The sequence below is a fragment of the Cervus elaphus genome, chromosome 19 (assembly GCF_910594005.1).
Source record: "Cervus elaphus chromosome 19, mCerEla1.1, whole genome shotgun sequence".
Classification (NCBI taxonomy): Eukaryota; Metazoa; Chordata; class Mammalia; order Artiodactyla; family Cervidae; genus Cervus; species Cervus elaphus.
This window is the reverse complement of record NC_057833.1, coordinates 98,595,278-98,666,027: the sequence shown is the minus strand read 5'-3', so window position 1 is coordinate 98,666,027 and position 70,750 is coordinate 98,595,278.

Here is a 70,750-nt window from a genome sequence, read left to right as displayed (position 1 = left end):
CCAGGGACTAACCTCTCATCTCGAGTTGATTTTTGGTCCACGGAGCTCTTTCGTGTTGCTACAGTGACCTCAGGATCCCGCAAGCCTTGAAACAGTGTTCTTGGGGTTTCTCTGGAGTGCCATCAAGGAAATCAAGGCTCCTTTCCTGTGTGATGTGCAACACGGAATTGCTCTGCACGCAGTGCAGGGGAATCGGGCCTCATCTCGCGGTGAGGGGGAAGTCTCATGGTTTTTCTCGAGTTGCGGCGGGAACCTGGGGTATATTCTCGAGTTACGACGGGAATGGCCCTTCCACACACGTGTTTGTTCAGCGACGTCAGGACTCCTGCCTAGTTGCGAGGGACAACTCGGGATTCTCCTCGAGGCTTGGCAGGGCAATTGGGACGCCTCTCCAGCTGAGGCGGGAGACCAAGGGTCCCTTTCCACGTGCCACAGGAATCCTGGGACTCCTATCAAGTTTCACGAGGAGTCAGGCATCGTCTCCTTTGGAGGCACTGATCTCCGCGTACATCTGAAGTTTTCAAAGGATGTGAGGCATCCGATCGCGATGAGGTGGGGAACTAGGTCTTTCTCTGTGGTCTCCAAAGGGGATTCAGACATCCTTTCGTCTTGGGAGATGCAAGACGAGCCTGCATTCAAGTCACTGCAGGGATATCCGGCCTTATTTCGAGTCAGGGAATCGCAGTGTCCATTCCACTTGAGGCCGCAAACTCAGGGTCCCTCTCACATACCTAGAGCTGAGAGAAGCCTCCTCTTGAGGTGCTTGTGGTAAGGTGGTATTCCTCTGGAGTCGAAGCCAGGGACTAACCTCTCATCTCGAGTTGATTTTTGGTCCATGGAGGTCTTTCGTGTTGCTACAGTGACCTCAGGATCCCTCTAGCCTTGAAACAGTGTTCTTGGGGTTTCTCTGGAGTGCCATCAAGGAAATCAAGGCTCCTTTCATGTGTGATGTGCAACACGGAATTGCTCTGCACGCAGTGCAGGGGAATCGGGCCTCATCTCGCGGCGACGGGGAAGTCTCATGGTTTTTCTCGAGTTGCGGCGGGAACCTGGGGTATATTCTCGAGTTACGACGGGAATGGCCCTTCCACACACGTGTTTGTTCAGCGACGGCAGGACTCCTGCCTAGTTGCGAGGGACAACTCGGGATTCTCCTCGAGGCTTGGCAGGGCAATTGGGACGCCTCTCCAGCTGACGCGGGAGACCAAGGGTCCCTTTCCACGTGCCACAGGAATCCTGGGACTCCTATCAAGTTTCACGAGGAGTCAGGCATCGTCTCCTTTGGAGGCACTGATCTACGCGTACCTCTGGAGTTTTCAAAGGATGTGAGGCCTCCGGTCGCCATGAGGTGGGGAACTAGGTCTTTCTCTGTGGTCTCCACAGGGGATTCAGACATCCTTTCATCTTGGGAGATGCAAGACGAGCCTGCATTCAAGTCACTGCAGGGTTATCCAGCCTTATTTTGAGCCAGGTCATCGCAGTATCCATTCCATTTGAGGCCGCAAACTCAGGGTCCCTCTCACATAGCTAGAGCTGAGAGAAGCCTCCTCTTTAGGTGCTTGTGGTAAGGTGGTATTCCTCTGGAGTCGAAGAAAGGGACAAAACTCTCATCTCGAGTTGATTTTTGGTCCACAGAGCGCTTTCGTGTTGCTACAGTGACCTCAGGATCCCGCTAGCCTTGAAACAGTGTTCTTGGGGTTTCTCTGGAGTGCCATCAAGGAAATCAAGGCTCCTTTCATGTGTGATGTGCAACACGGAATTGCTCTGCATGCAGTGCAGGGGAATCAGGCCTCATCTCGCGGCGACGGGGAAGTCTCATGGTTTTTCTCGAGTTGCGGCGGGAACCTGGGGTATATTCTCGAGTTACGACGGGAATGGACCTTCCACACACGTGTTTCTTCAGCGACGTCAGGCCTCCTGCCTAGTTGCGAGGGACAACTCGGGATTCTCCTCGAGGCTTGGCAGAGCAATTGGGACGCCTCTCCAGCTGAGGCGGCAGACCAAGGATCCCTTTCCACGTGCCACAGGAATCTTGGGACTCCTATCAAGTTTCACGAGGAGTCAGGCATCGTCTCCTTTGGAGGCACTGATCTCCGCGTACCTCTGGAGTTTTCAAAGGATGTGAGGCCTCTGGTCGCAATGAGTTGGGGAACTAGGTCTTTGTCTGTGGTCTCCACAGGGGATTCAGACATCCTTTCATCTTGGGAGATGCAAGACGAGCCTGCATTCAAGTCACTGCAGGGATATCCGGGCTTATTTTGAGCCAGGTCATCGCAGTGTCCATTCCACTTGAGGCCGCAAACTCAGGGTCCCTCTCACATAGCTGAGAGAAGCCTCCTCTTGAGGTGCTTGTGGTAAGGTGGTATTCCTCTGGAGTCGAAGCCAGGGACTAACCTCTCATCTCGAGTTGATTTTTGGTCCACGGAGCTCTTTCGTGTTGCTACAGTGACCTCAGGATCCCGCTAGCCTTGAAACAGTGTTCTTGGGGTTTCTCTGGAGTGCCATCAAGGAAATCAAGGCTCCTTTCATGTGTGATGTGCAACACGGAATTGCTCTGCACGCAGTGCAGGGGAATCGGGCCTCATCTCGCGGCGACGGGGAAGTCTCATGGTTTTTCTCGAGTTGCGGTGGGAACCTGGGGTATATTCTCGAGTTCCGACGGGAATGGCCTTTCCAACCACGTGTTTGTTCAGCGACGTCAGGACTCCTGCCTAGTTGCGAGGGACAACTCGGGATTCTCCTCGAGGCTTGGCAGGGCATTTGGGACGCCTCTCCAGCTGAGGCGGGAGACCAAGGGTCCCTTTCCACGTGCACAGGAATCCTGGGACTCCTATGAAGTTTCACGAGGAGTCAGGCATCGTCTCCTTTGGAGGCACTGATCTCCGCGTACCTCTGAAATTTTCAAAGGATGTGAGGCATCCGGTCGCGATGAGCTGGGGAACTAGGTCTTTCTCTGTGGTCTCCACAGGGGATTCAGACATCCTTTCATCTTGGGAGATGCAAGACGAGCCTGCATTCAAGTCACTGCAGGGATATCCGGCCTTATTTCGAGTCAGGGCATCGCGGTGTCCATTCCACTTGAGACCGCAAACTCAGGGTCCCTCTCACATACCTAGAGCTGAGAGAAGCCTCCTCTTGAGGTGCTTGTGGTAAGGTGGTATTCCTCTGGAGTCGAAGCCAGGGACTAACCTCTCATCTCGAGTTGATTTTTGGTCCATGGAGGTCTTTCGTGTTGCTACAGTGAATTCAGGATCCTTCTAGCCTTGAAACAGTGTTCTTGGGGTTTCTCTGGAGTGCCATCAAGGAAATCAAGGCTCCTTTCATGTGTGATGTGCAACAAGGAATTGCTCTGCACGCAGTGCAGGGGAATCTCGCCTCATCTCGCGGCGAGGGGGAAGTCTCATGGTTTTTCTCGAGTTGCGGCGGGAACCTGGGGTATATTCTCGAGTTACGACGGGAATGGCCCTTCCACACACGTGTTTGTTCAGCGACGGCAGGACACCTGCCTAGTTGCGAGGGACAACTCGGGATTCTCCTCGAGGCTTGGCAGGGCAATTGGGACGCCTTTCCAGCAGAGGCGGGAGACCAAGGGTCCCTTTCCACGTGCCACAGGAATCCTGGGACTCCTATCAAGTTTCACGAGGAGTCAGGCATCGTCTCCTCTGGAGGCACTGATCTCCGCGTACCTCTGGAGTTTTCAAAGGATGTGAGGCCTCCGGTCGCCATGAGGTGGGGAACTAGGTCTTTCTCTGTGGTCTCCACAGGGGATTCAGACATCCTTTCGTCTTGGGAGATGCAAGACGAGCCTGCATTCAAGTCACTGCAGGGATATCCGGCCTTATTTCGAGTCAGGGCATCGCGGTGTCCATTCCACTTGAGGCCGCAAACTCAGGGTCCCTCTCACATACCTAGAGCTGAGAGAAGCCTCCTCTTGAGGTGCTTGTGGTAAGGTGGTATTCCTCTGGAGTCGAAGCCAGGGACTAACCTCTCATCTCGAGTTGATTTTGGTCCATGGAGGTCTTTCGTGTTGCTACAGTGACCTCAGGATCCTTCTAGCCTTGAAACAGTGTTCTTGGGGTTTCTCTGGAGTGCCATCAAGGAAATCAAGGCTCCTTTCATGTGTGATGTGCAACAAGGAATTGCTCTGCACGCAGTGCAGGGGAATCTCGCCTCATCTCGCGGCGAGGGGGAAGTCTCATGGTTTTTCTCGAGTTGCGGCGGGAACCTGGGGTATATTCTCGAGTTACGACGGGAATGGCCCTTCCACACACGTGTTTGTTCAGCGACGGCAGGACACCTGCCTAGTTGCGAGGGACAACTCGGGATTCTCCTCGAGGCTTGGCAGGGCAATTGGGACGCCTTTCCAGCAGAGGCGGGAGACCAAGGGTCCCTTTCCACGTGCCACAGGAATCCTGGGACTCCTATCAAGTTTCACGAGGAGTCAGGCATCGTCTCCTCTGGAGGCACTGATCTCCGCGTACCTCTGGAGTTTTCAAAGGATGTGAGGCCTCCGGTCGCCATGAGGTGGGGAACTAGGTCTTTCTCTGTGGTCTCCACAGGGGATTCAGACATCCTTTCGTCTTGGGAGATGCAAGACGAGCCTGCATTCAAGTCACTGCAGGGATATCCGGCCTTATTTCGAGTCAGGGCATCGCGGTGTCCATTCCACTTGAGGCCGCAAACTCAGGGTCCCTCTCACATACCTAGAGCTGAGAGAAGCCTCCTCTTGAGGTGCTTGTGGTAAGGTGGTATTCCTCTGGAGTCGAAGCCAGGGACTAACCTCTCATCTCGAGTTGATTTTTGGTCCACGGAGCTCTTTCGTGTGGCTACAGTGACCTCAGGATCCCTCTAGCCTTGAAACAGTGTTCTTGGGGATTCTCTGGAGTGCCATCAAGGAAATCAAGGCTCCTTTCATGTGTGATGTGCAACACGGAATTGCTCTGAACGCAGTGCAGGGGAATCGGGCCTCATCTCCCGGCGAGGGGGAAGTCTCATGGTTTTTCTCGAGTTGCGGCGGGAACCTGGGGCATATTCTCGAGTTACGACGGGGATGGAACTTCCACACACGTGTTTCTTCAGCGACGTCAGGCCTCCTGCCTAGTTGCGAGGGACAACTCGCGATTCTCCTCGAGGCTTGGCAGAGCAATTGGGACGCCTCTCCAGCTGAGGCGGCAGACCAAGTGTCCCTTTCCACGTGCCACAGGAATCCTGGGACTCCTATCAAGTTTCACGAGGAGTCAGGCATCGTCTCCTTTGGTGGCACTGATCTCCGCGTACCTCTGGAGTTTTCAAAGCATGTGAGGCCTCTGGTCGCAATGAGGTGGGGAACTAGGTCTTTCTCTGTGGTCTCCACAGGGGATTCAGACATCCTTTCATCTTGGGAGATGCAAGACGAGCCTGCATTCAAGTCACTGCAGGGATATCCGCCTTATTTTGAGCCAGGTCATCGCAGTGTCCATTCCACTTGAGGCCGTAAAATCAGGGTCCCTCTCACATACCTAGAGCTGAGAGAAGCCTCCTCTTGAGGTGCTTGTGGTAAGGTGGTATTCCTCTGGAGTCGAAGCCAGGGACTAACCTCTCATCTCGAGTTGATTTTTGGTCCACGGAGCTCTTTCGTGTTGCTACAGTGACCTCAGGATCCCGCTAGCCTTGAAACAGTGTTCTTGGAGTTTCTCTGGAGTGCCATCAAGGAAATCAAGGCTCCTTTCATGTGTGATGTGCAACACGGAATTGCTCTGAACGCAGTGCAGGAGAATCGACCCTCATCTCGCGGCGACGGGGAAGTCTCATGGTTTTTCTCGAGTTGCGGCGGGAACCTGGGGTATATTCTCGAGTTCCGACGGGAATGGCCTTTCCAACCACGTGTTTGTTCAGCGACGTCAGGACTCCTGCCTAGTTGCGAGGGACAACTCGGGATTCTCCTCGAGGCTTGGCAGGGCAATTGGGATGCCTCTCCAGCTGAGGCGGGAGACCAAGGGTCCCTTTGCACGTGCACAGGAATCCTGGGACTCCTATCAAGTTTCACGAGGAGTCAGGCATCGTCTCCTTTGGAGGCACTGATCTCCGCGTACCTCTAAAGTTTTCAAAGGATGTGAGGCATCCGGTCGCGATGAGGTGGGGAACTAGGTCTTTCTCTGTGGTCTCCAAAGGGGATTCAGACATCCTTTCGTCTTGGGAGATGCAAGACGAGCCTGCATTCAAGTCACTGCAGGGATATCCGGCCTTATTTCGAGTCAGGGAATCGCGGTGTCCATTCCACTTGAGGCCGCAAACTCAGGGTCCCTCTCACATAGCTAGAGCTGAGAGAAGCCTCTTCTTGAGGTGCTTGTGGTAAGGTGGTATTCCTCTGGAGTCGAAGCCAGGGACTAACCTCTCATCTCGAGTTGATTTTTGGTCCATGGAGGTCTTTCGTGTTGCTACAGTGACCTCAGGATACTTCTAGCCTTGAAACAGTGTTCTTGGGGTTTCTCTGGAGTGCCATCAAGGAAATCAAGGCTCCTTTCATGTGTGATGTGCAACACGGAATTGCTCTGCACGCAGTGCAGGGGAATCGGGCCTCATCTCGCGGCGAGGGGGAAGTCTCATGGTTTTTCTCGAGTTGCGGCGGGAACCTGGGGTATATTCTCGAGTTACGACGGGAATGGCCCTTCCACACACGTGTTTATTTAGCGACGGCAGGACACCTGCTTAGTTGCGAGGGACAACTCGGGATTCTCCTCGAGGCTTGGCAGGGCAATTGGGACGCCTCTCCAGCTGAGGCGGCAGACCAAGGGTCCCTTTCCACGTGCCTCAGGAATCCTGGGACTCCTATCAAGTTTCACGAGGAGTCAGGCATCGTCTCCTTTGGAGGCACTGATCTCCACGTACCTCTGGATTTTTCAAAGGATGTGAGGCCACCGGTCGCGATGAGGTGGGGAACTAGGTCTTTCTCTGTGGTCTCCACAGGGGATTCAGACATCCTTTCGTCTTGGGAGATGAAAGACGAGCCTGCATTCAAGTCACTGCAGGGATATCCGGCCTTATTTCGAGTCAGGGCTTCGCGGTGTCCATTCCACTTGAGGCCGCAAAGTCAGGGTCCCTCTCACATACCTAGAGCTGAGAGAAGCCTCCTCTTGAGGTGCTTGTGGTAAGGTGGTATCCCTCTGGAGTCGAAGCCAGGGACTAACCTCTCATCTCGAGTTGATTTTTGGTCCACGGAGCTCTTTCGTGTTGCTACAGTGACCTCAAGATCCCTCTAGCCTTGAAACAGTGTTCTTGGGGTTTCTCTGGAGTGCCATCAAGGAAATCAAGGCTCCTTTCATGTGTGATTTGCAACACGGAATTGCTCTGCACGCAGTGCAGGGGAATCGGGCCTCATCTCGCGGCGAGGGGGAAGTCTCATGGTTTTTCTCGAGTTGCGGCGGGAACCTGGAGTATATTCTCGAGTTACGACGGGGATGGCCCTTCCACACACGTCTTTGTTCAGTGACGTCAGGACTCCTGCCTAGTTGCGAGGGACAACTCGGGATTCTCCTCGAGGCTTGGCAGGGCAATTGGGACGCTTCTCCAGCTGAGGCGGGAGACCAAGGGTCCCTTTCCACGTGCCACAGGAATCCTGGGACTCCTAAGAAGTTTCACGAGGAGTCAGGCATCGTCTCCTTTGGAGGCACTGATCTCCGCGTACCTCTGGAGTTTTCAAAGTATGTGAGGCCTCCGGTCGCGATGAGTTGGGGAACTAGGTGTTTCTCTGTGGTCTCCCCGGGGGATTCAGACATCCTTTCATCTTGGGAGATGCAAGACGAGCCTGCATTCAAGTCACTGCAGGGATATCCAGCGTTATTTCGCGTCAGGGCATCGCAGTGTCCATTCCACTTGGGGCCGCAAAATTAGGGTCCCTTTCACATACCTAGAGCTGAGAGAAGCCTCCTCTTGAGGTGCTTGTGGTAAGGTTGTATTCCTCTGGAGTCGAAGCCAGGGACAAACCTCTCATCTCGAGTTGATTTTTGGTCCACGGAGCTCTTTCATGTTGCTACAGTGACCTCAGGATCCCTCTAGCCTTGAAACAGTGTTCTTGGGGTTTCTCTGGAGTGCCATCAAGGAAATCAAGGCTCCTTTCATGTGTGATGTGCAACACGGAATTGCTCCGCACGCAGTGCAGGGGAATCGGGCCTCATCTCGCGGTGAGGCGGAAGTCTCATGGTTTTTCTCGAGTTGCGGCGGGAACCTGGGGTATATTTTCGAGTTACGACGAGAATGGCCCTTTCACCCACGTGTTTGTTCAGTGACGTCAGGACTGCTTCCTAGTTGCGAAGGACAACTCGGGATTCTCCTCGAGGCTTGGCAGGGCAATTGGGACGCCTCTCCAGCTGAGGCGGGAGACCAAGCGTCCCTTTCCTCGTGCCACAGGAATCCTGGGACTCCTATCAAGTTTCACGAGGAGTCAGGCATCGTCTCCTTTGCAGGCACTGATCTCCGCGTACCTCTGGAGTTTTCAAAGGATGTGAGGCCTCCGGTCGCAATGAGGTGGGGAACTAGGTGTTTCTCTGTGGTCTCCACAGGGGATTCAGACATCCTTTCGTCTTGGGAGATGCAAGACCAGCCTGCATTCAAGTCACTGCAGGGATATCCTGCCTTATTTCGAGTCAGGGAGTCACGGTGTCCATTTCACTTGAGGCCACAAACTCAGGGTCCCTCTCACATAGCTAGAGCTGAGAGAAGCCTCCTCTTGAGGTGCTTGTGGTAAGGTGGTATTCCTCTGGAGTCGAAGCCGGGGACTAACCTGTCATCTCGAGTTGATTTTTGGTCCATGGAGCTCTTTCGTGTTGCTACAGTGACCTCAGGATCCCTCTAGCCTTGAAACAGTCTTCTTGGGGTTTCTCTGGAGTGCCATTAAGGAAATCAAGGCTCCTTTCATGTGTGATGTGCAACACGGAATTGCTCTGCACGCAGTGCAGGGGAATCGGGCCTCATCTCGCGGCGAGGGGGAAGTCTCATGGTTTTTCTCGAGTTGCGGCGGGAACCTGGGGTATATTCTCGAGTTACGACGGGGATGGCCCTTCCACCCACGTGTTTGTTCAGCGACGTCAGGACTCCTGCCTAGTTGCGAGGGACAACTCGGGATTCTCCTCGAGGCTTGGCAGGGAAATTGGGACGCCTCTCCAGCTGAAGCGGGAGACCAAGGGTCCCTTTCCACGTGCCACAGGAATCCTGGGACTCCTATCAAGTTTCACGAGGGGTCAGGCATCGTCTCCTTTAGAGGCACTGATCTCAGTGTACCTCTGGAATTTTCAAAGTATGTGAGGCCTCCGGTCGCGATGAAGTGGGGAACTAGGTCTTTCTCTGTGGTCTCCACAGGGGATTCAGACATCCTTTCGTCTTGGGAGATGCAAGACGAGCCTGCATTCAAGTAACTGCAGGGATATCCGGCCTTATTTCGAGTCAGGGCATCGCGGTGTCCATTCCACTTGAGGCCGCAAACTCAGGGTCCCTCTCACATACCTAGAGCTGAGAGAAGCCTCTTCTTGAGGTGCTTGTGGTAAGGTGGTTTCCTCTGGAGTCGAAGCCAGGGAATAACCTGTCATCTCGAGTTGATTTTTGGTCCACGGAGCTCTTTCGTGTAGCTACAGTGACCTCAGGATCCCTCTAGCCTTGAAAGAGTGTTCTTGGGATTTCTCTGGAGTGCCATCAAGGAAATCAAGGCTCCTTTCATGTGTGATGTGCAGCACGGAATTGCTCTGCACGCACTGCAGGGGAATCTGGCCTCATCACGCGGCGAGTGGGACGTCTCATGGTTTTTCTCGAGTTGTGGCGGGAACCTGGGGTATATTCTCGAGGTACGACGGGGATGGCCCTTCCACACACGTGTTTGTTCAGCGACGTCAGGACTCCTGCCTAGTTGTGAGGGACAACTCAGGATTCTCCTCGAGGCTTGGGAGGGCAATTGGGATGCCTCTCCAGCTGAGGCGGGAGACCAAGTGTCCCTTTCCACGTGCCACAGGAATCCTGGGACTCCTATCAAGTTTCACGAGGAGTCAGGCATCGTCTCCTTTGGAGGCACTGATCTCCGTGTACCTCTGGAGTTTTCAAAGGATGTGAGGCCTCCGGTCGCGATGAGGTGGGGAACTAGGTCTTTCTCTGTGGTCTCCACAGGGGATTCAGACATCCTTTCGTCTTGGGAGATGCAAGACGGGCCTGCATTCAAGTAACTGCAGGGATATCCGGCGTTATTTCGCGTCAGGGCAACGCAGTGTCCATTCCACTTGAGGCCGCAAACTCAGGGTCCCTCTCACATAGCTAGAACTGTGAGAAGCCTCCTCTTGAGGTGCTTGTGGTAAGGTGGTATTCCTCTGGAGTCGAAGCCAGGGACTAACCTCTCATCTCGAGTTGATTTTTGGTCCACGGAGCTCTTTCGTATTGCTACAGTGACCTCAGGATCCCTCTAGCCTTGAAACAGTGTTCTTGGGGTTTCTCTGGAGTGCCATCAAGGAAATCAAGGCTCCTTTCATGTGTGATGTGCAACACGGAATTGCTCTGCACGCAGTGCAGGGGAATCGGGCCTCATCTCGCGGTGAGGGGGAAGTCTCATGGTTTTTCTCGAGTTGCGGCGGGAACCTGGGGTATATTCTCGAGTTACGACGGGAATGGCCTTTCCACACACGTGTTTGTTCAGCGACGGCAGGACTCCTGCCTAGTTGCGAGGGACAACTCGGGATTCTCCTCGAGGCTTGGCAGGGCAATTGGGACGCCTCTCCAGCTGAGGCGGGAGACCAAGGATTCCTTTCCACGTGCCACAGGAATCCTGGGACTCCTATCAAGTTTCACGAGGAGTCAGGCATCGTCTCCTTTGGAGGCACTGATCTCCGCGTACCTCTGGAGTTTTCAAAGGATGTGAGGCCTCCGGTCGCGATGAGGTGGGGAACCAGGTCTTTCTCTGTTGTCTCCACAGGGGATTCAGACATCCGTTCTTCTTGGAAGATGCAAGACGAGCCTGCATTCAAGTCACTGCAGGGATATCCGGCCTTATTTCGAGTCAGGGCATCGAGGTGCCATTTCCACTTGAGGCCGCAATCTCAGGGTCCCTCTCACATAGCTAGAGCTGAGAGAAGCCTCCTCTTGAGGTGCTTGTGGTAAGGTGGTATTCCTCTGGAGTCGAAGCCAGGGACTAACCTCTCATCTCGAGTTGATTCTTGGTCCACAGAGCTCTTTCCTGTTGCTACAGTGACCTCAGGATCCCTCTAGACTTGAAACAGTGTTCTTGGGGTTTCTCTGGAGTGCCGTCAAGGAAATCATGGCTCCTTTCATGTGTGATTTGCAACACGGAATTGCTCTGCACGCAGTGCAGGGGAATCGGGCCTCATCTCGCGGCGAGGGGGAAGTCTCATGGTTTTTCTCGAGTTGCGGCGGGAACCTGGGGTATATTCTCGAGTTACGACGGGGATGGCCCTTCCACCCACGTGTTTGTTCAGCGACGTCAGGACTCCTGCCTAGTTGCGAGGGACAACTCGGGATTCTCCTCGAGGCTTGGCAGGGCAATTGGGACGCCTCTCCAGCTGAGGCGGAAGACCAAGGGTCCCTTTCCACGTGCCACAGGAATCCTGGGACTCCTATCAAGTTTCACGAGGAGTCAGGCATCGTCTCCTTTGGAGGCACTGATCTCAGTGTACCTCTGGAGTTTTCAAAGGATGTGAGGCCTCCGGTCGCGATGAGGTGGGGAACTAGGTCTTTCTCTGTGGTCTCCACAGGGGATTCAGACATCCTTTCCTCTTGGGAAATGCAAGACGAGCCTGCATTTAAGTCACTGCAGGGATATCCGGCCTTATTTCGAGTCAGAGCATGGCGGTGTCCATTCCACCTGAGGCCGCAAACTCAGGGTCCCTCTCACATACCTAGAGCTGAGAGAAGCCTCCTCTTGAGGTGCTTGTGGTAAGGTGGTTTCCTCTGGAGTCGAAGCCAGGGACTAACCTCTCATCTCGAGTTGATTTTTGGTCCACGGAGCTCTTTCGTGTTGCTACAGTGACCTCAGGATCCCTCTAGCCTTGAAACAGTGTTCTTGGGGTTTCTCTGGAGTGCCATCAAGGAAATCAAGGCTCCTTTCATGTTTGATGTGCAATACGGAATTGCTTTGAATGCAGTGCAGGGGAATCGGGCCTCATCTTGCGGCGAGGGGGAAGTCTCATGGTTTTTCTCGAGTTGCAGCGGGATCCTGGGGGATATTCTCGAGTTACGACGGGGATGGCCTTCCACACACCTGTTTGTTCAGCGACGTCAAGACTCCTGCCTAGTTGCGAGGGACAACTCGGGATTCTCCTCGAGGCTTGGCAGGGCAATTGGGACGCCTCTCCAGCTGAGGCGGGAGACCAAGGGTCCCTTTCCACGTGCCACAGGAATCCTGGGACTCCTATCAAGTTTCACGAGGAGTCAGGCATCGTCTCCTTTGGAGGCACTGATCTCAGTGTACCTCTGGAGTTTTCAAAGGATGTGAGGCCTCCGGTCGCGATGAGGTGGGGAACTAGGTCTTTCTCTGTGGTCTCCACAGGGGATTCAGACATCCTTTCCTCTTGGGAAATGCAAGACGAGCCTGCATTCAAGTCACTGCAGGGATATCCGGCCTTATTTCGTGTCAGGGCATGGCGGTGTCCATTCCACTTGAGGCCGCAAACTCAGGGTCCCTCTCACATACCTAGAGCTGAGAGAAGCCTCCTCTTGAGGTGCTTGTGGTAAGGTGGTTTCCTCTGGAGTGGAAGCCAGGGACTAACCGCTCATCTCGAGTTGATTTTTGGTCCACGGAGCTCTTTCGTGTGGCTACAGTGACCTCAGGATCCCTCTAGACTTGAAACAGTGTTCTTGGGGTTTCTCTGGAGTGCCATCAAGGAAATCAAGGCTTCTTTCATGTGTGATGTGCAACACGGAATTTCTCTGCACGCAGTGCAGGGGAATCGGGCCTCATCTCGCGGCGAGGGGGAAGTCTCATGGTTTTTCTCGAGTTGCGGCGGGAACCTAGGGTACATTCTCGAGTTACGACGGGGATGGGCCTTCCACACATGTGTTTGTTCAGCGACATCAGGACTCCTGCCTAGTTGCGAGGGACAACTCGGGATTCTCCTCCAGGTTTGGCAGGGCAACTGGGACGCCTCTCCAGCTGAGGCGGGAGACCAAGGGTCCCTTTCCACGTGCCACAGGAATCCTGGGACTCCTATCAAGTTTCACGAGGAGTCAGGCATCGTATCCTTTGGAGGCACTGATCTCAGTGTACCTCTGGAGTTTTCAAAGGATGTGAGGCCTCCGGTCGCGATGAGGTGGGGAACTAGGTCTTTCTCTGTGGTCTCCACAGGGGATTCAGACATCCTTTCCTCTTGGGAAATGCAAGACGAGCCTGCATTTAAGTCACTGCAGGGATATCCGGCCTTATTTCGAGTCAGAGCATGGCGGTGTCCATTCCACCTGAGGCCGCAAACTCAGGGTCCCTCTCACATACCTAGAGCTGAGAGAAGCCTCCTCTTGAGGTGCTTGTGGTAAGGTGGTTTCCTCTGGAGTCGAAGCCAGGGACTAACCTCTCATCTCGAGTTGATTTTTGGTCCACGGAGCTCTTTCGTGTTGCTACAGTGACCTCAGGATCCCTCTAGCCTTGAAACAGTGTTCTTGGGGTTTCTCTGGAGGGCCATCAAGGAAATCAAGGCTCCTTTCATGTGTGATGTGCAACACGGAATTGCTCTGCACGCAGTGCAGGGGAATCGGGCCTCATCTCGCGGTGAGGGGGAAGTCTCATGGTTTTTCTCGAGTTGCGGCGGGAACCTGGGGTATATTCTCGAGTTACGACGGGGATGGCCCTTCCACACACGTGTTTGTTCAGCGACGTCAGGACTCCTGCCTAGTTGCGAGGGACAACTCGGGATTCTCCTCGAGGCTTGGCAGGGCAATTGGGACGCCTCTCCAGCTGAGGCGGGAGACCAAGTTTCCCTTTCCACGTGCCACAGGAATCCTGGGACTCCTATCAAGTTTCACGAGGAGTCAGGCATCGTCTCCTTTGGAGGCACTGATCTCAGTGTACCTCTGGAGTTTTCAAAGGATGTGAGGCCTCCGGTCGCGATGAGGTGGGGAACTAGGTCTTTCTCTGTGGTCTCCACAGGGGATTCAGACATCCTTTCCTCTTGGGAAATGCAAGACGAGCCTGCATTTAAGTCACTGCAGGGATATCCGGCCTTATTTCGAGTCAGAGCATGGCGGTGTCCATTCCACTTGAGGCCGCAAACTCAGGGTCCCTCTCACATACCTAGAGCTGAGAGAAGCCTCCTCTTGAGGTGCTTGTGGTAAGGTGGTTTCCTCTGGAGTCGAAGCCAGGGACTAACCTCTCATCTCGAGTTGATTTTTGGTCCACGGAGCTCTTTCGTGTGGCTACAGTGACCTCAGGATCCCTGTAGACTTGAAACAGTGTTCTTGGGGTTTCTCTGGTGTGCCATCAAGGAAATCAAGGCTTCTTTCATGTGTGATGTGCAACACGGAATTAATCTGCACGCAGTGCAGGGGAATCGGGCCTCATCTCGCGGCGAGGGGGAAGTCTAATGGTTTTTCTCGATTTTCGGCGGGAACCTGGGGTACATTCTCGAGTTACGACGGGGATGGCCCTTCCACACACGTGTTTGTTCAGCGACGTCAGGACTCCTGCCTAGTTGCGAGGGACAACTCGCGATTCTCCTCCAGGTTTGGCAGGGCAACTGGGACGCCTCTCCAGCTGAGGCGGGAGACCAACTGTCCCTTTCCATGTGCCATAGGAATCCTGGGACTCCTATCAAGTTTCACGAGGAGGCAGGCATCGTCTCCTTTGGAGGCACTGATCTCCGCGTACCTCTGGAGTTTTCAAAGGATGTGAGGACTCCGGTCGCGATGAGCTGGGGAACTAGGTCTTTCTCTGTGCTTTCCACAGGGGATTCAGACATCCTTTCATCTTGGGAGATGCAATACGAGCCTGCATTCAAGTCACTGCAGGGATATCCGGCCTTATTTCGCGTCAGGGCATCGCGGTGTCCATTCAACTTGAGGCCGCAAACTCAGCGTCCCTCTCACATACCTAGAGCTGAGAAAAGCCTCCTCCTGAGGTGCTTGTGGTAAGGTGGTTTCCTCTGGAGTCGAAGCCAGGGACTAACCTCTCATCTCGAGTTGATTTTTGGTCCACGGAGCTCTTTCGTGTGGCTACAGTGACCTCAGGATCCCTCTAGACTTGAAACAGTGTTCTTGGGGTTTCTCTGGAGTGCCATCAAGGAAATCAAGGCTTCTTTCATGTGTGATGTGCAACACGGAATTGCTCTGCACGCAGTGCAGGGGAATCGGGCCTCATCTCGCGACGAGCGGGAAGTCTCATGGTTTTTCTCGAGTTGCGGCGGGAACCTGGGGTACATTCTCGAGTTAAGACGGGGATGGCCCTTCCACACACGTGTTTGTTCAGCGACGTCAGGACTCCTGCCTAGTTGCGAGGGACAACTCGGGATTCTCCTCCAGGTTTGGCAGGGCAACTGGGACGCCTCTCCAGCTGAGGCGGGAGACCAAGGGTCCCTTTCCACGTGCCACAGGAATCCTGGGACTCCTATCAAGTTTCACGAGGAGTCAGGCATCGTCTCCTTTGGAGGCACTGTTCTCCGCGTACCTCTGGAGTTTTCAAAGGATGTGAGGCCTCCGGTCGCGATGAGGTGGGGAACTAGGTCTTTCTCTGTGGTCTCCACAGGGGATTCAGACATCCTTTCGTCTTGGGAGATGCAAGACGAGCCTGCATTCAAGTCACTGCAGGGATATCCGGCCTTATTTCGAGTCAGAGCATGGCGGTGTCCATTCCACCTGAGGCCGCAAACTCAGGGTCCCTCTCACATACCTAGAGCTGAGAGAAGCCTCCTCTTGAGGTGCTTGTGGTAAGGTGGTTTCCTCTGGAGTCGAAGCCAGGGACTAACCTCTCATCTCGAGTTGATTTTTGGTCCACGGAGCTCTTTCGTGTTGCTACAGTGACCTCAGGATCCCTCTAGCCTTGAAACAGTGTTCTTGGGGTTTCTCTGGAGTGCCATCAAGGAAATCAAGGCTCCTTTCATGTTTGATGTGCAATACGGAATTGCTTTGAATGCAGTGCAGGGGAATCGGGCCTCATCTTGCGGCGAGGGGGAAGTCTCATGGTTTTTCTCGAGTTGCAGCGGGATCCTGGGGGATATTCTCGAGTTACGACGGGGATGGCCTTCCACACACCTGTTTGTTCAGCGACGTCAAGACTCCTGCCTAGTTGGGAGGGACAACTCGGGATTCTCCTCGAGGCTTGGCAGGGCAATTGGGACGCCTCTCCAGCTGAGGCGGGAGACCAAGGGTCCCTTTCCACGTGCCACAGGAATCCTGGGACTCCTATCAAGTTTCACGAGGAGTCAGGCATCGTCTCCTTTGGAGGCACTGATCTCAGTGTACCTCTGGAGTTTTCAAAGGATGTGAGGCCTCCGGTCGCGATGAGGTGGGGAACTAGGTCTTTCTCTGTGGTCTCCACAGGGGATTCAGACATCCTTTCCTCTTGGGAAATGCAAGACGAGCCTGCATTCAAGTCACTGCAGGGATATCCGGCCTTATTTCGTGTCAGGGCATGGCGGTGTCCATTCCACTTGAGGCCGCAAACTCAGGGTCCCTCTCACATACCTAGAGCTGAGAGAAGCCTCCTCTTGAGGTGCTTGTGGTAAGGTGGTTTCCTCTGGAGTGGAAGCCAGGGACTAACCGCTCATCTCGAGTTGATTTTTGGTCCACGGAGCTCTTTCGTGTGGCTACAGTGACCTCAGGATCCCTCTAGACTTGAAACAGTGTTCTTGGGGTTTCTCTGGAGTGCCATCAAGGAAATCAAGGCTTCTTTCATGTGTGATGTGCAACACGGAATTTCTCTGCACGCAGTGCAGGGGAATCGGGCCTCATCTCGCGGCGAGGGGGAAGTCTCATGGTTTTTCTCGAGTTGCGGCGGGAACCTAGGGTACATTCTCGAGTTACGACGGGGATGGGCCTTCCACACATGTGTTTGTTCAGCGACATCAGGACTCCTGCCTAGTTGCGAGGGACAACTCGGGATTCTCCTCCAGGTTTGGCAGGGCAACTGGGACGCCTCTCCAGCTGAGGCGGGAGACCAAGGGTCCCTTTCCACGTGCCACAGGAATCCTGGGACTCCTATCAAGTTTCACGAGGAGTCATGCATCGTCTCCTTTGGAGGCACTGATCTCCGCGTACCTCTGGAGTTTTCAAAGGATGTGAGGCCTCCGGTCGCGATCAGGTGGGGAACTAGGTCTTTCTCTGTGGTCTCCACAGGGGATTCAGACATCCTTTCGTCTTGGGAGATGCAAGACGAGACTGCATTCAAGTCACTGCAGGGATATCCGGCCTTATTTCGAGTCAGGGCGTCGCGGTGTCCATTCCACTTGAGGCCACAAACTCAGGGTCCCTCTCACATACCTAGAGCTGAGAGAAGCCTCCTCTTGAGGTGCTTGTGGTAAGGTGGTTTCCTCTGGAGTCAAAGCCAGGGACTAACCTCTCATCTCGAGTTGATTTTTGGTCCACGGAGCTCTTTCGTGTAGCTACAGTGACCTCAGGATCCCTCTAGCCTTGAAACAGTGTTCTTGGGATTTCTCTGGAGTGCCATCAAGGAAATCAAGGCTCCTTTCATGTGTGATGTGCAGCACGGAATTGCTCTGCACGCACTGCAGGGGAATCTGGCCTCATCTCGCGGCGAGGGGGAAGTCTCATGGTTTTTCTCGAGTTGCGGCGGGAACCTGGGGTATATTCTCGAGTTAAGACGGGGATGGACCTTCCACACACGTGTTTGTTCAGCGACGGCAGGACTCCTGCCTAGTTGCGAGGAACAACTCGGGATTCTCCTCGAGGCTTGGCAGGGCAATTGGGATGCCACTCCAGCTGAGGCGGGAGACCAAGGGTCCCTTTCCACGTGCCACAGGAATCCTGGGACTCCTATCAAGTTTCACGAGGAGTCAGGCATCGTCTCCTTTGGAGGCACTGATCTCCGTGTACCTCTGGAGTTTTCAAAGAATGTGAGGCCTCCGGTCGCGATGAGGTGGGGAACTAGGTTTTTCTCTGTGGTCTCCACAGGGGATTCAGACATCCTTTCATCTTGGGAGATGCAAGACGAGCCTGCATTCAAGTCACTGCAGGGATATCCGGCCTTATTTCGCGTCAGGGCATCGCAGTGTCCATTCCATTTGAGGCCGAAAAATTAGGGTCCCTCTCACATACCTAGAGCTGAGAGAAGCCTCCTCTTGAGGTGCTTGTGGTAAGGTGGTATTCCTCTGGAGTCGAAGCCAGGGACAAACCTCTCATCTCGAGTTGATTTTTGGTCCACGGAGCTCTTTCGTGTTGCTACAGTGACCTCAGGATCCCTCTAGCCTTGAAACAGTGTTCTTGGGGTTTCTCTGGAGGGCCATCAAGGAAATCAAGGCTCCTTTCATGTGTGATGTGCAACACGGAATTGCTCTGCACGCAGTGCAGGGGAATCGGGCCTCATCTCGCGGTGAGGGGGAAGTCTCATGGTTTTTCTCGAGTTGCGGCGGGAACCTGGGGTATATTCTCGAGTTACGACGGGGATGGCCCTTCCACACACGTGTTTGTTCAGCGACGTCAGGACTCCTGCCTAGTTGCGAGGGACAACTCGGGATTCTCCTCGAGGCTTGGCAGGGCAATTGGGACGCCTCTCCAGCTGAGGCGGGAGACCAAGTTTCCCTTTCCACGTGCCACAGGAATCCTGGGACTCCTATCAAGTTTCACGAGGAGTCAGGCATCGTCTCCTTTGGAGGCACTGATCTCAGTGTACCTCTGGAGTTTTCAAAGGATGTGAGGCCTCCGGTCGCGATGAGGTGGGGAACTAGGTCTTTCTCTGTGGTCTCCACAGGGGATTCAGACATCCTTTCCTCTTGGGAAATGCAAGACGAGCCTGCATTTAAGTCACTGCAGGGATATCCGGCCTTATTTCGAGTCAGAGCATGGCGGTGTCCATTCCACTTGAGGCCGCAAACTCAGGGTCCCTCTCACATACCTAGAGCTGAGAGAAGCCTCCTCTTGAGGTGCTTGTGGTAAGGTGGTTTCCTCTGGAGTCGAAGCCAGGGACTAACCTCTCATCTCGAGTTGATTTTTGGTCCACGGAGCTCTTTCGTGTGGCTACAGTGACCTCAGGATCCCTGTAGACTTGAAACAGTGTTCTTGGGGTTTCTCTGGTGTGCCATCAAGGAAATCAAGGCTTCTTTCATGTGTGATGTGCAACACGGAATTAATCTGCACGCAGTGCAGGGGAATCGGGCCTCATCTCGCGGCGAGGGGGAAGTCTAATGGTTTTTCTCGATTTTCGGCGGGAACCTGGGGTACATTCTCGAGTTACGACGGGGATGGCCCTTCCACACACGTGTTTGTTCAGCGACGTCAGGACTCCTGCCTAGTTGCGAGGGACAACTCGCGATTCTCCTCCAGGTTTGGCAGGGCAACTGGGACGCCTCTCCAGCTGAGGCGGGAGACCAACTGTCCCTTTCCATGTGCCATAGGAATCCTGGGACTCCTATCAAGTTTCACGAGGAGGCAGGCATCGTCTCCTTTGGAGGCACTGATCTCCGCGTACCTCTGGAGTTTTCAAAGGATGTGAGGACTCCGGTCGCGATGAGCTGGGGAACTAGGTCTTTCTCTGTGCTTTCCACAGGGGATTCAGACATCCTTTCATCTTGGGAGATGCAATACGAGCCTGCATTCAAGTCACTGCAGGGATATCCGGCCTTATTTCGCGTCAGGGCATCGCGGTGTCCATTCAACTTGAGGCCGCAAACTCAGCGTCCCTCTCACATACCTAGAGCTGAGAAAAGCCTCCTCCTGAGGTGCTTGTGGTAAGGTGGTTTCCTCTGGAGTCGAAGCCAGGGACTAACCTCTCATCTCGAGTTGATTTTTGGTCCACGGAGCTCTTTCGTGTGGCTACAGTGACCTCAGGATCCCTCTAGACTTGAAACAGTGTTCTTGGGGTTTCTCTGGAGTGCCATCAAGGAAATCAAGGCTTCTTTCATGTGTGATGTGCAACACGGAATTGCTCTGCACGCAGTGCAGGGGAATCGGGCCTCATCTCGCGACGAGCGGGAAGTCTCATGGTTTTTCTCGAGTTGCGGCGGGAACCTGGGGTACATTCTCGAGTTAAGACGGGGATGGCCCTTCCACACACGTGTTTGTTCAGCGACGTCAGGACTCCTGCCTAGTTGCGAGGGACAACTCGGGATTCTCCTCCAGGTTTGGCAGGGCAACTGGGACGCCTCTCCAGCTGAGGCGGGAGACCAAGGGTCCCTTTCCACGTGCCACAGGAATCCTGGGACTCCTATCAAGTTTCACGAGGAGTCAGGCATCGTCTCCTTTGGAGGCACTGTTCTCCGCGTACCTCTGGAGTTTTCAAAGGATGTGAGGCCTCCGGTCGCGATGAGGTGGGGAACTAGGTCTTTCTCTGTGGTCTCCACAGGGGATTCAGACATCCTTTCGTCTTGGGAGATGCAAGACGAGCCTGCATTCAAGTCACTGCAGGGATATCCGGCCTTATTTCGAGTCAGGGCGTCGCGGTGTCCATTCCACTTGAGGCCACAAACTCAGGGTCCCTATCACATACCTAGAGCTGAGAGAAGCCTCCTCTTGAGGTGCTTGTGGAAAGGTGGTTTCCTCTGGAGTCGAAGCCAGGGACTAACCTCTCATCTCGAGTTGATTTTTGGTCCAGGGAGCTCTTTCGTGTAGCTACAGTGACCTCAGGATCCCTCTAGCCATGAAACAGTGTTTTTGGGATTTCTCTGGAGTGCCATCAAGGAAATCAAGGCTCCTTTCATGTGTGATGGGCAGCACGGAATTGCTCTGCACGCACTGCAGGGGAATCTGGCCTCATCTCGAGGCGAGGGGGAAGTCTCATGGTTTTTCTCGAGTTGCGGCGGGAACCTGGGGTATATTCTCGAGTTACGACGGGGATGGACCTTCCACACACGTGTTTGTTCAGCGACGGCAGGACTCCTGCCTAGTTGTGAGGAACAACTCGGGATTCTCCTCGAGGCTTGGCAGGGCAATTGGGATGCCACTCCAGCAGAGGCGGGAGACCAAGGTTCCCTTTCCACGTGCCACAGGAATCCTGGGACTCCTATCAAGTTTCACGAGGAGTCAGGCATCGTCTCCTTTGGAGGCACTGATCTCCGTGTACCTCTGGAGTTTTCAAAGAATGTGAGGCCTCCGGTCGCGATGAGGTGGGGAACTAGGTCTTTCTCTGTGGTCTCCACAGGGGATTCAGACATCCTTTCATCTTGGGAGATGCAAGACGAGCCTGCATTCAAGTCACTGCAGGGATATCCGGCCTTATTTCGCGTCAGGGCATCGCAGTGTCCATTCCATTTGAGGCCGAAAAATTAGGGTCCCTCTCACATACCTAGAGCTGAGAGAAGCCTCCTCTTGAGGTGCTTGTGGTAAGGTGGTATTCCTCTGGAGTCGAAGCCAGGGACTAACCTCTCATCTCGAGTTGATTTTTGGTCCATGGAGGTCTTTCGTGTTGCTACAGTGACCTCAGGATCCCTCTAGCCTTGAAACAGTGTTCTTGGGGTTTCTTTGGAGTGCCATCAAGGAAATCAAGGCTCCTTTCATGTGTGATGTGCAACACGGAATTGCTCTGCACGCAGTGCAGGGGAATCGGGCCTCATCTCGCGGCGAGGGGAAGTCTCATGGTTTTTCTCGAGTTGCGGCGGGAACCTGGGGTATATTCTCGAGTTACGACGGGGATGGCCCTTCCACACACGTGTTTGTTCAGCGACGTCAGGACTCCTGCCTAGTTGTGAGGGACAACTCAGGATTCTCCTCGAGGCTTGGGAGGGCAATTGGGATGCCTCTCCAGCTGAGGCGGGAGACCAAGTGTCCCTTTCCACGTGCCACAGGAATCCTGGGACTCCTATCAAGTTTCACGAGGAGTCAGGCATCGTCTCCTTTGGAGACACTGATCTCCGTGTACCTCTGGAGATTTCAAAGGATGTGAGGCCTCCGGTCGCGATGAGGTGGGGAACTAGGTCTTTCTCTGTGGTCTCCACAGGGGATTCAGACATCCTTTCGTCTTGGGAGATGCAAGACGGGCCTGCATTCAAGTAACTGCAGGGATATCCGGCGTTATTTCGCGTCAGGGCAACGCAGTGTCCATTCCACTTGAGGCCGCAAACTCAGGGTCCCTCTCACATAGCTAGAGCTGAGAGAAGCCTCCTCTTGAGGTGCTTGTGGTAAGGTGGTATTCCTCTGCAGTCGAAGCCAGGGACTAACCTCTCATCTCGAGTTGATTTTTGGTCCACGGAGCTCTTTCGTGTTGCTACAGTGATCTCAGGATCCCTCTAGCCTTGAAACAGTGTTCTTGGGGTTTCTCTGGAGTGCCATCAAGGAAATCAAGGCTCCTTTCATGTTTGATGTGCAATACGGAATTGCTTTGAATGCAGTGCAGGGGGTCCGGGCCTCAACTTGCGGCGAGGGGGAAGTCTCATGGTTTTTCTCGAGTTGCAGCGGGAACCTGGGGTATATTCTCGAGTTACGACGGGGATGGCCCTTCCACCCACGTGTTTGTTCAGCGACGTCAGGACTCCTGCCTAGTTGCGAGGGACAACTCGGGATTCTCCTCGAGGCTTGGCAGGGCAATTGGGACGCGTCTCCAGCTGAGGCGGGAGACCAAGGGTCCCTTTCCACGTGCCACAGGAATCCTGGGACTCCTATCAAGTTTCACGAGGAGTCAGGCATCGTCTCCTTTGGAGGCACTGATCTCCGCGTACCTCTGGAGTTTTCAAAGGATGTGAGGCCTCCGGTCGCGATGAGGTGGGGAACTAGGTCTTTCTCTGTGGTCTCCACAGGGGATTCAGACATCCTTTCCTCTTGGGAAATGCAAGACGAGCCTGCATTCAAGTCACTGCAGGGATATCCGGCCTTATTTCGAGTCAGGGCATCACGGTGTCCATTCCACTTGAGGCCGCTAACTCAGGGTCCCTCTCACATACCTAGAGCTGAGAGAAGCCTCCTCTTGAGGTGCTTGTGGTAAGGTGGTTTCCTCTGGAGTCGAAGCCAGGGACTAACCTCTCATCTCGAGTTGATTTTTGGTCCACGGAGCTCTTTTGTGTGGCTACAGTGACCTCAGGATCCCTCTAGACTTGAAACAGTGTTCTTGGGGTTTCTCTGGAGTGCCATCAAGGAAATCAAGGCTTCTTTCATGTGTGATGTGCAACACGGAATTGCTCTGCATGCAGTGCAGGGGAATCGGGCCTCATCTCGCGGCGAGGGGGAAGTCTCATGGTTTTTCTCGAATTGCGGCGGGAACCTGGGGTACATTCTCGAGTTACGGCGGGGATGGCCTTTCCACACACGTGTTTGTTCAGCGACATCAGGACTCCTGCCTAGTTGCGAGGGACAACTCGGGATTCTCCTCGAGGCTTGGCACGGCAACTGGGACGCCTCTCCAGCTGAGGCGGGAGACCAAGGGTCCCTTTCCACGTGCCACAGGAATCCTGGGACTCCTATCAAGTTTCACGAGGAGTCAGGCATCGTCTCCTTTGGAGGCACTGATCTCCGCGTACCTCTGGAGTTTTCAAAGGATGTGAGGACTCCGGCCGCGATGAGGTGGGGAACTAGGTCTTTCTCTGTGGTCTCCACAGGGGATTCAGACATCCTTTCGTCTTGGGAGATGCAAGACGAGACTGCATTCAAGTCACTGCAGGGATATCCGGCCTTATTTCGAGTCAGGGCGTCGCGGTGTCCATTCCACTTGAGGCCACAAACTCAGGGTCCCTCTCACATACCTAGAGCTGAGAGAAGCCTCCTTTTGAGGTGCTTGTGGTAAGGTGGTATTCCTCTGGAGTCGAATCCAGGGACTACCCTCTTATCTCGAGTTGATTTTTGGTCCACAGAGCTCTTTCGTGTTGCTACAGTGACCTCAGGATCCCTCTAGCCTTGAAAGAGTGTTCTTGGGGTTTTTCTGGAGTGCCATCAAGGAAATCAAGGCTTCTTTCATGTTTGATGTGCAACACGGAATTGCTGTGCATGCAGTGCAGGGGAATCGGGCCTCATCTCGCGGCGAGGGGGAAGTCTCATGGTTTTCTCGAGTTGCGGCGAGAACCTGGGGTATATTCTTGAGTTACGACGGGGATGGCCCTTCCACCCACGTGTTTGTTCAGCGACGTCAGGACTTCTTCCTAGTTGCGAGGGACAACTCGGGATTCTCCTCGAGGCTTGGCAGGGCAATTGGAACGCCTCTCCAGCTGAGGCGGGAGACCAAGGGTCCATTTCCACGTGCCACAGGAATCCTGGGACTCCTATCAAGTTTCACGAGGAGTCAGGCATCGTCTCCTTTGGAGGCACTGATCTCCGCGTACCTCTGGAGTTTTCAAAGGATGTGAGGCCTCCGGTCGCGATGAGGTGGGGAACTAGGTCTTTCTCTGTGGTCTCCACAGGGGATTCAGACATCCTTTCGTATTGGGAGATGCAAGACGAGCCTGCATTCAAGTCACTGTAGGGATATCCGGCCTTATTTCGAGTCAGGGCATCGCGGTGTCCATTCGACTTGAGGCCGCAAACTCAGGGTCCCTCTCACATTTCTAGAGCTGAGAGAAGCCTCCTCTTGAGGTGCTTGTGGTAAGGTGGTTTCCTCTGGAGTCGAAGCCAGGGACTAACCTCTCATCTCGAGTTGATTTTTGGTCCACGGAGCTCTTTCGTGTAGCTACAGTGACCTCAGGATCCCTCTAGCCTTGAAACAGTGTTCTTGGGGTTTCTCTGGAGTGCCATCAAGGAAATCAAGGCTCCTTTCATGTGTGATGTGCAGCACGGAATTGCTCTGCACGCACTGCAGGGGAATCTGGCCTCATCACGCGGCGAGGGGGACGTCTCATGGTTTTTCTCGAGTTGTGGCGGGAACCTGGGGTATATTCTCGAGTTACGACGGGGATGGCCATTCCACACACGTGTATGTTCAGCGACGTCAGGACTCCTGCCTAGTTGTGAGGGACAACTCAGGATTCTCCTCGAGGCTTGGGAGGGTAATTGGGTTGCCTCTCCAGCTGAGGCGGGAGACCAAGGGTCCCTTTCCACGTGCCACAGGAATCCTGGGACTCCTATCAAGTTTCACGAGGAGTCAGGCATCGTCTCCTTTGGAGGCACTGATCTCCGTGTACCTCTGGAGTTTTCAAAGGATGTGAGGCCTCCGGTCGCCATGAGGTGGGGAACTAGGTCTTTATCTGTGGTCTCCACAGGGGATTCAGACATCCTTTCGTCTTGGGAGATGCAAGACGAGGCTGCATTCAAGTCACTGCAGGGATATCCGGCCTTATTTCGCGTCAGGGCATCGCAGTGTCCATTCCACTTGAGGCCGCAAACTCAGGGTCCCTGTCACATACCTAGAGCTGAGAGAAGCCTCCTCTTGAGGTGCTTGTGGTAAGGTGGTATGCCTCTGGAGTCGAAGCCAGGGACTAACCTCTCATCTCGAGTTGATTTTTGGTCCACGGAGCTCTTTCGTGTTGCTACAGTGACCTCAGGATCCCTCTAGCCTTGAAACAGTGTTCTTGGGGTTTCTCTGGAGTGCCATCAAGGAAATCAAGGCTCCTTTCTTGTTTGATGTGCAATACGGAATTGCTTTGAATGCAGTGCAGGGGAATCGGGCCTCATCTTGCGGCGAGGGGGAAGTCTCATGGTTTTTCTCGAGTTGCAGCGGGAACCTTGGGTATATTCTCGAGTTACGACGGGGATGGCCCTTCCACCCACGTGTTTGTTCAGCGACGTCAGGACTCCTGCCTAGTTGCGAGGGACAACTCGGGATTCTCCTCGAGGCTTGGCAGGGCAATTGGGACGCCTCTCCAGCTGAGGCGGGAGACCAAGGGACCCTTTCCACGTGCCACAGGAATCCTGGGACTCCTATCAAGTTTCACGAGGAGTCAGGCATCGTCTCCTTTGGAGGCACTGATCTCAGTGTACCTCTGGAGTTTTCAAAGGATGTGAGGCCTCCGGTCGCGATGAGGTGGGGAAGTAGGTCTTTCTCTGTGGTCTCCACAGGGGATTCAGACATCCTTCCCTCTTGGGAAATGCAAGACGAGCCTGCATTCAAGTCACTGCAGGGATATCCGGCCTTATTTCGAGTCAGGGCATGGCGGTGTCCATTCCACTTGAGGCCGCAAACTCAGGGTCCCTCTCACATACCTAGAGCTGAGAGAAGCCTCCTCTTGAGGTGCTTGTGGTAAGGTGGTTTCCTCTAGAGTCGAAGCCAGGGACTAACCTCTCATCTCGAGTTGATTTTTGGTCCACGGAATTCTTTCTTGTGGCTACAGTGGCCTCAGGATCCCTCTAGACTTGAAACAGTGTTCTTGGGGTTTCTCTGGAGTGCCATCAAGGAAATCAAGGCTTCTTTCATGTGTGATGTGCAACACGGAATTGCTCTGCACGCAGTGCAGGGGAATCGGGCCTCATCTCGCGGCGAGGGTGAAGTCTCATGGTATTTCTCGAGTTGCGGCGGGAAACTGGGGTACATTCTCGAGTTACGACGGGGATGGCCCTTCCACCCACGTGTTTGTTCAGCGACGTCAGGACTCCTTCCTAGTTGCGAGGGACAACTCGGGATTCTCCTCCAGGTTTGGCAGGGCAACTGGGACGCCTCTCTAGCTGACGCGGGAGACCAAGGGTCCCTTTCCACGTGCCACAGGAATCCTGGGACTCCTTTCAAGTTTCACGAGGAGTCAGGCATCGGCTCCTTTGGAGGCACTGATCTCCGAGTACCTCTGGAGTTTTCAAAGGATGTGAGGACTCCGGTCGCGATGAGGTGGGGAACTAGGTCTTTCTCTGTGGTCTCCACAGGGGATTCAGACATCCTTTCGTCTTGGGAGATGCAAGACGAGACTGCATTCAAGTCACTGCAGGGATATCCGGCCTTATTTCGAGTCAGGGCGTCGCGGTGTCCATTCCACTTGAGGCCACAAACTCAGGGTCCCTATCACATACCTAGAGCTGAGAGAAGCCTCCTCTTGAGGTGCTTGTGGTAAGGTGGTATTCCTCTGGATTCGAAGCCAGGGACTACCCTCTTATCTCGAGTTGATTTTTGGTCCACAGAGCTCTTTCGTGTTCCTACAGTGACCTCAGGATCCCTCTAGCCTTGAAAGAGTGTTCTTGGGGTTTCTCTGGAGTGCCATCAAGGAAATCAAGGCTCCTTTCATGTGTGATGTGCAACACGGAATTGCTCTGCACGCAGTGCAGGGGAATCGGACCTCATCTCGCGGCGAGGGGGAAGTCTCATGGTTTTTCTCGAGTTGCGGCGAGAACCTGGGGTATATTCTCGAGTTCCGAGGAGGATGGCCCTTCCACCCACGTGTTTGTTCAGCGACGTCAGGACTCCTGCCTAGTTGCGAGGGACAACTCGGGATTCTCCTCGAGGCTTGGCAGGGCAATTGGAACGCCTCTCCAGCTGAGGCGGGAGACCAAGGGTCCCTTTCCACGTGCCACAGGAATCCTGGGACTCCTATCAAGTTTCACGAGGAGTCAGGCATCGTCTCCTTTGGAGGCACTGATCTCCGCGTACCTCTGGAGTTTTCAAAGGATGTGAGGCATCCGGTCGCGATGAGGTGGGGAACTAGGTCTTTCTCTGTGGTCTCCACAGGGGATTCAGACATCCTTTCCTCTTGGGAAATGCAAGATGAGCCTGCATTCAAGTCACTGCAGGGATATCCGGCCTTATTTCGAGTCAGGGCATGGCGGTGTCCATTCCAATTGAGGCCACAAACTCAGTGTCCCTCTCACATACCTAGAGCTGAGAGAAGCCTCCTCTTGAGGTGCTTGTGGTAAGGTGGTTTCCTCTGGAGTCAAAGCCAGGGACTAACCTCTCATCTCGAGTTGATTTTTGGTCCACGGAGCTCTTTCGTGTGGCTACAGTGACCTCAGGATCCCTCTAGACTTGAAACAGTGTTCTTGGGGTTTCTCTGGAGTGCCATCAAGGAAATCAAGGCTCCTTTCATGTGTGATGTGCAACACGGAATTGCTCTGCACGCAGTGCAGGGGAATCGGGCCTCATCTCGCGGCGAGGGGGAAGTCTCATGGTTTTTCTCGATTTGCGGCGGGAACCTGGGGTACATTCTCGAGTTACGACGGGGATGGCCCTTCCACACACGTGTTTGTTCAGCGACGTCAGGACTCCTGCCTAGTTGCGAGGGACAACTCGGGATTCTCCTCGAGGTTTGGCAGGGCAACTGGGAAGCCTCTCCAGCTGAGGCGGGAGACCAAGGGTCCCTTTCCACGTGCCACAGGAATCCTGGGACTCCTATCAATTTTCACGAGGAGTCAGGCATCGTTTCCTTTGGAGGCACTGATCTCCGCGTACCTCTGGAGTTTTCAAAGGATGTGAGGCCTCCGGTCGCCATGAGGTGGGGAACTAGGTCTTTCTCTGTGGTCTCCACAGGGGATTCAGACATCCTTTCGTATTGGGAGATGCAAGACGAGCTTGCATTCAAGTCACTGCAGGGATGTCCGGCCTTATTTCGAGTCAGAGCATCGCGGTGTCCATTCGACTTGAGGCCGCAAACTCAGGGTCCCTCTCACATACCTAGAGCTGAGAGAAGCCTCCTCTTGAGGTGCTTGTGGTAAGGTGGTATTCATCTGGAGTTGAAACCAGGGACTAATCTCTCATCTCCAGTTGATTTGTGGTCCACGGAGCTCTTTCGTGTTGCTACAGTGACCTCAGGATCTCTCTAGCCTTGAAACAGTGTTCTTGGGGATTCTCTGGAGTGCCATCAAGGAAATCAAGGCTTCTTTCATGTGTGATGTGCAACACGGAATTGCTCTGCATGCAGTGCAGGGGAATCGGGCCTCATCTCACGGCGAGGGGGAAGTCTCATGGTTTTTCTCGAGTTGCGGCGGGAACCTGGGGTATATTCTCGAGTTACGACGGGGATGGCCCTTCCACCCACGTGTTTGTTCAGCGACGGCAGGACTCCTGCCTAGTTGCGAGGGAAAACTCGGGATTCTCCTCGAGGCTTGGCAGGGCAATTGGGACGCCTCTCCAGCTGAGGCGGGAGACCAAGGGTCCCTTTCCACGTGCCACAGGAATGCTGGGACTCGTATCAAGTTTCATGAGGAGTCAGGCATCGTCTCCTTTGGAGGCACTGATCTCCGCGTACCTCTGGAGTTTTCAAAGGATGTGAGGCCTCCGGTCGCGATGAGGTGGGGAACTAGGTCTTTCTCTGTGGTCTCCACAGGGGATTCAGACATTCTTTCGTCTTGGGAGATGCAAGACGAGCCTGCATTCAAGTCACTGCAGGGATATCCGGCCTTATTTCGAGTCAGGGCATCGCGGTGTCCATTCGACTTGAGGCCGCAAACTCAGGGTCCCTCTCACATACCTAGAGCTGAGAGAAGCCTCCTCTTGAGGTGCTTGTGGTAAGGTGGTATTCATCTGGAGTTGAAGCCAGGGACTAATCTCTCATCTCCAGTTGATTTGTGGTCCACGGAGCTCTTTCGTGTTGCTACAGTGACCTCAGGATCTCTCTAGCCTTGAAACAGTGTTCTTGGGGATTCTCTGGAGTGCCATCAAGGAAATCAAGGCTTCTTTCATGTGTGATGTGCAACACGGAATTGCTCTGCATGCAGTGCAGGGGAATCGGGCCTCATCTTGCGGCAAGGGGGAAGTCTCATGGTTTTTCTCGAGTTGCAGCGGGATCCTGGGGTATATTCTCGAGTTACGACGGGGATGGCCCTTCCACACACGTGTTTGTTCAGCGACGTTAGGACTCCTGCCTAGTTGCGAGGGACAAATCGGGATTCTCCTCGAGGCTTGGCAGGGCAATTGGGACGCCTCTCCAGCTGAGGCGTGAGACCAAGGGTCCCTTTCCACGTGCCACAGGAATCCTGGGACTCCTATCAAGTTTCACGAGGAGTCAGGCATCGTCTCCTTTGGAGGCACTGATCTCAGTGTATCTCTGGAGTTTTCAAAGGATGTGAGGCCTCCGGTCGCGATGAGGTGGGGAACTAGGTCTTTCTCTGTGGTCTCCACAGGGGATTCAGACATCCTTCCCTCTTGGGAAATGCAAGACGAGCCTGCATTCAAGTCACTGCAGGGATATCCGGCCTTATTTCGAGTCAGGGCATGGCGGTGTCCATTCCACTTGAGGCCGCAAACTCAGGGTCCCTCTCACATACCTAGAGCTGAGAGAAGCCTCCTCTTGAGGTGCTTGTGGTAAGGTGGTTTCCTCTGGAGTCGAAGCCAGGGACTAACCTCTCATCTCGAGTTGATTTTTGGTCCACGGAGCTCTTTCGTGTGGCTACAGTGGCCTCAGGATCCCTCTAGCCTTGAAACAGTGTTCTTGGGGTTTCTCTGGAGTGCCATCAAGGAAATCAAGGCTCCTTTCATGTGTGATGTGCAACACGGAATTGCTCTGCACGCAGTGCAGGGGAATCGGGCCTCATCTCGCGGCGAGGGGGAAGTCTCATGGTTTTTCTCGAGTTGCGGCGGGAACCTGGGGTACATTCTCGAGTTACGACGGGGATGGCCCTTCCACACACGTGTTTGTTCAGCGACGTCAGGACTCCTGCCTAGTTGCGAGGGACAACTCGGGATTCTCCTCGAGGTTTGGCAGGGCAACTGGGAAGCCTCTCCAGCTGAGGCGGGAGACCAAGGGTCCCTTTCCACGTGCCACAGGAATCCTGGGACTCCTATCAAGTTTCACGAGGAGTCAGGCATCGTCTCCTTTGGAGGCACTGATCTCCGCGTACCTCTGGAGTTTTTAAAGGATGTGAGGCCTCCGGTCGCGATGAGGTGGGGAACTAGGTCTTTCTCTGTGGTCTCCACAGGGGATTCAGACATCCTTTCATCTTGGGAGATGCAAGACGAGCCTGCATTCAAGTCAGTGCAGGGATATCCGGCCTTATTTCGAGTCATGGCATCGCAGTGTCCATTCCACTTGTGGCCGAAAAATTAGGGTCCCTCTCACATACCTAGAGCTGAGAGAAGCCTCCTCTTGAGGTGCTTGTCGTAAGGTGGTATTCCTCTGGAGTCGAAGCCAGGGACAAACCTCTCATCTCGAGTTGATTTTTGGTCCACGGAGCTCTTTCGTGTTGCTACAGTGACCTCAGGATCCCTCTAGCCTTGAAACAGTGTTCTTGGGGTTTCTCTGGAGTGCCATCAAGGAAATCAAGGCTCCTTTCATGTGTGATGTGCAACACGGAATTGCTCTGCACGAAGTGCAGGGGAATCGGGCCTCATCTCGCGGTGAGGGGGAAGTCTCATGGTTTTTCTCGAGTTGCGGCGGGAACCTGGGGTATATTCTCCAGTTACGACGGGAATGGCCCTTTCACCCACGTGTTTGTTCAGTGACGTCAGGACTCCTGCCTAGCTGCGAAGGACAACTCTGGATTCTCTTCGTGGCTTGGCAGGGCAATTGGGATGCCTCTCCAGCTGAGGCGGGAGACCAAGCGTCCCTTTCCACGTGCCACAGGAATCCTGGGACTCCTATCAAGTTTCACGAGGAGTCAGGCATCGTCTCCTTTGGAGGCACTGATCTCCGCGTACCTCTGGAGTTTTCAAAGGATGTGAGGCCTCCGGTCGCAATGAGGTGGGGAACTAGGTGTTTCTCTGTGGTCTCGAAAGGGGATTCAGACATCCTTTCGTCTTGGGAGATGCAAGACCAGCCTGCATTCAAGTCACTGCAGGGATATCCTGCCTTATTTCGAGTCAGGGCGTCACGGTGTCAATTTCACTTGAGGCCACAAACTCAGGGTCCCTCTCACATAGCTAGAGCTGAGAGAAGCCTCCTCTTGAGGTGCTTGTGGTAAGGTGGTATTCCTCTGGAGTCGAAGCCAGGGACTACCCTCTCATCTCGAGTTGATTTTTGGTCCACGAAGCTCTTTCGTGTTGCTACAGTGACCTCAGGATCCCTCTAGCCTTGAAACAGTATTCTTGGGGTTTCTTTGGAGTGCCATCAAGGAAATCAAGGCTCCTTACATGTGTGATGTGCAACACGGAATTGCTCTGCTCGCAGTGCAGGGGAATCGGGCCTCATCTCTCGGCGAGGGGGAAGTCTCATGGTTTTTCTCGAGTTGCGGCGGGAACCTGGGGTATATTCTCGAGTTATGACGGGGATGGCCCTTCCACACACGTGTTTGTTCAGCGACGTCAGGACTCCTTCCTAGTTGCGAGGGACAACTCGGGATTCTCCTCGAGGCTTGGCAGGGCAATTGGAACGCCTCTCCAGCTGAGGCGGGAGACCAAGGGTCCCTTTCCACGTGCCACAGGAATCCTGGGATTCCTATCAAGATTCACGAGGAGTCAGGCATCGTCTCCTTTGGAGGCACTGATCTCCGCATACCTCTGGAGTTTTCAAAGTATGTGAGGCCTCCGGTCGCGATGAAGTGGTGAACTAGGTCTTTCTCTGTGGTCTCCACAGGGGATTCAGACATCCTTTCATCTTGGGAGATGCAAGACGAGCCTGCATTCAAGTCACTGCAGGGATATCCGGCCTTATTTCGAGTCAGGGCATCGCGGTGTCCATTCGACTTGAGGCCGCAAACTCAGGGTCCCTCTCACATAGCTAGAGCTGAGAGAAGCCTCCTCTTGAGGTGCTTGTGGTAAGGTGGTATTCCTCTGCAGTCGAAGCTAGGGACTAACCTCTCATCTCCAGTTGATTTTTGGTCCACGGAGCTCTTTCGTGTTGCTACAGTGACCTTAGGATCCCTCTAGCCTTGAAACAGTGTTCTTGGGGTTTCTCTGGAGTGCCATCAAGGAAATCAAGGCTTCTTTCATGTTTGATGTGCAACACGGAATTGCTCTGCATGCAGTGCAGGGGAATCGGGCCTCATCTCACGGCGAGGGGGAAGTCTCATGGTTTTTCTCGAGTTGCGGCGGGAACCTGGGGTATATTCTCGAGTTACGACGGGGATGGCCCTTCCACCCACGTGTTTGTTCAGCGACGTCAGGACTCCTGCCTAGTTGCGAGGGACAACTCGGGATTCTCCTCGAGGCTGGCAGGGCAATTGGGACGCCTCTCCAGCTGAAGCGGGAGACCAAGGGTCCCTTTCCACGTGCCACAGGAATCCTGGGACTCCTATCAAGTTTCACGAGGAGTCAGGCATCGTCTCCTTTGGAGGCACTGATCTCAGTGTACCTCTGGAATTTTCAAAGTATGTGAGGCCTCCGGTCGCGATGAAGTGGGGAACTAGGTCTTTCTCTGTGGTCTCCACAGGGGATTCAGACATCCTTTCGTCTTGGGAGATGCAAGACGAGCCTGCATTCAAGTCACTGCAGGGATATCCGGCCTTATTTCGAGTCAGGGCATCGCGGTGTACTTTCCACTTGAGGCCGCAAACTCAGGGTCCCTCTCACATACCTAGAGCTGAGAGAAGCCTCTTCTTGAGGTGCTTGTGGTAAGGTGGTTTCCTCTGGAGTCGAAGCCAGGGACTAACCTCTCATCTCGAGTTGATTTTTGGTCCACGGAGCTCTTTCGTGTTGCCTCAGTGACCTCAGGATCCCTCTAGCCTTGAAACAGTGTTCTTGGGTTTTCTCTGGAGTGCCATCAAGGAAATCAAGGCTCCTTTCATGTGTGATGTGCAGCACGGAATTGTTCTGCACGCACTGCAGGGGAATCTGGCCTCATCTCGCGGCGAGGGGGACGTCTCATGGTTTTTCTCGAGTTGCGGCGGGAACCTGGGGTATATTCTCGAGTTACAACGGGGATGGACCTTCCACCCACGTGTTTGTTCAGCGACGGCAGGACTCCTGCCTAGTTGCGAGGGACAACTCGGGATTCTCCTCGGGGCTTGGCAGGGCAATTGGGACGCCTCTCCAGCTGAGGCGGGAGACCAAGGGTCCCTTTCCACGTGCCACAGGAATCCTGGGACTCCTATCAAGTTTCACGAGGAGTCAGGAATCATCTCCTTTGGAGGCACTGATCTCCGTGTACCTCTGGAGTTTTCAAAGGATGTGAAGCCTCCGGTCGCGATGAGGTGGGGAACGAGGTCTTTCTCTGTGGTCTCCACAGGGGATTCAGACATCCTTTCGTCTTGGGAGACGCAAGGCGAGCCTGCATTCAAGTCACTGCAGGGATATCCGGCCTTATTTCGAGTCAGGGCATGGCGGTGTCCATTCCACTTGAGGCCGCAAACTCAGGGTCCCTCTCACATACCTAGAGCTGAGAGAAGCCTCCTCTTGAGGTGCTTGTGGTAAGGTGGTTTCCTCTGGAGTCGAAGCCAGGGACTAACCTCTCATCTCGAGTTGATTTTTGGTCCACGGAGCTCTTTCGTGTGGCTACAGTGGCCTCAGGATCCCTCTAGCCTTGAAACAGTGTTCTTGGGGTTTCTCTGGAGTGCCATCAAGGAAATCAAGGCTCCTTTCATGTGTGATGTGCAACACGGAATTGCTCTGCACGCAGTGCAGGGGAATCGGGCCTCATCTCGCGGCGAGGGGGAAGTCTCATGGTTTTTCTCGAGTTGCGGCAGGAACCTGGGGTACATTCTCGAGTTACGACGGGGATGGCCCTTCCACACACGTGTTTGTTCAGCGACGTCAGGACTCCTGCCTAGTTGCGAGGGACAACTCGGGATTCTCCTCGAGGTTTGGCAGGGCAACTGGGAAGCCTCTCCAGCTGAGGCGGGAGACCAAGGGTCCCTTTCCACGTGCCACAGGAATCCTGGGACTCCTATCAAGTTTCACGAGGAGTCAGGCATCGTCTCCTTTGGAGGCACTGATCTCCGCGTACCTCTGGAGTTTTTAAAGGATGTGAGGCCTCCGGTCGCGATGAGGTGGGGAACTAGGTCTTTCTCTGTGGTCTCCACAGGGGATTCAGACATCCTTTCATCTTGGGAGATGCAAGACGAGCCTGCATTCAAGTCAGTGCAGGGATATCCGGCCTTATTTCGAGTCATGGCATCGCAGTGTCCATTCCACTTGTGGCCGAAAAATTAGGGTCCCTCTCACATACCTAGAGCTGAGAGAAGCCTCCTCTTGAGGTGCTTGTCGTAAGGTGGTATTCCTCTGGAGTCGAAGCCAGGGACAAACCTCTCATCTCGAGTTGATTTTTGGTCCACGGAGCTCTTTCGTGTTGCTACAGTGACCTCAGGATCCCTCTAGCCTTGAAACAGTGTTCTTGGGGTTTCTCTGGAGTGCCATCAAGGAAATCAAGGCTCCTTTCATGTGTGATGTGCAACACGGAATTGCTCTGCACGAAGTGCAGGGGAATCGGGCCTCATCTCGCGGTGAGGGGGAAGTCTCATGGTTTTTCTCGAGTTGCGGCGGGAACCTGGGGTATATTCTCCAGTTACGACGGGAATGGCCCTTTCACCCACGTGTTTGTTCAGTGACGTCAGGACTCCTGCCTAGCTGCGAAGGACAACTCTGGATTCTCTTCGTGGCTTGGCAGGGCAATTGGGATGCCTCTCCAGCTGAGGCGGGAGACCAAGCGTCCCTTTCCACGTGCCACAGGAATCCTGGGACTCCTATCAAGTTTCACGAGGAGTCAGGCATCGTCTCCTTTGGAAGCACTGATCTCCGCGTACCTCTGGAGTTTTCAAAGGATGTGAGGCCTTCGGTCGCAATGAGGTGGGGAACTAGGTGTTTCTCTGTGGTCTCGACAGGGGATTCAGACATCCTTTCGTCTTGGGAGATGCAAGACCAGCCTGCATTCAAGTCACTGCAGGGATATCCTGCCTTATTTCGAGTCAGGGCGTCACGGTGTCAATTTCACTTGAGGCCACAAAATCAGGGTCCCTCTCACATAGCTAGAGCTGAGAGAAGCCTCCTCTTGAGGTGCTTGTGGTAAGGTGGTATTCCTCTGGAGTCGAAGCCAGGGACTACCCTCTCATCTCGAGTTGATTTTTGGTCCACGAAGCTCTTTCGTGTTGCTACAGTGACCTCAGGATCCCTCTAGCCTTGAAACAGTATTCTTGGGGTTTCTTTGGAGTGCCATCAAGGAAATCAAGGCTCCTTACATGTGTGATGTGCAACACGGAATTGCTCTGCTCGCAGTGCAGGGGAATCGGGCCTCATCTCTCGGCGAGGGGGAAGTCTCATGGTTTTTCTCGAGTTGCGGCGGGAACCTGGGGTATATTCTCGAGTTATGACGGGGATGGCCCTTCCACACACGTGTTTGTTCAGCGACGTCAGGACTCCTTCCTAGTTGCGAGGGACAACTCGGGATTCTCCTCGAGGCTTGGCAGGGCAATTGGAACGCCTCTCCAGCTGAGGCGGGAGACCAAGGGTCCCTTTCCACGTGCCACAGGAATCCTGGGATTCCTATCAAGATTCACGAGGAGTCAGGCATCGTCTCCTTTGGAGGCACTGATCTCCGCATACCTCTGGAGTTTTCAAAGTATGTGAGGCCTCCGGTCGCGATGAAGTGGTGAACTAGGTCTTTCTCTGTGGTCTCTACAGGGGATTCAGACATCCTTTCATCTTGGGAGATGCAAGACGAGCCTGCATTCAAGTCACTGCAGGGATATCCGGCCTTATTTCGAGTCAGGGCATCGCGGTGTCCATTCGACTTGAGGCCGCAAACTCAGGGTCCCTCTCACATAGCTAGAGCTGAGAGAAGCCTCCTCTTGAGGTGCTTGTGGTAAGGTGGTATTCCTCTGCAGTCGAAGCTAGGGACTAACCTCTCATCTCCAGTTGATTTTTGGTCCACGGAGCTCTTTCGTGTTGCTACAGTGACCTTAGGATCCCTCTAGCCTTGAAACAGTGTTCTTGGGGTTTCTCTGGAGTGCCATCAAGGAAATCAAGGCTTCTTTCATGTTTGATGTGCAACACGGAATTGCTCTGCATGCAGTGCAGGGGAATCGGGCCTCATCTCACGGCGAGGGGGAAGTCTCATGGTTTTTCTCGAGTTGCGGCGGGAACCTGGGGTATATTCTCGAGTTACGACGGGGATGGCCCTTCCACCCACGTGTTTGTTCAGCGACGTCAGGACTCCTGCCTAGTTGCGAGGGACAACTCGGGATTCTCCTCGAGGCTGGCAGGGCAATTGGGACGCCTCTCCAGCTGAAGCGGGAGACCAAGGGTCCCTTTCCACGTGCCACAGGAATCCTGGGACTCCTATCAAGTTTCACGAGGAGTCAGGCATCGTCTCCTTTGGAGGCACTGATCTCAGTGTACCTCTGGAATTTTCAAAGTATGTGAGGCCTCCGGTCGCGATGAAGTGGGGAACTAGGTCTTTCTCTGTGGTCTCCACAGGGGATTCAGACATCCTTTCGTCTTGGGAGATGCAAGACGAGCCTGCATTCAAGTCACTGCAGGGATATCCGGCCTTATTTCGAGTCAGGGCATCGCGGTGTCCATTCCACTTGAGGCCGCAAACTCAGGGTCCCTCTCACATACCTAGAGCTGAGAGAAGCCTCTTCTTGAGGTGCTTGTGGTAAGGTGGTTTCCTCTGGAGTCGAAGCCAGGGACTAACCTCTCATCTCGAGTTGATTTTTGGTCCACGGAGCTCTTTCGTGTTGCCTCAGTGACCTCAGGATCCCTCTAGCCTTGAAACAGTGTTCTTGGGTTTTCTCTGGAGTGCCATCAAGGAAATCAAGGCTCCTTTCATGTGTGATGTGCAGCACGGAATTGTTCTGCACGCACTGCAGGGGAATCTGGCCTCATCTCGCGGCGAGGGGGACGTCTCATGGTTTTTCTCGAGTTGCGGCGGGAACCTGGGGTATATTCTCGAGTTACAACGGGGATGGACCTTCCACCCACGTGTTTGTTCAGCGACGGCAGGACTCCTGCCTAGTTGCGAGGGACAACTCGGGATTCTCCTCGGGGCTTGGCAGGGCAATTGGGACGCCTCTCCAGCTGAGGCGGGAGACCAAGGGTCCCTTTCCACGTGCCACAGGAATCCTGGGACTCCTATCAAGTTTCACGAGGAGTCAGGAATCATCTCCTTTGGAGGCACTGATCTCCGTGTACCTCTGGAGTTTTCAAAGGATGTGAAGCCTCCGGTCGCGATGAGGTGGGGAACGAGGTCTTTCTCTGTGGTCTCCACAGGGGATTCAGACATCCTTTCGTCTTGGGAGATGCAAGGCGAGCCTGCATTCAAGTCACTGCAGGGATATCCGGCCTTATTTCGAGTCAGGGCATGGCGGTGTCCATTCCACTTGAGGCCGCAAACTCAGGGTCCCTCTCACATACCTAGAGCTGAGAGAAGCCTCCTCTTGAGGTGCTTGTGGTAAGGTGGTTTCCTCTGGAGTCGAAGCCAGGGACTAACCTCTCATCTCGAGTTGATTTTTGGTCCACGGAGCTCTTTCGTGTGGCTACAGTGGCCTCAGGATCCCTCTAGCCTTGAAACAGTGTTCTTGGGGTTTCTCTGGAGTGCCATCAAGGAAATCAAGGCTCCTTTCATGTGTGATGTGCAACACGGAATTGCTCTGCACGCAGTGCAGGGGAATCGGGCCTCATCTCGCGGCGAGGGGGAAGTCTCATGGTTTTTCTCGAGTTGCGGCGGGAACCTGGGGTACATTCTCGAGTTACGACGGGGATGGCCCTTCCACACACGTGTTTGTTCAGCGACGTCAGGACTCCTGCCTAGTTGCGAGGGACAACTCGGGATTCTCCTCGAGGTTTGGCAGGGCAACTGGGAAGCCTCTCCAGCTGAGGCGGGAGACCAAGGGTCCCTTTCCACGTGCCACAGGAATCCTGGGACTCCTATCAAGTTTCACGAGGAGTCAGGCATCGTCTCCTTTGGAGGCACTGATCTCCGCGTACCTCTGGAGTTTTTAAAGGATGTGAGGCCTCCGGTCGCGATGAGGTGGGGAACTAGGTCTTTCTCTGTGGTCTCCACAGGGGATTCAGACATCCTTTCATCTTGGGAGATGCAAGACGAGCCTGCATTCAAGTCAGTGCAGGGATATCCGGCCTTATTTCGAGTCATGGCATCGCAGTGTCCATTCCACTTGTGGCCGAAAAATTAGGGTCCCTCTCACATACCTAGAGCTGAGAGAAGCCTCCTCTTGAGGTGCTTGTCGTAAGGTGGTATTCCTCTGGAGTCGAAGCCAGGGACAAACCTCTCATCTCGAGTTGATTTTTGGTCCACGGAGCTCTTTCGTGTTGCTACAGTGACCTCAGGATCCCTCTAGCCTTGAAACAGTGTTCTTGGGGTTTCTCTGGAGTGCCATCAAGGAAATCAAGGCTCCTTTCATGTGTGATGTGCAACACGGAATTGCTCTGCACGAAGTGCAGGGGAATCGGGCCTCATCTCGCGGTGAGGGGGAAGTCTCATGGTTTTTCTCGAGTTGCGGCGGGAACCTGGGGTATATTCTCCAGTTACGACGGGAATGGCCCTTTCACCCACGTGTTTGTTCAGTGACGTCAGGACTCCTGCCTAGCTGTGAAGGACAACTCTGGATTCTCTTCGTGGCTTGGCAGGGCAATTGGGATGCCTCTCCAGCTGAGGCGGGAGACCAAGCGTCCCTTTCCACGTGCCACAGGAATCCTGGGACTCCTATCAAGTTTCACGAGGAGTCAGGCATCGTCTCCTTTGGAAGCACTGATCTCCGCGTACCTCTGGAGTTTTCAAAGGATGTGAGGCCTCCGGTCGCAATGAGGTGGGGAACTAGGTGTTTCTCTGTGGTCTCGACAGGGGATTCAGACATCCTTTCGTCTTGGGAGATGCAAGACCAGCCTGCATTCAAGTCACTGCAGGGATATCCTGCCTTATTTCGAGTCAGGGCGTCACGGTGTCAATTTCACTTGAGGCCACAAACTCAGGGTCCCTCTCACATAGCTAGAGCTGAGAGAAGCCTCCTCTTGAGGTGCTTGTGGTAAGGTGGTATTCCTCTGGAGTCGAAGCCAGGGACTACCCTCTCATCTCGAGTTGATTTTTGGTCCACGAAGCTCTTTCGTGTTGCTACAGTGACCTCAGGATCCCTCTAGCCTTGAAACAGTATTCTTGGGGTTTCTTTGGAGTGCCATCAAGGAAATCAAGGCTCCTTACATGTGTGATGTGCAACACGGAATTGCTCTGCTCGCAGTGCAGGGGAATCGGGCCTCATCTCTCGGCGAGGGGGAAGTCTCATGGTTTTTCTCGAGTTGCGGCGGGAACCTGGGGTATATTCTCGAGTTATGACGGGGATGGCCCTTCCACACACGTGTTTGTTCAGCGACGTCAGGACTCCTTCCTAGTTGCGAGGGACAACTCGGGATTCTCCTCGAGGCTTGGCAGGGCAATTGGAACGCCTCTCCAGCTGAGGCGGGAGACCAAGGGTCCCTTTCCACGTGCCACAGGAATCCTGGGATTCCTATCAAGATTCACGAGGAGTCAGGCATCGTCTCCTTTGGAGGCACTGATCTCCGCATACCTCTGGAGTTTTCAAAGTATTTGAGGCCTCCGGTCGCGATGAAGTGGTGAACTAGGTCTTTCTCTGTGGTCTCCACAGGGGATTCAGACATCCTTTCATCTTGGGAGATGCAAGACGAGCCTGCATTCAAGTCACTGCAGGGATATCCGGCCTTATTTCGAGTCAGGGCATCGCGGTGTCCATTCGACTTGAGGCCGCAAACTCAGGGTCCCTCTCACATAGCTAGAGCTGAGAGAAGCCTCCTCTTGAGGTGCTTGTGGTAAGGTGGTATTCCTCTGCAGTCGAAGCTAGGGACTAACCTCTCATCTCCAGTTGATTTTTGGTCCACGGAGCTCTTTCGTGTTGCTACAGTGACCTTAGGATCCCTCTAGCCTTGAAACAGTGTTCTTGGGGTTTCTCTGGAGTGCCATCAAGGAAATCAAGGCTTCTTTCATGTTTGATGTGCAACACGGAATTGCTCTGCATGCAGTGCAGGGGAATCGGGCCTCATCTCACGGCGAGGGGGAAGTCTCATGGTTTTTCTCGAGTTGCGGCGGGAACCTGGGGTATATTCTCGAGTTACGACGGGGATGGCCCTTCCACCCACGTGTTTGTTCAGCGACGTCAGGACTCCTGCCTAGTTGCGAGGGACAACTCGGGATTCTCCTCGAGGCTGGCAGGGCAATTGGGACGCCTCTCCAGCTGAAGCGGGAGACCAAGGGTCCCTTTCCACGTGCCACAGGAATCCTGGGACTCCTATCAAGTTTCACGAGGAGTCAGGCATCGTCTCCTTTGGAGGCACTGATCTCAGTGTACCTCTGGAATTTTCAAAGTATGTGAGGCCTCCGGTCGCGATGAAGTGGGGAACTAGGTCTTTCTCTGTGGTCTCCACAGGGGATTCAGACATCCTTTCGTCTTGGGAGATGCAAGACGAGCCTGCATTCAAGTCACTGCAGGGATATCCGGCCTTATTTCGAGTCAGGGCATCGCGGTGTCCATTCCACTTGAGGCCGCAAACTCAGGGTCCCTCTCACATACCTAGAGCTGAGAGAAGCCTCTTCTTGAGGTGCTTGTGGTAAGGTGGTTTCCTCTGGAGTCGAAGCCAGGGACTAACCTCTCATCTCGAGTTGATTTTTGGTCCACGGAGCTCTTTCGTGTTGCCTCAGTGACCTCAGGATCCCTCTAGCCTTGAAACAGTGTTCTTGGGTTTTCTCTGGAGTGCCATCAAGGAAATCAAGGCTCCTTTCATGTGTGATGTGCAGCACGGAATTGTTCTGCACGCACTGCAGGGGAATCTGGCCTCATCTCGCGGCGAGGGGGACGTCTCATGGTTTTTCTCGAGTTGCGGCGGGAACCTGGGGTATATTCTCGAGTTACAACGGGGATGGACCTTCCACCCACGTGTTTGTTCAGCGACGGCAGGACTCCTGCCTAGTTGCGAGGGACAACTCGGGATTCTCCTCGGGGCTTGGCAGGGCAATTGGGACGCCTCTCCAGCTGAGGCGGGAGACCAAGGGTCCCTTTCCACGTGCCACAGGAATCCTGGGACTCCTATCAAGTTTCACGAGGAGTCAGGAATCATCTCCTTTGGAGGCACTGATCTCCGTGTACCTCTGGAGTTTTCAAAGGATGTGAAGCCTCCGGTCGCGATGAGGTGGGGAACGAGGTCTTTCTCTGTGGTCTCCACAGGGGATTCAGACATCCTTTCGTCTTGGGAGATGCAAGGCGAGCCTGCATTCAAGTCACTGCAGGGATATCCGGCCTTATTTCGAGTCAGGGCATCGCGGTGTCCATTGAACTTGAGGCCGCAAACTCAGGGTCCCTCTCACATATCTAGAGCTGAGAGAAGCCTCCTCTTGAGGTGCTTGTGGTAAGGTGGTATTCCTCTGGAGTGGAAGCCAGGGACTAACCTCTCATCTCGAGTTGATTTTTGGTCCACGGAGCTCTTTCTTGTTGCTACAGTGACCTCAGGATCCCTCTAGCCTTGAAACAGTCTTCTTGGGGTTTCTCTGGAGTGCCATTAAGGAAATCAAGGCTCCTTTCCTTTGTGATGTGCAACACGGAATTGCTCTGCACGCAGTGCAGGGGAATCGGGCCTCATCTCGCGGCGAGGGGGAAGTCTCATGGTTTTTCTCGAGTTGCGGCGGGAACCTGGGGTATATTCTCGAGTTACGACGGGGATGACCCTTCCACCCACGTGTTTGTTCAGCGACGTCAGGACTCCTGCCTAGTTGCGAGGGACAACTCGGGATTCTCCTCGAGGCTTGGCAGGGCAATTGGGACGCCTTTCCAGCTGAGGCGGGAGACCAAGGGTCTCTTTCCACGTGCCACAGGAATCCTGGGACTCCTATCAAGTTTCACGAGGAGTCAGGCATCGTCTCCTTTGGAGGCACTGATCTCCGCGTACCTCTGGAGTTTTCAAAGGATGTGAGGCCTCCGGTCGCGATGAGGTGGGGAACTAGGTCTTTCTCTGTGGTCTCCACAGGGGATTCAGACATCCTTTCGTCTTGGGAGATGCAAGACGAGCCTGCATTCAAGTCACTGCAGGGATATCCGGCCTTATTTCGAGTCAGGGCATCGCGGTGTCCATTCGACTTGAGGCCGCAAACTCAGGGTCCCTCTCACATAGCTAGAGCTGAGAGAAGCCTCCTCTTGAGGTGCTTGTGGTAAGGTGGTATTCCTCTGCAGTCGAAGCCAGGGACTAACCTCTCATCTCCAGTTGATTTTTGGTCCACGGAGCTCTTTCGTGTTGCTACAGTGACCTCAGGATCCCTCTAGCCTTGAAACAGTGTTCTTGGGGTTTCTCTGGAGTGCCATCAAGGAAATCAAGGTTTCTTTCATGTGTGATGTGCAACACGGAATTGCTCTGCATGCAGTGCAGGGGAATCGGGCCTCATCTCAAGGCGAGGGGGAAGTCTCATGGTTTTTCTCGAGATGCGGCGGGAACCTGGGGTATATTCTCGAGTTACGACGGGGATGGCCCTTCCACCCACGTGTTTCTTCAGCGACGTCAGGACTCCTGCCTAGTTGCGAGGGACAACTCGGGATTCTCCTCGAGGCTGGCAGGGCAATTGGGACGCCTCTCCAGCTGAAGCGGGAGACCAAGGGTCCCTTTCCACGTGCCACAGGAATCCTGGGACTCCTATCAAGTTTCACGAGGAGTCAGGCATCGTCTCCTTTGGAGGCACTGATCTCAGTGTACCTCTGGAATTTTCAAAGTATGTGAGGCCTCCGGTCGCGATGAAGTGGGGAACTAGGTCTTTCTCTGTGGTCTCCACAGGGGATTCAGATATCCTTTCATCTTGGGAGATGCAAGACGAGCCTGCATTCAAGTCACTGCAGGGATATCCGGCCTTATTTCGAGTCAGGGCATCGCGGTGTCCATTCCACTTGAGGCCGCAAACTCAGGGTCCCTCTCACATACCTAGAGCTGAGAGAAGCCTCTTCTTGAGGTGCTTGTGGTAAGGTGGTTTCCTCTGGAGTCGAAGCCAGGGACTAACCTCTCATCTCGAGTTGATTTTTGGTCCACGGAGCTCTTTCGTGTAGCTACAGTGACCTCAGGATCCCTCTAGCCTTGAAACAGTGTTCTTGGGTTTTCTCTGGAGTGCCATCAAGGAAATCAAGGCTCCTTTCATGTGTGATGTGCAGCACGGAATTGTTCTACACGCACTGCAGGGGAATCTGGCCTCATCTCGCGGCGAGGGGGACGTCTCATGGTTTTTCTCGAGGTGCGGCCGGAACCTGGGGTATATTCTCGAGTTACGACGGGGATGGACCTTCCACCCACGTGTTTGTTCAGTGACGTCAGGACTCCTGCCTAGCTGCGAAGGACAACTCGGGATTCTCCTCGTGGCTTGGCAGGGCAATTGGGATGCCTCTCCAGCTGAGGCGGGAGACCAAGCGTCCCTTTCCACGTGCCACAGGAATCCTGGGACTCCTTTCAAGTTTCACGAGGAGTCAGGCATCGTCTCCTTTGGAGGCACTGATCTCCGCGTACCTCTGGAGTTTTCAAAGGATGTGAGGCCTCCGGTCGCAATGAGGTGGGGAACTAGGTGTTTCTCTGTGGTCTCCACAGGGAATTCAGACATCCTTTCGTCTTGGGAGATGCAAGACCAGCCTGCATTCAAGTCACTGCAGGGATATCCTGCCTTATTTCGAGTCAGGGCGTCACGGTGTCCATTTCACTTGAGGCCACAAACTCAGGGTCCCTCTCACATAGCTAGAGCTGAGAGAAGCCTCCTCTTGAGGTGCTTGTGGTAAGGTGGTATTCCTCTGGAGTCGAAGCCAGGGACTACCCTCTCATCTCGAGTTGATTTTTGGTCCACGGAGCTCTTTCGTGTTGCTACAGGGACCTCAGGATCCCTCTAGCCTTGAAACAGTGTTCTTGGGGTTTCTCTGGAGTGCCATCAAGGAAATCAAGGCTCCTTTCATGTTTGATGTGCAATACGGAATTGCTTTGAATGCAGTGCAGGGGAATCGGGCCTCATCTCGCGGCGAGGGGGCAGTCTCATGGTTTTTCTCGAGTTGCGGCGGGAACCTGGGGTATATTCTCGAGTTACGACGGGGATGACCCTTCCACCCACGTGTTTGTTCAGCGACGTCAGGACTCCTGCCTAGTTGCGAGGGACAACTCGGGATTCTCCTCGAGGCTTGGCAGGGCAATTGGGACGCCTCTCCAGCTGAGGCGGGAGACCAAGGGTCCCTTTCCACGTGCCACAGGAATCCTGGGACTCCTATGAAGTTTCACGAGGAGTCAGGCATCGTCTCCTTTGGAGGCACTGATCTCCGCGTACCTCTGGAGTTTTCAAAGGATGTGAGGCCTCCGGTCGCGATGAGGTGGGGAACTAGGTCTTTCTCTGTGGTCTCCACAGGGGATTCAGACATCCTTTCGTCTTGGGAGATGCAAGACGAGCCTGCATTCAAGTCACTACAGGGATATCCGGCCGTATTTCGCGTCAGGGCGTCGCGGTGTCCATTCCACTTGAGGTCGCAAACTCAGGTTCCCTCTCACATAGCTAGAGCTGAGAGAAGCCTCCTCTTGAGGTGCTTGTGGTAAGGTGGTATTCCTCTGGAGTCGAAGCCAGGGACTAACCTCTCATCTCGAGTTGATTTTTGGTCCACGGAGCTCTTTCGTTTTGCTACAGTGACCTCAGGATCCCTCTAGCCTTGAAACAGTGTTCTTGGGTTTTCTCTGGAGTGCCATCAAGGAAATCAAGGCTCCTTTCATGTGTGATGTGCAACACGGAATTGCTCTGCACGCAGTGCACGGGAATCGGGCCTCATCTCGCGGTGAGGGGGAAGTCTCATGGTTTTTCTCGAGTTGCGGCGGGAACCTGGGGTATATTCTCGAGTTACGACGGGGATGGCCCTTCCACCCACGTGTTTGTTCAGCGACGTCAGGACTCCTGCCTAGTTGCGAGGGACAACTCGGGATTCTCCTCGAGGCTTGGCAGGGCAATTGGGACGCCTCTCAAGCTGAGGCGGGAGATCAAGGGTCCCTTTCCACGTGCCACAGGAATCCTGGGACTCCTATCAAGTTTCACGAGGAGTCAGGCATCGTCTCCTTTGGAGGCACTGATCTCCGCATACCTCTGGAGTTTTCAAAGGATGTGAGGCCTCCGGTCGCGATGAAGTAGTGAACTAGCTCTTTCACTGTGGTCTCCACAGGGGATTCAGACATCCTTTCATCTTGGGAGATGCAAGACGAGCCTGCATTCAAGTCACTGCAGGGATATCCGGCCTTATTTCGAGTCAGGGCATCGCGGTGTCCATTCCACTTGAGGCCGCAAACTCAGGGTCCCTCTCACATAGCTAGAGCTGAGAGAAGCCTCCTCTTGAGGTGCTTGTGGTAAGGTGGTATTCCTCTGCAGTCGAAGCCAGGGACTAACCTCTCATCTCGAGTTGAATTTTGGTCCACGGAGTTCTTTCGTTTTGCTACAGTGACCTCAGGATCCCTCTAGCCTTGAAACAGTGTTCTTGGGGTTTCTCTGGAGTGCCATCAAGGAAATCAAGGCTCCTTTCATGTGTGATGTGCAACACGGAATTGCTCTGCATGCAGTGCAGGGGAATCGGGCCTCATCTCACGACGAGGGGGAAGTCTCATGGTTTTTCTCGAGTTGCGGCGGGAACCTGGGGTATATTCTCGAGTTACGACGGGGATGGCCCTTCCACCCACGTGTTTCTTCAACGACGCCAGGACTCCTGCCTAGTTGCGAGGGACAACTCGAGATTCTCCTCGAGGCTTGGCAGGGCAATTGGGACGCCTCTCCAGCTGAGGCGGGAGACCAAGGGTCCCTTTCCACGTGCCACAGGAATCCTGGAACTCCTATCAAGTTTCACGAGGAGTCAGGCATCGTCTCCTTTGGAGGCACTGATCTCCGCGTACCTCTGGAGTTTTCAAAGGATGTGAGGCCTCCGGTCGCCATGAGGTGGGGAACTAGGTCTTTCTCTGTGGTCTCCACAGGGGATTCAGACATCCGTTCGTCTTGGGAGATGCAAGACGAGCCTGCATTCAAGTCACTGCAGGGATATCCGGCCTTATTTCAGGTCAGGGCATCGCGGTGTCCATTCCAGTTGAGGCCGCAAACTCAGGGTCCCTCTCACATACCTAGAGCTGAGAGAAGCCTCTTCTTGAGGTGCGTGTGGTAAGGTGGTTTCCTCTGGAGTCGAAGCCAGGGACTAACCTCTCATCTCGAGTTGATTTTTGGTCCACGGAGCTCTTTCGTGTAGCTACAGTGACCTCAGGATCCCTCTAACCTTGAAACAGTGTTCTTGGGTTTTCTCTGGAGTGCCATCAAGGAAATCAAGGCTCCTTTCATGTGTGATGTGCAGCACGGAATTGTTCTACACGCACTGCAGGGGAATCTGGCCTCATCTCGCGGCGAGGGGGACGTCTCATGGTTTTTCTCGAGGTGCGGCCGGAACCTGGGGTATATTCTCGAGTTACGACGGGGATGGACCTTCCACCCACGTGTTTGTTCAGTGACGTCAGGACTCCTGCCTAGCTGCGAAGGACAACTCGGGATTCTCCTCGTGGCTTGGCAGGGCAATTGGGATGCCTCTCCAGCTGAGGCGGGAGACCAAGCGTCCCTTTCCACGTGCCACAGGAATCCTGGGACTCCTTTCAAGTTTCACGAGGAGTCAGGCATCGTCTCCTTTGGAGGCACTGATCTCCGCGTACCTCTGGAGTTTTCAAAGGATGTGAGGCCTCCGGTCGCAATGAGGTGGGGAACTAGGTGTTTCTCTGTGGTCTCCACAGGGAATTCAGACATCCTTTCGTCTTGGGAGATGCAAGACCAGCCTGCATTCAAGTCACTGCAGGGATATCCTGCCTTATTTCGAGTCAGGGCGTCACGGTGTCCATTTCACTTGAGGCCACAAACTCAGGGTCCCTCTCACATAGCTAGAGCTGAGAGAAGCCTCCTCTTGAGGTGCTTGTGGTAAGGTGGTATTCCTCTGGAGTCGAAGCCAGGGACTACCCTCTCATCTCGAGTTGATTTTTGGTCCACGGAGCTCTTTCGTGTTGCTACAGGGACCTCAGGATCCCTCTAGCCTTGAAACAGTGTTCTTGGGGTTTCTCTGGAGTGCCATCAAGGAAATCAAGGCTCCTTTCATGTTTGATGTGCAATACGGAATTGCTTTGAATGCAGTGCAGGGGAATCGGGCCTCATCTCGCGGCGAGGGGGAAGTCTCATGGTTTTTCTCGAGTTGCGGCGGGAACCTGGGGTATATTCTCGAGTTACGACGGGGATGACCCTTCCACCCACGTGTTTGTTCAGCGACGTCAGGACTCCTGCCTAGTTGCGAGGGACAACTCGGGATTCTCCTCGAGGCTTGGCAGGGCAATTGGGACGCCTCTCCAGCTGAGGCGGGAGACCAAGGGTCCCTTTCCACGTGCCACAGGAATCCTGGGACTCCTATGAAGTTTCACGAGGAGTCAGGCATCGTCTCCTTTGGAGGCACTGATCTCCGCGTACCTCTGGAGTTTTCAAAGGATGTGAGGCCTCCGGTCGCGATGAGGTGGGGAACTAGGTCTTTCTCTGTGGTCTCCACAGGGGATTCAGACATCCTTTCGTCTTGGGAGATGCAAGACGAGCCTGCATTCAAGTCACTACAGGGATATCCGGCCGTATTTCGCGTCAGGGCGTCGCGGTGTCCATTCCACTTGAGGTCGCAAACTCAGGTTCCCTCTCACATAGCTAGAGCTGAGAGAAGCCTCCTCTTGAGGTGCTTGTGGTAAGGTGGTATTCCTCTGGAGTCGAAGCCAGGGACTAACCTCTCATCTCGAGTTGATTTTTGGTCCACGGAGCTCTTTCGTTTTGCTACAGTGACCTCAGGATCCCTCTAGCCTTGAAACAGTGTTCTTGGGTTTTCTCTGGAGTGCCATCAAGGAAATCAAGGCTCCTTTCATGTGTGATGTGCAACACGGAATTGCTCTGCACGCAGTGCACGGGAATCGGGCCTCATCTCGCGGTGAGGGGGAAGTCTCATGGTTTTTCTCGAGTTGCGGCGGGAACCTGGGGTATATTCTCGAGTTACGACGGGGATGGCCCTTCCACCCACGTGTTTGTTCAGCGACGTCAGGACTCCTGCCTAGTTGCGAGGGACAACTCGGGATTCTCCTCGAGGCTTGGCAGGGCAATTGGGACGCCTCTCAAGCTGAGGCGGGAGATCAAGGGTCCCTTTCCACGTGCCACAGGAATCCTGGGACTCCTATCAAGTTTCACGAGGAGTCAGGCATCGTCTCCTTTGGAGGCACTGATCTCCGCATACCTCTGGAGTTTTCAAAGGATGTGAGGCCTCCGGTCGCGATGAAGTAGTGAACTAGCTCTTTCACTGTGGTCTCCACAGGGGATTCAGACATCCTTTCATCTTGGGAGATGCAAGACGAGCCTGCATTCAAGTCACTGCAGGGATATCCGGCCTTATTTCGAGTCAGGGCATCGCGGTGTCCATTCCACTTGAGGCCGCAAACTCAGGGTCCCTCTCACATAGCTAGAGCTGAGAGAAGCCTCCTCTTGAGGTGCTTGTGGTAAGGTGGTATTCCTCTGCAGTCGAAGCCAGGGACTAACCTCTCATCTCGAGTTGAATTTTGGTCCACGGAGTTCTTTCGTGTTGCTACAGTGACCTCAGGATCCCTCTAGCCTTGAAACAGTGTTCTTGGGGTTTCTCTGGAGTGCCATCAAGGAAATCAAGGCTCCTTTCATGTGTGATGTGCAACACGGAATTGCTCTGCATGCAGTGCAGGGGAATCGGGCCTCATCTCACGACGAGGGGGAAGTCTCATGGTTTTTCTCGAGTTGCGGCGGGAACCTGGGGTATATTCTCGAGTTACGACGGGGATGGCCCTTCCACCCACGTGTTTCTTCAACGACGCCAGGACTCCTGCCTAGTTGCGAGGGACAACTCGAGATTCTCCTCGAGGCTTGGCAGGGCAATTGGGACGCCTCTCCAGCTGAGGCGGGAGACCAAGGGTCCCTTTCCACGTGCCACAGGAATCCTGGAACTCCTATCAAGTTTCACGAGGAGTCAGGCATCGTCTCCTTTGGAGGCACTGATCTCCGCGTACCTCTGGAGTTTTCAAAGGATGTGAGGCCTCCGGTCGCCATGAGGTGGGGAACTAGGTCTTTCTCTGTGGTCTCCACAGGGGATTCAGACATCCGTTCGTCTTGGGAGATGCAAGACGAGCCTGCATTCAAGTCACTGCAGGGATATCCGGCCTTATTTCGAGTCAGGGCATCGCGGTGTCCATTCCAGTTGAGGCCGCAAACTCAGGGTCCCTCTCACATACCTAGAGCTGAGAGAAGCCTCCTCTTGAGGTGCTTGTTGTAAGGTGGTATTCCTCTGGAGTCGAAGCCAGGGACTAACCTCTCATCTCGAGTTGATATTTGGTCCACGGAGCTCTTTCGTGTTGCTACAGTGACGTCAGGATCCCTCTAGCCTTGAAACAGTGTTCTTGGGGTTTCTCTGGAGTGCCATCAAGGAAATCAAGGCTCCTTTCATGTGTGATGTGCAACACGGAATTGCTCTGCACGGAGTGCAGGGGAATCGGGCCTCATGTCGTGGCGAGGGGGAAGTCTGATGGTTTTTCTCGAGTTGCGGTGGGAACCTGGGGTATATTCTCGAGTTACGATGGGGATGGCCCTTCCACCCACATGTTTGTTCAGTGACGGAAGGACTCCTGTCTAGTTGCGAGGGACAACTCGGGATTCTCCTCGAGGCTTGGCAGGGCAATTGGGACGCTTCTCCAGCTGAGGCGGGTGACCAAGGGTCCCTTTCCACGTGCCACAGGAATCCTGGGACTCCTAACAAGTTTCACGAGGAGTCAGGCATCGTCTCCTTTGGAGGCACTGATCTCCGCGTACCTCTGGAGTTTTCAAAGGATGTGAGGCCTCCGGTCGCGATGAGGTGGGGAACTAGGTCTTTCTCTGTGGTCTCCACAGGGGATTCAGACATCCTTTCGTCTTGGGAGATGCAAGACGAGCCTGCATTCAAGTCACTGCAGGGATATCCGGCTGTATTTCGCGTCAGGGCGTCGCGGTGTCCATTCCACTTGAGGTCGCAAACTCAGGGTCCCTCTCACATAGCTAGAGCTGAGAGAAGCCTCCTCTTGAGGTGCTTGTGGTAAGGTGGTATTCCTCTGGAGTCGAAGCCAGGGACAAACCTCTCATCTGGAGTTGATTTTTGGTCCACGGAGCTCTTTCGTGTTGCTACAGTGACCTCAGGATCCCTCTAGCCTTGAAACAGTCTTCTTGGGCTTTCTCTGGAGTGCCATTAAGGAAATCAAGGCTCCTTTCATGTGTGATGTGCAACACAGAATTGCTCTGCATGCAGTGCAGGGGAATCGGGCCTCATCTCGCCGTGAGGGGGAAGTCTCATGGTTTTTCTCGAGTTGCGGCGGGAACCTGGGGTATATTCTCGAGTTACGAAGGGAATGGCCCTTTCACCCACGTGTTTGTTCAGTGACGTCAGGACTCCTGCCTAGTTGTGAAGGACAACTCGGGATTCTCCTCATGGCTTGGCAGGGCAATTGGGACGCCTCTCCAGCTGAGGCGGGAGACCAAGGGTCCCTTTCCACGTGCCACAGGAATCCTGGGACTCCTATCAAGTTTCACGAGGAGTCAGGCATCGTCTCCTTTGGAGGCACTGATCTCCGCGTACCTCTGGAGTTTTCAAAGGATGTGAGGCCTCCGGTCGCGATGAGGTTGGGAACTAGGTGTTTCTCTGTGGTCTCCACAGGGGATTCAGACATCCTTTCGTCTTGGGAGATGCAAGACCAGCCTGCATTCAAGTCACTGCAGGGATATCCTGCCTTATTTCGAGTCAGGGCGTCACGGTGTACATTTCACTTGAGGCCACAAACTCAGGGTCCCTCTCACATAGCTAGAGCTGAGAGAAGCCTCCTCTTGAGGTGCTTGTGGTAAGGTGGTATTCCTCTGGAGTCGAAGCCAGGGACTACCCTCTCATCTCGAGTTGATTTTTGGTCCACGGAGCTCTTTTGTGTTGCTACAGTGACCTCAGGATCCCTCTAGCCTTGAAACAGTCTTCTTGGGGTTTCTTTGGAGTGCCATCAAGGAAATCAAGGCTCCTTTCATGTGTGATGTGCAACACGGAATTGCTCTGAACGCAGTGCAGGGGAATCGGGCCTCATCTCGCGGCGAGGGGGAAGTCTTATGGTTTTTCTCGAGTTGCGGCGGGAACCTGGGGTATATTCTCGAGTTACGACGGAGATGGCCCTTTCACCCACGTGTTTGTTCAGCGACGTCAGGACTCCTTCCTAGTTGCGAGGGACAACTCGGGATTCTCCTCGAGGCTTGGCAGGGCAATTGGAACGCCTCTCCAGCTGAGGCGGGAGACCAAGGGTCCCTTTCCACGTGCCACAGGAATCCTGGGACTCCTATCAAGTTTCAGGAGGAGTCAGGAATCGTCTCCTTTGGAGGCACTGATCTCCGTGTACCTCTGGAGTTTTCAAAGGATGTGAGGCCTCCGGTCGAGATGAGGTGGGGAATGAGGTCTTTCTCTGTGTTCTCCACAGGGGATTCAGACATCCTTTCGTCTTGGGAGATGCAAGACGAGCCTGCATTCAAGTCACTGCAGTTATATCCGGCCTTATTTCGAGTCAGGGCATCGCGGTGTCCATTCCACTTGAGGTCGCAAACTCAGGGTCCCTCTCACATACCTAGAGTTGAGAGAAGCCTCATTTTGAGGTGCTTGTGGTAAGGTGGTATTCCTCTGGAGTTGAAGCCAGGGACTAACCTCTCATCTCCAGTTGATTTGTGGTCCACGGAGCTCTTTCATGTTGCTACAGTGACCTCAGGATCCCTCTAGCCTTGAAACAGTGTTCTTGGGGTTTCTCTGGAGTGCCATCAAGGAAATCAAGGCTCCTTTCATGTTTGATGTGCAATACGGAATTGCTTTGAATGCAGTGCAGGGGAATCGGGCCTCATCTCGCGGCGAGGGGGAAGTCTCATGGTTTTTCTCGAGTTGCGGCGCGAACCTGGGGTATATTCTCGAGTTACGACGGGGATGGCCCTTCCACCCACGTGTTTGTTCAGCGACGTCAGGACTCCTGCCTAGTTTCGAGGGACAACTCGTGATTCTCCTCGAGGATTGGCAGGGCAATTGGGACGCCTCTCCAGCTGAGGCGGGAGACAAAGGGTCCCTTTCCACGTGCCACAGGAATCCTGGGACTCCTATCATGTTTCACGAGGAGTCAGGCATCGTCTCCTTTGGAGGCACTGATCTCAGAGTACCTCTGGAATTTTCAAAGAATGTGAACCCTCCAGTCGCGATGTGGTGGGGAACTAGGTCTTTCTCTGTGGTCTCCACAGGGGATTCAGACATCCTTTCGTCTTGGGAAATGCAAGACGAGCCTGCATTCAAGTAACTGCTGGGATATCCAGCCTTATTTCGAGTCAGGGCATGGCGGTGTCCATTCCACTTGAGGCCGCAAACTCAGGGTCCCTCTCACATACCTAGAGCTGAGAGAAGCCTCCTCTTGAGGTGCTTGTGGTAAGGTGGTTTCCTCTGGAGTCGAAGCCAGGGACTAACCTCTCATCTCGAGTTGATTTTTGGTCCACGGAGCTCTTTTGTGTAGCTACAGTGACCTCAGGATCCCTCTAGCCTTGAAACAGTGTTCTTGGGGTTTCTCTGGAGTGCCATCAAGGAAATCAAGGCTCCTTTCATGTTAGATGTGCAACACGGAATTGCTCTGCACGCAGTGCAGGGGAATCGGGCCTCATCTCGCGGCGAGGGGGAAGTCTCATGGTTTTTCTCGAGTAGCGTCGGGAACCTGGGGTACATTCTCGAGTTACGACGGGGATGGCCCTTCCACACACGTGTTTGTTCAGCGACGTCAGGACTCCTGCCTAGTTGCGAGGGACAACTCGGGATTCTCCTCCAGGTTTGGCAGGGCAACTGGGACGCCTCTCCAGCTGAGGCGTGAGACCAAGGGTCCCTTTCCACGTGCCACAGGAATCCTGGGACTCCTATCAAGTTTCACGAGGAGTCAGGCATCGTCTTCTTTCGAGGCACTGATCTCCGCGTACCTCTGGAGTTTTCAAAGGATGTGAGGACTCCGGTCGCGATGAGGTGGGGAACTAGGTCTTTCTCTGTGGTCTCCACAGGGGATTCAGACATCCTTTCGTCTTGGGAGATGCAAGACGAGACTGCATTCAAGTCACTGCAGGGATATCCGGCCTTATTTCGAGTCAGGGCGTCGCGGTGTCCATTCCACTTGAGGCCACAAACTCAGGGTCCCTATCACATACCTAGAGCTGAGAGAAGCCTCCTCTTGAGGTGCTTGTGGTAAGGTGGTATTCCTCTGGAGTCGAATCCAGGGACTACCCTCTTATCTCGAGTTGATTTTTGGTCCACAGAGCTCTTTCGTGTTGCTACAGTGACCTCAGGATCCCTCTAGCCTTGAAAGAGTGTTCTTGGGGTTTCTCTGGAGTGCCATCAAGAAAATCAAGGCTCCTTTCATGTGTGATGTGCAACACGGAATTGCTCTGCACGCAGTGCAGGGGAATCGGGCCTCATCTCGCGGCGAGGGGGAAGTCTCATGGTTTTTCTCGAGTTGCGGCGGGAACCTGGCGTATATTCTCAAGTTACGACGGGGATGGCCCTTCCACCCACGTGTTTGTTCAGCGACGTCAGGACTCCTGCCTAGTTCCGAGGGATAACTCGGGATTCTCCTCGAGGATTGGCAGGGCAATTGGGACGCCTCTCCAGCTGAGGCGGGAGACCAAGGGTCCCTTTCCACGTGCCACAGGAATCCTGGGACTCCTATCAAGTTTCACGAGGAGTCAGGCATCGTCTCCTTTGGAGGCACTGATCTCCGCGTACGTCTGGAATTTTCAAAGGATGTGAGACCTCCGGTCGCCATGAGGTGTGGAACTAGGTCTTTCTCTGTGGTCTCCACAGGGGATTCAGACATCCTTTCGTCTTGTGAGATGCAAGACGAGCCTGCATTCAAGTCACTGCAGGGATATCCGGCCTTAATTCGAGCCAGAGCATCGCGGTGTCCATTCCACTTGAGGCCGCAAACTCAGGGTCCCTCCCACATACCCAGAGCTGAGAGAAGCCTCCTCTTGAGGTGCTTGTGGTAAGGTGGTATTCCTCTGGAGTCAAAGCCAGAGACTAACCTCTCATCTCGAGTTGATTTTTGGTCCACGGAGCTCTTTCGTGGTGCTACAGTGAACTCAGGATCCCTCTAGCCTTGAATCAGTGTTCTTGGGGTTTCTCTGGAGTGACATCAAGGAAATCAAGGCTCCTTTTATGTGTGATGTTCAACACGGAATTGCTCTGCACGCAGGGCAGGGGAATCAGGCCTCATCTCGCGGCGAGGGGGAAGTCTCATGGTTTTTCTCGAGTTGCGGCGGAAACCTGGGGTATATTCTCGAGTTACGACGGGGATGGCCCTTCCACACACGTGTTTGTTCAGCGACGTCAGGACTCCTGCCTAGTTGCGAGGGACAACTCAGGATTCACCTCGAGGCTTGGCAGGGCAATTGGGACGCCTCTCCAGCTGAGGCGGGAGACCAAGGGACCCTTTCCACGTGCCACAGGAATCCTGGGACTCCTATCAAGTTTCACGAGGAGTCAGGCATCGTCTCCTTTGGAGGCACTGATCTCAGTGTACCTCTGGAATTTTCAAAGTATGTGAGGCCTCCGGTCGCGATGAAGTGGGGAACTAGGTCTTTCTCTGTGGTCTCCACAGGGGATTCAGACATCCTTTTGTCTTGGGAGATGCAAGACGAGCCTGCATTCAAGTCACTGCAGGGATATCCGGCGTTATTTCGAGTCAGGGCATCGCGGTGTCCATTCCACTTGAGGCCTCAAACTCAGGGTCCCTCTCACATACCTAGAGCTGAGAGAAGCCTCTTCTTGAGGTGCTTGTGGTAAGGTGGTTTCCTCTGGAGTCGAAGCCAGGGACTAACCACTCATCTCGAGTTGATTTTTGGTCCACGGAGCTCTTTCGTGTAGCTACAGTGACCTCAGGATCCCTCTAGCCTTGAAACAGTGTTCTTGGGTTTTCTCTGGAGTGCCATCAAGGAAATCAAGGCTCCTTTCATGTGTGATGTGCAACACGGAATTGCTCTGCACGCAGTGCAGGGGAATCGGGACTCATCTCGCGGCGAGGGGGAAGTCTCATGGTTTTTCTCGAGTTGCGGCGGGAACCTGGGGTATATTCTCGAGTTACGACGGGGATGACCCTTCCACCCACAAGTTTGTTCAGCGACTTCAGGACTCCTGCCTAGTTGCGAGGGACAACTCGGGATTCTCCTCGAGGCTTGGCAGGGCAGTTGGGACGCCTCTCCAGCTGAGGCGGGAGACCAAGGGTCCCTTTCCACGTGCCACAGGAATCCTGGGACTCCTATCATGTTTCACGAGGAGTCAGGCATCGTCTCCTTTGGAGGCACTGATCTCAGTGTACCTCTGGAATTTTCAAAGAATGTGAAGCCTCCGGTCGCGATGAGGTGGGGAAATAGGTCTTTCTCTGTGGTCTCCACAGGGGATTCAGACATCCTTTCGTCTTGGAAATGCAAGACGAGCCTGCATTCAAGTCACTGCTGGGATATCCGGCCTTATTTCGAGTCAGGGCATGGCGGTGTCCATTCCACTTGAGGCCGCAAACTCAGGGTCCCTCTCACATACCTAGAGGTGAGAGAAGCCTCCTCTTGAGGTGCTTGTGGTAAGGTGGTATTCCTCTGGAGTCGAAGCCAGGGACTAACCTCTCATCTCGAGTTGATTTTTGGTCCACGGAGCTCTTTCGTGTAGCTACAGTGACCTCAGGATCCCTCTAGCCTTGAAACAGTGTTCTTGGGGTTTCTCTGGAGTGCCATCAAGGAAATCAAGGCTCCTTTCATGTGTGATGTGCAGCACGGAATTGCTCTGCACGCACTGCAGGGGAATCTGGCCTCATCTCGCGGCGAGGGGGAAGTCTCATGGTTTTTCTCGAGTTGTGGCGGGAACCTGGGGTATATTCTCGAGTTACGACGGGGATGGCCCTTCCACACACGTGTTTGTTCAGCGACGTCAGGACTCCTGCCTAGTTGTGAGGGACAACTCAGGATTCTCCTCGAGTCTTGGGAGGGAAATTGGGATGCCTCTCCAGCTGAGGCGGGAGACCAAGTGTCCCTTTCCACGTGCCACAGGAATCCTGGGACTCCTATCAAGTTTCACGAGGAGTCAGGCATCGTCTCCTTTGGAGGCACTGATCTCCGTGTACCTCTGAAGTTTTGAAAGGATGTGAGGCCTCCGGTCGCGATGAGGTGGGGAACTAGGTCTTTCTCTGTGGTCTCCACAGGGGATTCAGACATCCTTTCGTCTTGGGAGATGCAAGACGGGCCTGCATTCAAGTAACTGCAGGGATATCCGGCGTTATTTCGCGTCAGGGCAACGCAGTGTCAATTCCACTTGAGGCCGCAAACTCAGGGTCCCTCTCACATACCTAGAGTTGAGAGAAGCCTCATCTTGAGGTGCTTGTGGTAAGGTGGTATTCCTCTGGAGTTGAAGCCAGGGACTAACCTCTCATCTCCAGGTGATTTGTGGCCCACGGAGCTCTTTCGTGTTGCTACAGTGACCTCAGGATCCCTCTAGCCTTGAAACAGTGTTCTTGGGGTTTCTCTGGAGTGCCATCAAGGAAATCAAGGCTCCTTTCATGTTTGATGTGCAATACGGAATTGCTTTGAATGCAGTGCAGGGGAATCGGGCCTCATCTTGCGGCGAGGGGGAAGTCTCATGGTTTTTCTCGAGTTGCGGCGGGAACCTGGGGTATATTCACGAGTTACGACGGGGATGGCCCTTCCACACACGTGTTTGTTCAGCGACGTCAGGACTCCTGCCTAGTTGCGAGGGACAACTCGGGATTCTCCTCGAGGCTTGGCAGGGCAATTGGGACAACTCTCCAGCTGAGGCGGGAGACCAAGGGACCCTTTCCACGTGCCACAGGAATCCTGGGACTCCTATCAAGTTTCACGAGGAGTCATGCATCATCTCCCTTGGAGGCACTGATCTCCGCGTACCTCTGGAATTTTCAAAGGATGTGAGGCCTCCGGTCGCGATGAGGTGGGGAACTAGGTCTTTCTCTGTCGTCTCCACAGGGGATTCAGACATCCTTTCGTCTTCGGAGATGCAAGACGAGCCTGCATTCAAGGCACTGCAGGGATATCCGGCGTTATTTCGAGTCAGGGCATGGCGGTGCCCATTCCAATTGAGGCCGCCAACTCAGGGTCCCTCTCACATACCTAGAGCTGAGAGAAGCCTCCTCTTGAGGTGCTTGTGGTAAGGTGGTTTCCTCTGGAATCGAAGCCAGGGACTAACCTCTCATCTCGAGTTGATTTTTGGTCCACGGAGCTCTTTCGTGTGGCTACAGTGACCTCAGGATCCCTCTAGACTTGAAACAGTGTTCTTGGGGTTTCTCTGGAGTGCCATCAAGGAAATCCAGGCTTCTTTCATGTGTGATGTGCAACACGGAATTGCTCTGCACGCAGTGCAGGGGAATCGGGCCTCATCTCGTGGCGAGGGGGAAGTCTCATGGTTTTTCTCGATTTGCGGCGGGAACCTGGGGTACATTCTCGAGTTACGACGGGGATGGCCCTTCCACACACGTGTTTGTTCAGCGACGTCAGGACTCCTGCCTAGTTGCGAGGGACAACTCGGGATTCTCCTCGAGGTTTGGCAGGGCAACTGGGACGCCTCTCCAGCTGAGGCGGGAGACCAAGGGTCCCTTTCCACGAGCCACAGGAATCCTGGGACTCCTATCATGTTTCACGAGGAGTCAGGCATCGTCTCCTTTAGAGGCACTGATCTCCGCGTACCTCTGGAGTTTTCAAAGGATGTGAGGACTCCGGTCGCGGTGAGCTGGGGAACTAGGTCTTTCTCTGTGCTTTCCACAGGGGATTCAGACATCCTTTCATCTTGGGAGATGCAAGACGAGCCTGCATTCAAGTCACTGCAGGGATATCCAGCATTATTTCGCGTCAGGGCATTGCGGTGTCCATTGAACTTGAGGCCGCAAACTCAGGGTCCCTCTCACATAGCTAGAGCTGAGAGAAGCATCCTCTTGAGGTGCTTGTGGTAAGGTGGTATTCCTCTGGAGTCGAAGCCAGGGACTAACCTGTCATCTCGAGTTGATTTTTGGTCCATGGAGCTCTTTCGTGTTGCTACAGTGACCTCAGGATCCCTCTAGCCTTGAAACAGTCTTCTTGGTGTTTCTCTGGAGTGCCATTAAGGAAATCAAGGCTCCTTTCATGTGTGATGTGCAACACGGAATTGCTCTGCACGCAGTGCAGGGGAATCGGGCCTCATCTCGCGGCGAGGGGGAAGTCTCATGGTTTTTCTCGAGTTGCGGCGGGAACCTGGCGTATATTCTCAAGTTACGACGGGGATGGCCCTTCCACCCACGTGTTTGTTCAGCGACGTCAGGACTCCTGCCTAGTTCCGAGGGACAACTCGGGATTCTCCTCGAGGATTGGCAGGGCAATTGGGACGCCTCTCCAGCTGAGGCGGGAGACAAAGGGTCCCTTTCCACGTGCCACAGGAATCCTGGGACTCCTATCAAGTTTCACGAGGAGTCAGGCATCGTCTCCTTTGGAGGCACTGATCTCCGCGTACCTCTGGAGTTTTCAAAGGATGTGAGACCTCCGGTCGCCATGAGGTGGGGAACTAGGTCTTTCTCTGTGGTCTCCACAGGGGATTCAGACATCCTTTCCTCTTGTGAGATGCAAGACGAGCCTGCATTCAAGTCACTGCAGGGATATCCGGCCTTAATTCGAGCCAGAGCATCGCGGTGTCCATTCCACTTGAGGCCGCAAACTCAGGGTCCCTCTCACATACCCAGAGCTGAGAGAAGCCTCCTCTTGAGGTGCTTGTGGTAAGGTGGTTTCCTCTGGAGTCGAAGCCAGGGTCTAACCACTCATCTCGAGTTGATTTTTGGTCCACGGAGCTCTTTCGTGTAGCTACAGTGACCTCAGGATCCCTCTAGCCTTGAAACAGTGTTCTTGGGTTTTCTCTGGAGTGCCATCAAGGAAATCAAGGCTCCTTTCATGTGTGATGTTCAACACGGAATTGCTCTGCATGCAGTGCAGGGGAATCGGGACTCATCTCGCGGCGAGGGGGAAGTCTCATGGTTTTTCTCGAGTTGCGGCGGGAACCTGGGGTATATTCTCGAGTTACGACGGGGATGACCCTTCCACCCACGTGTTTGTTCAGCGACGTCAGGACTCCTGCCTAGTTGCGAGGGACAACTCGGGATTCTCCTCGAGGCTTGGCAGGGCAATTGGGACGCCTCTCCAGCTGAGGCGGGAGACCAAGGGTCCCTTTCCACGTGCCACAGGAATCCTGGGACTCCTATCATGTTTCACGAGGAGTCAGGCATCATCTCCTTTGGAGGCACTGATCTCAGTGTACCTCTGGAATTTTCAAAGAATGTGAAGCCTCCGGTGGCGATGAGGTGGGGAACTAGTTCTTTCTCTGTGGTCTCCACAGGGGATTCAGACATCCTTTCGTCTTGGGAGATGCAAGACGAGCCTGCATTCAAGGCACTGCAGGGATATCCGGCGTTATTTTGCGTCAGGGCATCGCAGTGTCCATTCCACTTGAGGCCGCAAACTCAGGGTCCCTCTCACATACCTAGAGCTGAGAGAAGCCTCCTCTTGAGGTGCTTGTGGTAAGGTGGTGTTCCCCTGGAGTCGAAGCCAGGGACTAACCTCTCATCTCGAGTTGATTTTTGGTCCACGGAGCTCTTTTGTGTTGCTACAGTGACCTCAGGATCCCTCTAGCCTTGAAACAGTGTTCTTGGGGTTTCTCTGGAGTGCCATCAAGGAAATCAAGGCTCCTTTCATGTTTGATGTGCAATACGGAATTGCTTTGAATGCAGTGCAGGGGAATCGGGCCTCATCTTGCGGCGAGGGGAAGTCTCATGGTTTTTCTCGAGTTGCGGCAGGAACCTGGGGTATATTCTCGAGTTACGACGGGGATGGCCCTTCCACACACGTGTTTGTTCAGCGACGTCAGGACTCCTGCCTAGTTGCGAGGGACAACTCGGGATTATCCTCGTGGCTTGGCAGGGCAATTGGGACGCCTCTCCAGCTGAGGCGGGAGACCAAGGGTCCCTGTCCACGTGCCACAGGAATCCTGGGACTCCTATCAAGTTTCACGAGGAGTCAGGCATCGTCTCCTTTGGAGGGACTGATCTCAGTGTACCTCTGGAATTTTCAAAGTATGTGAGGCTTCCAGTCGCGATGAGGTGGGGAACTAGGTGTTTCTCTGTGGTCTCCACAGGGGATTCAGACATCCTTTCGTCTTGGGAGATGCAAGACGAGCCTGCATTCAAGTCACGGCAGGGATATCCGGCCTTATTTCGAGTCAGGGCATCGCGGTGTCCTTTCCACTTGAGGCCGCAAACTCAGGGTCCCTCTCACATACCTAGAGCTGAGAGAAGCCTCCTCTTGAGGTGCTTGTGGTAAGGTGGTTTCCTCTGGAGTCGAAGCCAGGGACTAACCTCTCATCTCGAGTTGATTTTTGGTCCACGTAGATGTTTCGTGTAGCTACAGTGACCTCAGGATCCCTCTAGCCTTGAAACAGTGTTCCTGGGGTTTCTCTGGAGTGCAATCAAGGAAATCAAGGCTCCTTTCATGTGTGATGTGCAGCACGGAATTGCTCTGCACGCACTGCAGGGGAATCTGGCCTCATCTCGCGGCGAGGGTTAAGTCTCATGGTTTTTCTCGAGTTGCGGCGGGAACCTGGGGTATATTCTCGAGTTACGATGGGGATGGCCCTTCCACCCACATGTTTATTCAGTGACGTCAGGACTCCTGCCTAGTTGCAAGGGACAACTCGGGATTCTCCTTGAGGCTTGGCAGGGCAATTGGGACACCTCTCCAGCTGAGGCGGGAGACCAAGGGTCCCTTTCCACGTGCCACAGGAATCCTGGGACTCCTGTCAAGTTTCACGAGGAGTCAGGCATCGTCCCTTTTGGAGGCACTGATCTCCGCGTACCTCTGGAGTTTTCAAAGGATGTGAGGCCTCCGGTCGCGATGAGACGGGGAACTAGGTCTTTCTCTGTGGTCTCCACAGGGGATTCAGACAACCTTTCGTCTTGGGAGATGCAAGCCGAGCCTGCATTCAAGTCACTGCAGGGATATCCGGCCTTATATCGAGTCAGGGCATCGCGGTGTCCATTCCACTTGAGGCCGCAAACTCAGGGTCCCTCTCACATACCTAGAGCTGAGAGAAGCCTCCTCTTGAGGTGCTTGTGGTAAGGTGGTATTCCTCTGGAGTCGAATCCAGGGACTAACCTCTCATCTCGAGTTGATTTGTGGTCCACGGAGCTCTTTCGTGTTGCTACAGTGACCTCAGGATCCCTCTAGCCTTGAAAGAGTGTTCTTGGGGTTTCTCTGGAGTGCCATCAAGGAAATCAAGGCTCCTTTCATGTGTGATGTGCAGCACGGAATTGCTCTGCACGCACTGCAGGTGAATCTGGCCTCATCTCGCGGCGAGGGGGACGTCTCATGGTTTTTCTCGAGTTGCGGCGAGAACCTGGGGTATATTCTCGAGTTACGACAGGGATGGCCCTTCCACACACGTGTTTATTCAGCGACGTCAGGACTCCTTCCTAGTTGCGAGGGACAACTCGGGATTCTCCTCGAGGCTTGGCAGGGCAATTGGGACGCCTCTCCAGCTGAGGCGGGAGACCAAGGGTCCCTTTCCACGTGCCACAGGAATCCTGGGACTCCTATCAAGTTTCACGAGGAGTCAGGCATCTTCCCTTTTGGAGGCACTGATCTCCGCGTACCTCTGGAGTTTTCAAAGGATGTGAGTCCTCAGGTCGCGATGAGGTGGGGAACTAGGTCTTTCTCTGTGGTCTCCACAGGGGATTCAAACATCCTTTCATCTTGGGAGATGCAAGACGAGCCGGCATTCAAGTCACTGCAGAGATATCTGGCCTTATTTCGAGTCAGGGCATCGCGATGTCCATTGCACTTGAGGCCGCAAACTCAGGGTCCCTCTCACATACCTAGAGCTGAGAGAAGCCTCCTCTTGAGGTGCTTGTGGTAAGGTGGTATTCCTCTGGAGTCGAAGCCAGGGACTAACCTCTCATCTCGAGTTGATTTTTGGTCCACGGAGCTCTTTCGTGTTGGTACAGTGACCTCAGGATCCCTCTAGCCTTGAAACAGTGTTCTTGGGGTTTCTCTGGAGTGCCATCAAGGAAATCAAGGCTCCTTTCATGTTTGATGTGCAATACGGAATTGCTTTGAATGCAGTGCAGGGGAATCGGGCCTCATCTTGCGGCGAGGGGGAAGTCTCATGGTTTTTCTCGAGTTGCGGCGGGAACCTGGGGTATATTTTCGAGTTACGACGGGGATGGCCCTTCCACCCACGTGTTTGTTCAGCGACGTCAGGACTCTTTCCTAGTTGCGTGGGACAACTCGGGATTCTCCTCGAGGCTTGGCAGCGCAATTAGGACGCCTCTCCAGCTGAGGCGGGAGACGAAGTGTCCCTTTCCACGTGCCACAGGAATCTTGGGACTCCTATCAATTTTCACGAGGAGTCAGGCATCGTCTCCTTTGGAGGCACTGATCTCAGTGTACCTCTGGAGTTTTCAAAGGATATGAGGCCTCCGGTCGCCATGAGGTGGGGAACTAGGTCTTTCTCTGTGGTCTCCACAGGGGATTCAGACATCCTTTCGTCTTGGGAGATGCAAGACGAGCCTGCATTCAAGTCACTGCAGGGATATCCGGCCTTATTTCGAGTCAGGGCATCGCGGTGTACTTTCCACTTGAGGCCGCAAACTCAGGGTCCCTCTCACATACCTAGAGCTGAGAGAAGCCTCCTCTTGAGGTGCTTGTGGTAAGGTGGTTTCCTCTGGAGTCGAAGCCAGGGACTAACCTCTCATCTCGAGTTGATTTGTGGTCCACGAAGCTCTTTCGTGTAGCTACAGTGACCTCAGGATCCCTCTAGCCTTGAAAGAGTGTTCTTGGGGTTTCTCTGGAGTGCCATCAAGGAAATCAAGGCTCCTTTCATGTTTGATGTGCAGCACGGAATTGCTTTGAATGCAGTGCAGGGGAATCGGGCCTCATCTTGCGGCTAGGGGGAAGTCTCATGGTTTTTCTCGAGTTGCGGCGGGAACCTGGGGTATATTGTCGAGTTACGACGGGGATGGCCCTTCCACACACGTGTTTGTTCAGCGACGGCAGGACTCCTGCCTAGTTGCGAGGGACAACTCGGGATTCTCCTCGAGGCTTGGCAGGGCAATTGGGACGCCTCTCCAGCTGAGGCGGGAGACCAAGGGTCCCTTTCCACGTGCCAAGGGAATCCTGGGACTCCTATCAAGTTTCACGAGGAGTCAGGCATCGTCTCCTTTGGAGGGACTGATCTCCGCGTACCTCTGGAGTTTTCAAAGGATGTGAGGCCTCCGGTCGCGATGAGGTGGGGAACTAGGTCTTTCTCTGTGGTCTCCACAGGGGATTCAAACATCCTTTCATCTTTGCAGATTCAAAACGAGGCGGCATTCAAGTCACTGCAAAGATATCTGGCCTTATTTCGAGTCAGGGCATCGCGGTGTCCATTCCACTTGAGGCCGCAAACTCAGGGTCCCTCTCACATACCTAGAGCTGAGAGAAGCCTCCTCTTGAGGTGCTTCTGGTAAGGTGGTATTCCTCTGGAGTCGAAGCCAGGGACTAACCTCTCATCTCGAGTTGATTCTTGGTCCACGGAGCTCTTTCGTGTTGCTACAGTGACCTCAGGATCCCTCTAGCCTTGAAACAGTGTCCTTGGGGTTTCTCTGGGGTGCCATCAAGGAAATCAAGGCTCCTTTCATGTGTGATGTGCCACACGGAATTGCTCTGCACGCAGGACAGGGGAATCGGGCCTCATCTCGCGACGAGGGGGATCTCTCATGATTTTTCTCGAGTTGCGACGGGAACCTGGGGTATATTCTCGAGTTACGATGGGTATGGCCCTTCCACCCACGTGTTTTTTCAGCGACGTCAGGACTCCTGCCTAGTTGCGAGGGACAACTCGGAATTCTCCTCGATGCTTGGCAGAGCAATTGGGACGCCTCTCCAGCTGAGGCGGGAGACCAAGGGTCCCTTTCCACGTGCCACAGGAATCCTGGTACTCCTATCAAGTTTCACGAGGATTCAGGTATCGTCTCCTTTGGATGCGCGGATCTCTGCGTACCTCTGGAGTTTTCAAAGGATGTGAGGCCTCCGGTCACGATGAGGTGGGGAACTAGGGCTTTCTCTGTGGTCTCCACAGGGGATTCAGACATCCTTTCGTCTTGGGAGATGCAAGACGAGCCTGCACTCAAGTCACTGCAGGGATATCCGGCCTTATTTCGAGTCAGGGCATCGTGGTGTCCATTCCACTTGAGGCCGCAAACTCAGGGTTCCTCTCACATACCTAGAGCTGAGAGAAGCCTCCTCTTGAGGGGCTTGTGGTAAGGTGGTATTCCTCTGGAGTCGAAGCCAGGGACTACCCTCTCATCTCCAGTTGATTTTTGGTCCACGGAGCCCTTTCGTGTTGCTACAGTGATCTCAGGATCTCTCTAGCCTTGAAAGAGTGTTCTTGGGGTTTCTCTGGAGTGCCATCAAGGAAATCAAGGCTCCTTTCATGTGTGATGTGCAACACGGAATTGCTCTGCACGCAGTGCAGTGGAATCGGGCCTCATCTCGCGGCGAGGGGGAAGTCTCATGGTTTTTCTCGAGTTGCGGCGGGAACCTGGGGTATATTCTCGAGTTACGACGGGGATGGCCCTTCCACACACGTGTTTGTTCAGCGACGGCAGGACTCCTGCCTAGTTGCGAGGGAAAACTCGGGATTCTCCTCGAGGCTTGGCAGGGCAATTGGGACGCCTCTCCAGCTGAGGCGGGAGACCAAGGCTCCCTTTCCACGTGCCACAGGAATCCTGGGACTCGTATCAAGTTTCACGAGGTGTCAGGCATCGTCTCCTTTGGAGGCACTGATCTCAGTGTACCTCTGGAGTTTTCAAAGGATGTGAGTCCTCCGGTCGCGATGAGGTGGGGAACTAGGTCTTTCTCTGTGGTCTCCACAGGGGATTCAGACATCCTTTCGTCTTGGGAGATGCAAGACCACCCTGCATTCAAGTCACTGCAGGGATATCCGGCCTTATTTCGAGTCAGGGCATCGCAGTGTCCATTCCACTTGAGGCCGCAAACTCAGGGTCCCTCTCACATACCTAGAGCTGAGAGAAGCCTCCTCTTGAGGTGCTTGTGGTAAGGTGGTATTCCTCTGGAGTCGAAGCCAGGGACTAACCTCTCATCTCGAGTTGATTTTTGGTCCACGGAGCTCTTTCGTGTAGCTACAGTGACCTCAGGATCCCTCTAGGCTTGAAACAGTGTTCTTGGGGATTCTCTGAAGTGCCATCAAGGAAATCAAGGCTCCTTTCATGTGTGATGTGCAGCACGGAATTGCTCTGCACGCACTGCAGGGGAATCTGGCCTCATCTCGCGGCGAGGGGGACCTCTCATGGTTTTTCTCGAGTTGCGGCGGGAACCTGGGCTATATTCTCGAGGTACGACGGGGATGGCCCTTCCACCCACGTGTTTGTTCAGCGACGTCAGGACTCCTGCCTAGTTGCGAGGGACAACTCGGGATTCTCCTCGAGGCTTGGCAGGGCAATTGGGACGCCTGTCCAGCTGAGGCGGGAGACCAAGGGTCCCTTTCCACGTGCCACAGGAATCCTGGGACTCCTATCAAGTTTCACGAGGAGTCAGGCATCGTCTCCTTTGGAGGCACTGATCTCCGCGTACCTCTGGAATTTTCAAAGGATTTGAGGCCTCCGGTCGCGATGAGGTGGGGAACTAGGTCTTTCTCTGTGGTCTCCACAGGGGATTCAGACATCCTTTCATCTTGGGAGATGCAAGACGAGCCTGCATTCAAGTCACTGCAGGGATATCCGGCCTTATTTCCCGCCAGGGCATCGCGGTGTCCATTCCCCTTGAGGCCGCAAACTCAGCGTTCCTCTCACATACCTAGAGCTGAGAGAAGCCTCCTCTTGAGGTGCTTGTGGTAAGGTGGTATTCCTCTGGAGTCGAAGCCAGGGACTAACCTCTCATCTCGAGTTGTTTTTTGGTCCACGGAGCTATTTCGTGTGGCTACAGTGACCTCAGGATCTCTCTAGCCTTGAAACAGTGTTCTTGGGGTTTCTCTGGAGTGCCATCAAGGAAATCAAGTCTCCTTTCATGTGTGATGTGCAACACGGAATTGCTCTGCACGCAGTGCAGGGGAATCGGGCCTCATCTCGCGGCGAGAGGGAATTCTCATGGTTTTTCTCGAGTGGCGGCGGGAACCTCGGGTATATTCTCGAGTTACGACAGGGATGGCCCTTCCACACACGTGTTTGTTCAGCGACGTCAGGACTCCTGCCTAGTTGCGAGGGACAAATCGGGATTCTCCTCGAGGGTTGGCAGGGCAACTGGGACGCTTCTCCAGCTGAGGCGGGAGACCTAGGGTCCCTTTCCATGTGCCACAGGAATCCTGGGACTCCTATCAAGTTTCACAAGGAGTCAGGCATCGTCTCCTTTGGAGGCACTGATCTCCGCGTACCTCTGGAGTTTTCAAAGGATGTGAGGACTCCGGTCGCGATGAGGTGGGGAACTAGGTCCTTCTCTGTGGTCTCCACAGGGGATTCAGACATCCTTTCGTCTTGGGAGATGCAAGACGAGCCTGCATTCAAGTCACTGCAGGGATATCCGGCCTTATTTCGAGTCAGGCCATCGCGGTGTCCATTCCACTTGAGGTCGCAATTTCTGGGTCCCTCTCACATAGCTAGAGCTGAGAGAAGCCTCCTCTTGAGGTGCTTGTGGTAAGGTGGTATTCCTCTGGAGTCGAAGCCAGGGACTATCCTCTTATCTCGAGTTAATTTTTGGTCCACAGAGCTCTTTCGTGTTGCTACAGTGACCTCAGGATCCCTCTAACCTTGAAAGAGTGTTCTTGGGGTTTCTCTGGAGTGCCATCAAGGAAATCAAGGCTCCTTTCATGTGTGATGTGCAACACGGAATTGCTCTGCATGCAGTGCAGGGGAATCGGCCCTCATCTCGTGGCGAGGGGGAAGTCTCATGGTTTTTCTCGAGTTGCGGCGGGAACCTGGGGTATATTCTCGAGTTACGACGGGGATGGCCCTTCCACACACGTGTTTGTTCAGCGACGGCAGGACTCCTGCCTAGTTACGAGGGACAACTCGGGATTCTCCTCGAGGCTTGTCAGGGCAATTGGGACGCCTCTCCAGCTGAGGCGGGAGACCAAGGGTCCCTTTCCACGTGCCACAGGAATCCTGGGACTCGTATTAAGTTGCACTAGGAGTCAGGCATCGTCTCCTTTGGAGGCACTGATCTCCGCGTACCTCTGGAGTTTTCAAAGGATGTGAGGCCTCCGGTCGCCGTGAAGTGGGGAACTAGGTCTTTCTCTGTGGTCTCCACAGGGGATTCAGACATCCTTTCATCTTGGGAGATGCAAGACGAGCCTGCATTCAAGTCACTGCAGGGATATCCGGCCTTATTTCGAGACAGGCCATCGCGGTGTCCATTCCACTTGAGGCCGCAAACTCAGGGTCCCTCTCACATACCTAGAGCTGAGAGAAGCCTCCGCTTGAGGTGCTTGTGGTAAGGTGGTATTCCTCTGGAGTCGACGCCAGGGACTAACCTCTCATCTCGAGTTGATTTTTGGTCCACGGAGCTCTTTCGTGTGGCTACAGTGACCTCAGGATCCCTCTAGCCTTGAAACAGTGTTCTTGGGGTTTCTCTGGAGTGCCATCAAGGAAATTAAGGCTCCTTTCATGTGTGATGTGCAACACGGAATTGCTCTGCACGCAGTGCAGGTGAATCGGGCCTCATCTCGCGGCGAGGGGGAAGTCTCATTGTTTTTCTCGAGTTGCTGCGGGAACCTGGGGTATATTCTCAAGTTACGACGGGGATGGCCCTTCCATACACGTGTTCGTTCAGCGACGTCAGGACTCCTGCCTAGTTGCGAGGGATAACTCGGGATTCTCCTCGAGGCTTGGCAGGGCAATTGGGACGCCTCTCCAGCTGAGTCGGGAGACCAAGTGTCCCTTTCCACGTGCAACAGGAATCCTGGGACTCCTATCAAGTTTCACGAGGAGTCAGGCATCGTCTCCTTTGGAGGCACTGATCTCCGCGTACCTCTGGAGTTTTCAAAGGATGTGAGGCCTCCGGTCTCGATGAGGTGGGGAACTAGGTCTTTCTCTGTGGTCTCCACAGGGGATTCAGACATCCTTTCGTATTGGGAGATGCAAGACGAGCCTGCATTCAAGTCACTGCAGGGATATCTGGCCTTATTTCGAGTCAGGGCATCGCGGTGTCCATTCCACTTGAGGCCGCAAACTCAGGGTCCCTCTCACATACCTAGAGCTGAGAGAAGCCTCCTCTTGAGTTGCTTGTGGTAAGGTGGTATTCCTCTGGAGTCGAAGCCAGGGACTAACCTCTCATCTCGAGTTAATTTTTGGTCCACGGAGCACTTTCGTGTTTCTACAGTGACGTCAGGATCCCTCTAGCCTTGAAACAGTGTTCTTGGCGTTTCTCTGGAGTGCCATCAAGGAAATCAAGGCTCCTTTCATGTGTGATGTGCAACACGGAATTGCTCTGCACGCAGTGCAGGGGAATCGGGCCTCATCTCGCGGTGAGGGGGAAGTCTCATGATTTTTCTCGAGTTGCGGCCGGAACCTGGGCTATATTCTCGAGTTACGACGGGAATGGCCCTCCACACACATGTTTTTTCAGTGACGTCAGGACTCCTGCCTAGTTGCGAAGGACAACTCGGGGTTCTCCTCGAGGCTTGGCAGGGCAATTGGGACGCCTCTCCAGCTGACGCGGGAGACCAAGGGTCCCTTTCCACGTGCCACAGGAATCCTGGGACTCCTATCAAGTTTCACGAGGAGTCAGGCATCGTCTCCTTTGGAGGCACTGATCTCCGCGTACCTCTGGAGTTTTCAAAGGATATGAGACCTCCGGTCGCGATGAGATGGGGAACTAGGTCTTTCTCTGTGGTCTCCACAGGGAATTCAGACATCCTTTCGTCTTGGGAGATGCAAGACGAGCCTGCATTCAAGTCACTGCAGGGATATCCGGCCTTATTTCGAGTCAGGGCGTCGCGGTGTCCATTTCACTTGAGGCCACAAACTCAGGGTCCCTCTCACATAGATAGAGCTGAGAGAAGCCTCCTCTTGAGGTGCTTGTGGTAAGGTGGTATTCCTCTGGAGTCGAAGCCAGGGACTAACCTCTCATCTCGAGTTGATTTTTGGTCCACGGAGCTCTTTCGTGTTGCTACAGTGACCTCAGGATCCCTCTAGCCTTGAAACAGTGTCCTTGGGGTTTCTCTGGAGTGCCATCAAGGAAATCAAGGCTCCTTTCATGTGTGATGTGCAACACGGCATTGCTCTGCACGCAGTGCAGGGGAATCGGGCCTCATCTCGCGGCGAAGGGGAAGTCTCATGGTTTTTCTCGAGTTGCGGCGGGGACCTGGGGTATATTCTCGAGTTACGACGGGGATGGCCCTTCCACCCACGTGTTTGTTCAGCGACGTCAGGATTCCTGCCTAGTTGCGAGGGACAACTCGGGATTCTCCTCGAGGCTTGGCAGGGCAATTGGGACGCCTCTCCAGCTGAGGCGGGAAACCAAGTGTCCCTTTCCACGTGCCACAGGAATCCTGGGACTCGTATCAAGTTTCACGAGGAGTCAGGCATCGCTTCCTTTGGAGGCACTGATCTCCGCGTACCTCTGGAGTTTTCAAAGGATGTGAGGCCTCCGGTCGCCATGAGGTGGGGAACTAGGTCTTTCTCTGTGGTCTCCACAGGGGATTCAGACATGCTTTCATCTTGGGAGAGGTAAGACGAGCCTGCATTCAAGTCACTGCAGGGATATCCAGCCTTATATCGCATCAGGGCATCGCAGTGTCCATTCCACTTTAGGCCGCAAAATTAGGGTCCCTCTCACATACCTAGAGCTGAGAGAAGCCTCCT